The sequence below is a fragment of the Lepus europaeus genome, unplaced genomic scaffold, assembly GCF_033115175.1.
Source record: "Lepus europaeus isolate LE1 unplaced genomic scaffold, mLepTim1.pri SCAFFOLD_286, whole genome shotgun sequence".
Lineage (NCBI taxonomy): Eukaryota > Metazoa > Chordata > Mammalia > Lagomorpha > Leporidae > Lepus > Lepus europaeus.
Genome location: NW_026909164.1, coordinates 33,076 through 92,006, shown reverse-complemented (window position 1 = coordinate 92,006; position 58,931 = coordinate 33,076). Strand labels below are relative to the sequence as shown.

Below are 58,931 nucleotides of genomic sequence, written 5' to 3'. Positions count from 1 at the left end.
CAGGCGCATTAGCAAGGAGCTGGATGGGAAGTGGAGCAGCCGGGACCTGAACCGGCGCCCACATGGGACGCTGGCCGCACCGCAGGGCCGGCCCCGTTATCCTCTCCTGCGGTGAGACTCCCAGAGTAAGCCTCACCATCTTAACCTCGGCGCTCTGCGGCGCCGAGCCCATTCCCGGGGCTGTGATGTCACCGCCAGCCACCCCGGCAGCTCCTCCCCAGCCGCGCCCCCACTCTCCTGCCTGTCCCGTGGCTCCCAGAGCTCCAGGGACCTCCTAGGAGCCGACGCTGCAGGCTGTCTTTCATTTCAGTGAGCACTGTCATAAAAGTTTTGGGAAAAAAAGGTAAAACCACAAACGAGTTCAATCCAACAGTGTACTGGGGGCAATTATAAGCAACCAGAACAAAGCAGGACAAAGGGAAAACACAGCCGACTCGAGCCCGAGCTCAGGTGGCCCCCAGCACCACGGGGCGGAGGGAGCAGCTGCCCAGGCCGGCGCTGGCGACGCCGCTTGGGGGACCCTGGCCCACCGCGGAGCACCCCGGGCTCCAGTCCCAGCCTCACCCCGAGGCCAGCTCCCTGCACATGTGTACCCCGGTGCTCGGGCCCAGCCGCCCACGCAGGACACCCAGACAGAGGTCATGGCTTCTGTCTTCCTGGTGGCCCAGCCCTGGCTGGTGTGGGCATTTGGGGCGTGAGCCAGCAGATAGAAGTGGAAGTGGAGCATAGAAAACTTGTCTACGGTGTAACTGGCTCATTGGTTACAGAGCCTCCTGCAGTTACCCGTGGGCCATCGCTGTCCAGACGCCTGGCCCGGCACCCCGCAGCCTCCCACAGCCTCCCACCGTCGCCGTCCCGGAGCGGAGCGGCCCCCGGAGTCCCTCCTTGCTCCTGGCCGTCTGACGCTCCTCTGTGTGCCATGCTTGGTGATCTTTTACATTAACCTTGTTCGAACGGCAGCGTGACAGACGTCTGCCAGCTCAGCGTCCACACACCCACGGCAGCCAGGTCTGGACGACACCGAAGCCGGGAGCCTGGGGACCCCACCGGGTCCCCCACGTCCTGGAGCCGTCTCTGCAGCCTCCCGGCTCTGCGTGTGTAGGACGCTGGATGACAGGCAGTGGAGCTGGGACTCGAACCCAGGCCCCTCTGGTGTGGAACGTGCACGGCCCGAGTGGCATCTTCAGCTCTATGATAAAGCCTATTTTTCCAAGATCCATTTATTTATGTGAAAGACGAAAGTGACATGGAGAGAGAGACTCTTCCATCCGCTGGGTCACTCCCCAAATGCCCACAGCGGCCAGGGCTGGGCCAGGCTGGAGCCAGGAGCCAGGAGCTGCATCCGGGCCTCCCGCGCGGGTGCAGGGGCCCAGGGTCTTGGGCATCACTGCTACTCCCAGGCCACAGCAGGAAAGGGAACTGGAGGTGAGGGAGAGCCGGGACGGGAACCAGGCTCTGTGATGAGGGACAGAGGGACCCCGGCGACCTGAGCCCGCTGCACACAGCGCCCACCCCGTCTCAGTCTGCGGCACTCCCGCTGGTGTCGGGCCCAGCCCGGCCGGGCTCCCTGCTGTGGCCCGGGAAAGCCGTGGAGGATGGCCGCAGCGCTGGGCCCCTGCACCACGGGGAGACCGGATGAGCTCCCGGCTCCCGCCTGGCCCAGCCCAGGGGTTTGGCCTTGTGGGGAGCCAGCCGGCGCCCACCCCCGCCCCCATTCTGTGCCGCATGAACCGGCAGGTAGCAGCGCCCGGTTCTGCTGGGCATTTGCCGCGTGGTGTGGGCCACTCTCCACGTGTCCGGGCGGCGCCCGCTCCCACCCAGGCCAGTCTGCACACGCGTGGAGCCCAGGCGGGGAGAGGGACTCATGCTTACTCCACCAACGCCTCTGTCGGCCCAGCTGGAGGCTTCCAGAAGATTCTTGCCGACTCCGCAGCCCCCGCCCCGCCCCCGCCTCCCGCAGCCCGGGACTCAGTGGACCACACAGGCGGGCGTTGGGGACGCTTCCTGTGCGGTGGCCGCGGGCCCCGCTGCGCCAGGTGCGCCAACGGGAGCAGGCAGCTGGGGCTGCCCCACTTCCTGCCGCGGGTGCAGGGGCCTCACGGCCTCCCTGGCCCCCCACCCCCAAAACAAACCCACTCCCCGGAACCGGAACCGCGTCCACCCTGGGCAGCTGCAGCCTCCGGCTCAGGGGCGCAAGACCGGCAGGGGGCCCGGCAGCTGCCGCACGCATTCCAGGGCCACGGGGGTGGCTGGCCTCCCCTCCTGCTGGCCCCCCCAGAACCCCAGGGCCCGGCGTCCCCAGCGCGCGCCGCCAGCGCCTGGTGCGGGGAAGGGGCTGGTTGCTAGGACAACAGCCCCCACCTCCACCCAGAACAAAGCGGCAGCAAGGGGAGCCAAGGACGGGCTGTTCCCTGGCCGCAGGCGTGCCTGGCGCACCCCGGCAGCTGGCACCGCGGCTGGGCCGCCCGGACAGGGCGCTCGTGGGGGCGGCTGGGGGTGGCCGTGGCTCTTAAAGTGCAGACCCGGGTGGGATTAGCTCCCCGCTCAGCTGAGCCCTGGGCCCCTGGCCTTCCGGCACGGTCTCCCAGGGGCCCGCACAGCCGGCCCAGGAGACAGCCAGGGTCTGGCCGGGACCCCGGGGTGGGGGGCGGGGAGACCCCGGGCCTGGCCAGCCCGGCGGCGGAAGACTCTGCACCAGGAAGCCGGGTGCCCTCCCGCGCTGGGAGAGGCCGCGGGGGACACCCCTCCCCCAGGCCGGGGGGCGGGCAGCAGGCAGGCGGCGCCAGGAGGGCGGCCGGGCCGGCCTGCATGTAAAAGACCCCAGCTTCCGGCCGAGAACCGAACAGCAGAGAGAACGCCGGGAGGGGCCCGGCCTGGCCAGCGGTGGCCGAAGCCGGTGACACACAGCACCCGCGGGCAGGCGTCATGTCCGGCGCGGCTCGCGCTATTGGAAGCATTTTATGTTTCGAGTTTTTGATTTGTCAGAGAGGAAAAGTCGAAGAGACAGAGCCCTTCCGCCTGCTGGGCCCGTGCCGGCCAGCGGCCAGCGGCTCCCCCGGGGCCGGACCCCAGGGCATGCATGCGCAGGGGGCCCCCGGGCTGGCACCAGGCCTCCCACGGGGGTGCGGGTGTCCCAGGTGCATTTGGACTTCCTAACTCTGGGACCTTCGCCGGGGGTGCTGGGGGAGGCAAAACGGACCCCACCAATGCCCCCACCAAGCCCGCTCCTCTGGGGGGGATCCCCACGCCTGCCGGCACCCCGGCCAGGGGCCTGCGCCAGCCTCCCCCGCACCCCGGGCCCAGCCCCGCACCCCAGGGCCCGCCCCTCTCTGAGGCCTGGAGCCTCTGCCGTCACCGACGCCCCCAGCCCCGCCCCCACCACAGCCATCGCGCCAGTGTGCGACCCCCGGCCCCTCCTGAGCCCACGGCCCTCCGCGCTCCCAGCGCCCGTGGGGTCGGTGTTCGAGCGCTCGGGGTGTCTCACACGGCCCTGCACGACCTGCCCCAACCTCCCTCCCTCGCTCGCTCCCGGCCACACTGCCGCCCCAGGGCCTTTGCATGAGCTCAGAGCCACCTGGACTGGACCAGCGCCCCGCCCGCCCCAGGCCTCAGCTCCCTGGGGTCTCTCTGACTGCCAGCTGCGGGGGTGGGCGCCTGGCGCAGCGGTTAGGGCCTGGGCCCCCATCCACCCCCATCCCATACCGGCATCCTAGTACAGCTCCCTGCTAGGGCAGCCGCCTGGGGCCGCAACGCTGGGGCCCAGGCCCTCTGATACGGACACGGGAGTCTTAACCCTAGGCCAGACGCCCACCCCCACGTAGCCTCCTTTTAATTCTTCTTAAGATCAGGGAAGGAGCCCGCGCTGTGCTGTACTGGGCAAAGCCGCCGCCTGCAGGGCCGGCATCCCACAGGGGCGCCGGTTCGAGTCCCAGCTGCTCCACTTTTTTTTTTTTTTTTTTTTGACAGGCAGAGTGGACAATGAGAGAGACAGAGAGAAAGGTCTTCCTTTTTGCCGTTGGTTCACCCTCCAATGGCCACCACGGTAGGCGCGCTGCGGCCGGCGCACCGCGCTGATCCGATGGCAGGAGCCAGGTGCTTCTCCTGGTCTCCCATGGGGTGCAGGGCCCAAGCACTTGGGCCATCCTCCACTGCACTCCCTGGCCACAGCAGAGAGCTGGCCTGGAAGAGGGGCAACCGGGACAGGATCGGTGCCCCGACCGGGACTAGAACCCGGTGTGCCGGCGCCGCAAGGCGGAGGATTAGCCTAGTGAGCCGCGGCGCCGGCCTCGGCTGCTCCACTTCTGATCCAGCTCTCTGCTATGGCCTGGGAAAGCAGTGGACGATGGCCCAAGTGCTTGGGTCCCTGCACCCGCGTGGGAGACCCGGATGGAGCTCCTGGCTTCGGATCAGCCCAGCTCCAGCCGGGTACCGGACCAAACCAGACTGGGCGGGCGCCTCCCGCTAGACCCCGCGTTCAGCCGTGGATACCTCCTCGCCTGGGCCAGCGCCTGGGCCCCGGCCCCTCCGCCTCCCACCCAGCACACAGCAGGAGCTTACTAATTCCTCACTGGACGTCAGTCGCTGGCCTGGGTCGCAGGCAGAGGCCAGAGCCGTCACCTGGAGCTGGACCCGCCCGGGGCCGGCAGCGCCACCTTGTGGCCAGTGCTCCCCCGCCTTTTACCCCAGGTGGAAAAGAACTGGGGGTGTTGAGCGCCCCCCCCAGGAGGAGGGGGGAGGCAGGGGGAGGGGAGGAAGGGCCGGGCGCAGAGCTCAGAGAGGCCAGCACGGGTCCCGCAGGCGCCGTGCGCTGCACGCACACCCGCGGCTCTCCTGAGAGCCTCGTGTTCCACCCACTGCTCCCAGTCTGGGCCAAGAGGAGGGGGCCGTGGGCCAGGGGAGGGAGGGTGCGGTCCAGCCCCGCACTCTGAGCCGAGCCCGCAACTCCCTCCAGCACACCAGCCCGGGGCCTGCCCCAGGGCCTTTGCACAGCCGTGCCCGGGCCCAGGAGCCCACTTCCCCGTATCTCGCCGTGGTTCCCGCCTTACCTCCCACATTTCTGTGTTCAAAGGCCACCGAGAAAGCTTCTACCGGGCTACGCGGGCGTAGCCGGCGAAGTCTCTGCCTGGGGCGCCGGCATCCCATGGGGCGCGGGTTCGAGCCCCAGCTGCTCCACTTCCGGTCCAGCTCTCTGCTGTGGCCTGGGAGAGCAGTGGACGATGGCCCAGGTCCTCTGGCCCTGCACCTGCGTGGGAGACCCGGATGGAGCTCCTGGCTCTGGCCGCTGCGGCCATCTGGGGAGTGACCCAGCGGATGGAAGACCCCTCTCTCTGTCACCCTACTTCTCATATGAACTCTTAAAATAAGTGAAGGGCTCCTCTGGCCTCTCTCAGCGCCGCCTGGGCCGCACTCGGCTCTGTGCACGTCCGCGCGTGACACCTGTTACCGTCCATCTCCCCAGGGCGCGGCCAGCGGCGCGACACCCACGCTTTTCATCCCCTGGGTTCACCCACGCAGCACGGGGGCTCGGAGGCTCGGAGTCCCGCGCGTGGGGTCGTAGCTCATCCCCGCCTCGGCAGGCAGAGCCCCCCAAGCTGAGCGCCACAGTTCGCAGGCAGCATTTCAGCTTCCGGTTCCACCTCTTCCGGTCCCGCCCTTCAGCTTCCGGTCCCGCCCTTCCGCTTCCGGCCCTACTTCACACCGGCCGTGTGCGCCCTGGCTGGCGAGGTCGAGTCCCGCGTGGCGGCTCCCGGCTCGGCCTGGCCCAGCCCCGGCCGTCGGGGTTTGAGGGGTGGCCCGGGGGCGGACGAGCCCGGCCTCCTCGCGACCTTCAAATAAAATGAAAAAAAACTGTTTTTAATTGTTTAGGAGGGTTTCTCCTGTGAAATCTGCTCGTGCGCCGGGATTCTCGCTCTGCCCGTCCTGGGGTCCCGGGTCGGGGGCGTGGCTCGGCGGGGGCGGGGCTTCGCAAACACTTAATTACCAACGTGGAAGTTAGGACGAGAGAGCTGCCACAGGGCCGCCCAGGCCCGGCTCCCCCACGCGGTCAGGGGCCGCCCAGGCCCGGCTCCCCCACGTGGTCATTGTCCGCCCAGGCCCGGCTCCCCCACGCGGTCAGGGGCCGCCCAGGCCCCGCTCCCCCACGCGGTCATTGTCCGCCCAGGCCCGCTCCCCCACGCGGTCAGGGGCCACCCAGGCCCCGGCTCTCCCACGCGGTCAGTGGCCCAAGGTCCGCCCAGGCCCCGCTCCCCCACGCGGTCATTGTCCGCCCAGGCCCCGCTCCCCCACGCGGTCATTGTCCGCCCAGGCCCCGCTCCCCCACGCGGTCAGGGGCCGCCCAGGCCCCGCTCCCCCACGCGGTCAGGGGCCGCCCAGGCCCCGCTCCCCCACGCGGTCAGGGGCCGCCCAGGCCCCGCTCCCCCACGCGGTCAGGGGCCGCCCAGGCCCCGCTCCCCCACGCGGTCAGGGGCCGCCCAGGCCCCGCTCCCCCACGCGGTCAGGGGCCGCCCAGGCCCCGCTCCCCCACGCGGTCAGGGGCCGCCCAGGCCCCGCTCCCCCACGCGGTCAGGGGCCGCCCAGGCCCCGCTCCCCCACGCGGTCAGGGTCCGCCAAGGCCCCGCTCCCCCACGCGGTCATTGTCCGCCCAGGCCCCCGCTCCCCCACGCGGTCATTGTCCGCCCAGGCCCCCGCTCCCCCACGCGGTCATTGTCCGCCCAGGCCCCGCTCCCCCACGCGGTCATTGTCCACCCAGGCCCCCGCTCCCCCACGCGGTCATTGTCCACCCAGGCCCCCGCTCCCCCACGCGGTCAGGGTCCGCCAAGGCCCCGCTCCCCCACGCGGTCATTGTCCGCCCAGGCCCCGCTCCCCCACGCGGTCATTGTCCACCCAGGCCCCCGCTCCCCCACGCGGTCATTGTCCGCCCAGGCCCCGCTCCCCCACGCGGTCATTGTCCGCCCAGGCCCCCGCTCCCCCACGCGGTCAGGGGCCGCCCAGGCCCCCGCTCCCCCACGCGGTCATTGTCCGCCCAGGCCCCGCTCCCCCACGCGGTCATTGTCCGCCCAGGCCCCGCTCCCCCACGCGGTCAGGGTCCGCCCAGGCCCCCGCTCCCCCACGCGGTCAGGGTCCGCCCAGGCCCCCGCTCCCCCACGCGGTCATTGTCTGCCCAGGCCCCGCTCCCCCACGCGGTCAGGGGCCGCCCTGATCCCGCTCCCCCACGCGGTCAGGGGCCGCCCTGATCCCGCTCCCCCACGCGGTCAGGGGCTCAGTGTCCGCCCAGGCCCTGCTCCCCCACGCAGTCAGGGGCTGCCCAGGGCCCGGCTCTCCACGCGGTCAGGGTCCGCCCAGGCCCCGCTCCCCCACGCGGTCAGGGTCCGCCCAGGCCCCGCTCCCCCACGCGGTCACGGGCCGCCCAGGCCCCGCTCCCCCACGCGGTCAGGGGCCGCCCAGGCCCCGCTCCCCCACGCGGTCAGGGGCCGCCCAGGCCCCGCTCCCCCACGCGGTCAGGGGCCGCCCAGGCCCCGCTCCCCCACGCGGTCAGGGGCCGCCCAGGCCCCGCTCCCCCACGCGGTCAGGGGCCGCCCAGGCCCCGCTCCCCCACGCGGTCAGGGTCCGCCAAGGCCCCGCTCCCCCACGCGGTCAGGGGCCGCCCAGGCCCCCGCTCCCCCACGCGGTCATTGTCCGCCCAGGCCCCGCTCCCCCACGCGGTCATTGTCCACCCAGGCCCCCGCTCCCCCACGCGGTCAGGGGCCGCCCAGGCCCCCGCTCCCCCACGCGGTCATTGTCCGCCCAGGCCCCGCTCCCCCACGCGGTCATTGTCCGCCCAGGCCCCGCTCCCCCACGCGGTCAGGGTCCGCCCAGGCCCCCGCTCCCCCACGCGGTCATTGTCCGCCCAGGCCCCGCTCCCCCACGCGGTCAGGGGCCGCCCTGATCCCGCTCCCCCACGCGGTCAGGGGCTCAGTGTCCGCCCAGGCCCCGGCTCTTCCATGTGGTCAGGGTCCGCCCAGGCCCTGCTCCCCCACGCGGCCAGGGTCCGCCCAGGGCCCCGCTCCCCCACGCAGTCAGGGGCTGCCCAGGGCCCGGCTCTCCACGCGGTCAGGGTCCGCCCAGGCCCCAGCTCTCCCACGCGGTCAGGGTCCACCCAGGCCCCACTCCCCAACGCGGTCAGGGTCCGCCCAGGGCCCCGCTCCCCCATGCGGTCAGGGTCCACCCAGGCCCCACTCCCCCACGTGGTCAGGGTCCACCCAGGCCCCACTCCCCCACGCGGTCAGGGTCCGCCCAGGCCCCAGCTCTCCCACGTGGTCAGGGTCCACCCAGGCCCCAGCTCTCCCACGCGGTCAGGGTCCACCCAGGCCCCGCTCCCCCACGCGGTCAGGGTCCGCCCAGGCCCCGCTCTCCCACGCGGTCAGGGTCCGCCCAGGCCCCGCTCTCCCATGCGGTCAGGGGCTCAGTGTCCGCCCAGGCCCCGGCTCTTCCACGTGGTCAGGGTCCGCCCAGGTCCCGCTCCCCCACGCGGTCAGGGGCTGCCCAGGCCCCGCTCCCCCACGCAGTCAGGGTCCGCCCAGGCCCCAGCTCTCCCACGTGGTCATTGTCCGCCCAGGCCCCGCTCCCCTACGCGGTCAGGGGCCCAGGGTCCGCCCAGGCCCCAGCTCTCCCACGCGGTCAGGGGCCCAGGGCCACGCTCTCCCACGCGGTCAGGGGCCACCCAGGGCCCCGCTCCCCCACGCGGTCAGGGGCTCAGGGTCCGCCCAGGCCCCGGCTCTCCCACGCGGTCAGGGGCCCAGGGCCACGCTCTCCCACGTGGTCAGGGGCCGCCCAGGGCCCCGCTCCCCCACGCGGTCAGGGGCTCAGGGTCCGCCCAGGCCCCGGCTCTCCCACGCGGTAGGGTCCGCCCAGGGCCCGCTCTCCCACGCGGTCAGGGGCCCAGGGCCACGCTCTCCCACGCGGTCAGGGGCCGGACCGCACCCTGGGCGGCAGCAGGCGGTGGCTGGAGCGCCCGGGCCGTCACCGTGCGCAGCCCCGGCTTGGCCGGCCGGGTCCCCTTTGTCCAGGCATGTAGAGAACACGGCAGCAGGTGGAGAGCTGTGTCTCACATAAATAAAATCCACGCAGGAGCTTCAGGCAGGGGTTGATCAGGACGCCGGGACATGGGGCCCAGCGGCTGCCCGGCCCTCGCCTGGGACGCGGACGTGGTAGGGGGGCCACGGAGCTTCAGGGAGGCCCAGCGGCAGGCACCGGGCCCGGGGACTGCCGGGGTGCGGGGTGCTCGAGGCCCAGACCGGGGCCCAGGCCCCCCTGCGGGGGGCACAGGTGCAGGGTGCGACCCCCACCGCCCACAGCCTCAGCGTGGCCCCGGGAGCAGCGGCCGTCTGGGGACCCCAGGTCCCGGGCAGCGCGCCCCGAATCGCACGCACCTCCCGGGTTAAGGTCCTAGGAGCCCCGCCCTGGCAGGGGGCGCCCCCGGGCCGCAGCTGGACCCGCGGAGCCGGCGCGCGGGGGCGGGGCCCGGAGGGGGCAGCCCCCCAACGTGATTGGGCCCCCGGCCCGTCACTCCCAGGGCGCCCGCCTCCCGCTGTATAAAAGCTCGCCCCGCCCCACCCTGGCGGGAGTCGGAGCCGGCGTGGGGAGGTGGCCTCGCTGTCCGGACGTCCCGCTGACCGCGGTGAGAGGCGGGGCCCCCCAAAGTGCGGGCGGGGGTCTGGCGGCCCAGGGCGGGAGGGGGCGGGGAGAACCCTCCGGGGTGGGGCGCGTTCGGGGCCCCGCGGCCTGGGGAGGGGTCTCCAGCCCACCGAGAGAGTCCCAAGTTGTGTAAGAGGCCCGGGCCGGAAGCCCTCTCCGGTCTGCGCCCGTGCGGGGGCCCGCGAGCCCCCGCCCCAGCTTTTGGCGCGGTCTGCAGAATGCGTGCTTTTTGGCAAACGCAGTTGAATTCCAAGTTTCCCGGCCCCGCCCCGCGCGGAATCCGCGCCCGCAGCCCCCACTCCGGGGGTCCCGGGGGCCGCCAGGGCCGGGGGGCGGGGACCCCGCGGTCCGGGGCTCCGGCGCTTCCCCCCGGTGGGTGTGGCCGCGGGTTGCGAAAGGGGGACCTGGGGTTACTCCGCTGTGTCTTGGGGCGCGGCTCTTACAGTTCCCTGAGTTGAGCCCGAGGACTTGGGGAGGGGCGCGGAGGGGGCGGGGCGGGAGCAGGGAGCGGCCCGCCTGGCCGCTGCCCATTGTGGATCAAGCTCTGAGCCCCGGGACGTGGGTGCAGCCCCCCCACGCCTGCCCGGCGCTCTGCGCGGGAGGTCAGCGGACGCCGTGCACCTACTGTGTGCAAAGCTGGGGTCCACTGCTCTCGGGGCGTGGAAGGAAGCCCCGCGCCGCACAGCCGGACAGGCAGGATGACCCCCGTGCCTGCGTCCTCTTCCCTGGCCTGGAAGGTGGGGCACCCGGGGCTCCAGCGCACCTGTGACTCACGTGGGGAGCCGAGGAGAGGCCCAGCCCGCCGTTAGGGGCGCCCTCTGCCCCGCGGTTCCAGCGTGGACTCCGAGGACAGAGAGGCCCAGCTCGCGGTCACAGGGTGCCTCCCGCCCCCTCCCCCGGTTCCAGCGTGGAGCCGACTTTCCCCTGGGGGGAGGGGCAGGGCCGCCTCTATGGTGCCGTCTCCTCCAGGGCCTGCCACATTGACCATGTCTGCCGACGGGACCGGGACCGATGCCAGCGCGCAAGGGACAGCGGAAGAGCTGGTGCCACAGGTGAGGGCCGGCTGGGGCCAGGAACCGCCCCTCCGGCCCCAGGCCAGGGAGGCTTCCCGGCCGGCCACTGCCCGGCACAGCTGGGGGCCCAGGTGTCTAGCTTTATATTTGTAGTTCTTAGGGAGCCGTATCTCCTGCCCACTGGTCACTCCCCCAATGCCAGCAGTGGGAGGGGGCTGGGAACTCCATGCCGGCTCCCACGTGGGGGGCTGGCACCCAGGGCCTCCCAGGGTGCACCAGCAGGGAGCTGCCCTTGGGGCCGGAATCCAAAATCCGCTTTGACACGAGGTGTGTGCGGCTCGGCTGATGGTGCCCCCGGGGTGTGTCAGTGGGGACTACACCATTCCCAGGTGTGGGAAATCGGCCTCTCGGGGCCCTCCCCTGCCTGGGTCGGGCACCTCCCCTCTGGAGGGTCCTTGGGGACCTCCTTTAGGGAAAGCCGGTCCCCGCCGCCGTTTGGCGGCTTGAGAGCCCGGCTCGGCCCACAGTGCTCCGTGGAATGGCTCACTGAGTGACAGCACCGTGTCAGAGCTGCACCTGTTGGTTCCCTCCCAGATGCTGGGGCAGGGGCCAGGCGCTCCCTCTGGGTCTCCCCGGGGCTGGCCGGGGCCCAAGCACTTCGGCCGTCACTGCTGCCCCCCAGCTGTGATGGCAGGGGGGCTGGCTCGGAGGCAGAGCAGCCGGGCCCCGAATGGGTGCTCCAGGGTGCGGCGCCGGCATCGCCAAGGGCACCCCGCTGCACCCAATGTAATTTCCATCACCCTAAGCGGTCACGTGGCGGTCGACATTGGGAGCGCAGGCCTGGACCGTACTTCCCATGGGGAGCCACATGGCCCACTCCCTCGTCCCACAGAGGCCACCTCTTCCAGGAAGCCCTCCCTGACCGCCCTGGCTGTTGTCGCCAGTGCACCTGGCACCTGTCTGCCCCCCGTGCTGTGTCTGCTCGTTCAGTGTCTGTACAGGGCCCCCAGCTCCGCTGTTGTAGCAAGAAAACCTCACGGGGACATGTCGGTTTACAAGTGTGTGCCAATAAAACTTTATTTAGAAAACCAGGCGGGCCGGCACCGTGGCTTAACAGGCTAATTCTCCGCCTTGCGGTGCTGGCACACCGGGTTCTAGTCCCGGTCGGGGCACCGGATTCTGTCCCGATTGCCCCTCTTCCAGGCCAGCTCTCTGCTGTGGCCCAAGTGCTTGGGCCCTGCACCCCATGGGAGACCAGGAGAAGCACCTGGCTCCTGCCATCAGATCAGCGCGGTGCGCCGGCCACAGCGCGCCAACCACGGTGGCCATTGGAGGGTGAACCAACGGCAAAGGAAGACCTTTCTCTCTGTCTCTCTCTCTCTGTCCACTCTGCCTGTCAAAAAAAAATTAAAAAAAAAAAAAAAAGACCAGGCGGCCGCGGAACGCTGCTTAGCCATGCCCAAGGGTGGGCTTTGGAAGTCCACGTGTGTCATCTCCACGGGCACCATGGGCGGAGACAGGAGGCAGCTGAGGGGCCGAGGGGGAGGCCGGGCTCAGGGGTGACGAGAATGTTCCGGAACAAGATAGCGGGGTGCGGGTGGTGCAGCCTTGGGAGGCTGCGTCGGGGCCCCGCGATCGGGGAGGCTGAACCGATGTCGTGAATCACATTCTCTGATTGGGAAAAAGCAGTACTGCAAGATCAAGGCGTGGGCGGTGGGCCCGGCGCTTCGGATGCCCGCGTCCCACCCCCAGGGCCTGGGCTCGCTGGCCACGTCCTGCCCGTGAGAGCCTGGCCGGCCGCCGTGAGGGCTGGAGCCCCGGGTCGCCTTCCTGGCCTCCAGCCCCCCTGAGCGGCTTCTCACCCCCAGCCGAGCGTGGTGGACCGCGTGGCCAGCCTGCCCCTCGTCAGCTCCACCTGCGACATGGTGACCGGCGCCTACGCCTCCACCAAGGAGAGCCACCCACGCGTGAAGACGGTGTGCGACGCGGCCGAGAAGGGCGTGAGGACCCTCGCGGCGGCCGCCGCCAGCGGGGCCCAGCCCATCTTGGCCAGGCTGGAGCCGCAGAGTAGGTGGTCTCCCCGCCCGCCGGCCGGCTCCACGGGTCGGCCCCAGACCCTCCCGCCGGCGCCCGGGGAGGCCACGGCACCGGTCCGTCTCGCTCCCTCTCCACAGTTGCGTCGGCCAGCGAGTACGCCCACCGGGGACTGGACAGGCTGGAGGGGAGTTTGCCAATCCTGCAGCAGCCCACGGAGAAGGTAAGGGGGTGGGCGCTGCTGACACGGCCCCTCCCCTCCCCGGCACCCCCTCCCCACCCGAACCCGTGGTGGCCCCCGAAGCCCTGTGTGCAGGAAGCACGCGCTCCCCGGCCCCTGGCTCTCCCTGCGCCCCCCCCCCCCCAGCACACGCACGACTTTCATCTCCATGCCGAGCGAGTGGACTGTGCCACCTCCGTCCACCTGCCCGTGGGCATTTGTGTGCTGCCGCCGTGAGCCCGCCCGCGCTTCGGCCGGCCCTGCTCACCGACAAGTCCGTGCCTCCGTTTCCCCCCGGAGGGGCCGGGGCCGAGCAGCCACATCTCTGCCACCTGTGGGTCTTCTGTGGTGCTCATGGGTCCCGACAGCCACTTGGCTCATCTGCTTGTTGTTTCCCCCCTTAAAGATTTTATTTGGAAGGCAGAGTGACAGACATTTCCCATGTGCTGGTTCACTCCCCAAGTGGCCTCAACGGCTGGGGCTGGGCCAGGACGGAGCCAGGAGCTGGGAGCCAGGAACGCGACCCAGGTCTCCCCAAGCGGGCGGCAGGGGCCCAGGTCCTTGGGTCTCCGCCGCTGCTTTTCCAGGCGGGAAGGGAAGTGGGGCGGCCGGGACCGGAAGCAGGCGCCGTGGCGCAGGCTGCGGGCGGAGCCGGTGGTGGCCACGGTGCCTCTGCCCCTTGGCTCTGAGCTGCTGAGCCCTGGGTGACACTGACACCTCCCAGCCCAGCCAAACACAACCCCACTAGGGCCCGGCTGGTGGCACAGCAAGGTAAGCCCCTGCCTGCAGTGTCGGCATCCTTTGTGGGCACCGGTTCGAGTCCCGGCTGCTCCACTTCCCATGCAGCTCCCTGCTGTGGCCTGGGAGGAGCAGAGGAGGACGGCCCAAGTGTTTGGGCCCCTGCACCTGCGTGGAAGACCCGGAGGAAGCTCCTGGTCAGACAAAGCCCTGGCCATTGCGGCCATCTGGGAGTGAACAGTGGGTGGAAGATCTCTCTCTCTCTCTCTTTCTGAAAAATTTTTTTTTTTTTGAAATTTTTTTTTGACAGGCAGAGTGGACAGTAGAGGGAGACAGAGAGAAAGGTCTTCCTTTTTGCCATTGGTTCACCCTCCAATGGCTGCCGCGGTAGGCGCGCTGCGGCCGGCGCACTGCACTGTTCCAATGGCAGGAGCCAGGTGCTTCTCCTGGTCTCCCATGGGGTGCAGGGCCCAAGCACTTGGGCCATCCTCCACTGCACTCCCTGGCCACAGCAGAGAGCTGGCCTGGAAGAGGGGCAACCGGGACAGGATCGGTGCCCCGACCGGGACTAGAACCCGGTGTGCCGGCGCCACAAGGCGGAGGATTAGCCCGTTAAGCCACGGCACCGGCCTTCTCTCTCTCTTTCAAATAAAGTCATGAAGGTAGAATAAAGACGGTAGGATGAGATGCGTGGCCCCACTTTTCTCCCTGCCGGACGGGGGCACCGAGGGCCTTCCTAGGGGCACATGAGCTTCCCCGGTGGTCTCGGGACGGCACCTGGCCCGTGTCCGATGTTTTAGCACGAGCTTCCAGAATCAGCCCCCAAAGTGCCCCATGTCTGAGATGCAGTCTCTCCTCCCCCTTCACTCCTGGGAATTCAAGCATTCACTCATTCATTCATTCACACGACAGAGAGCAAGACCACTCGTGTCTGATGCCACTCCCCACATGCCCACAGCAGACCAGAACGCCTTCCGGGTCTCCCCGTGGGTGGCAGGGACCCAGCTACCGGGGCCGTCACTGCCGCCTCCCAGGGGGTGCGTCAGCTCCGGGGCCACAGCCGGGGCGGCTCCAGGGTTCTCCGATGTGGGCCGCGGGGTGCTGATCACCAAGCCCCCAACGTGTTAATTCTCCAGGGCGCCACACTTCGCTCTGTAGCACCTGCTACCACGGAGCGGAGGCACAGGGACACAGGGACTGGCCTCAGGCCACACAGCAGGAAGCCGGGGACCAGGACTGGGGTGTGACCCCGGCCTGCCTGGTCTCAGCCTCACGGGGAGGTGGACTCCCTCCCTGGCGCCCCCTGGAGGCAGGGTGCAGAGGGCTCAAGCTTCCGGAGGGCTGGTAGAAATGCCAACTCCATCCCATAGGTGCTGGCGGACACCAAGGATCTTGTGTCATCCAAGGTGTCGGGGGCCCGGGAGATGGTGTCCAACACCGTGGCCAGTGCCAAGGACTCCGTGGCCACGCGGGTGACGGAGGCGGTGGACGCCACCCGCGGCGCCGTGCAGAGTGGTGTGGACAGGACCAGGTCTGTGGTGGCCAGCGGCGTGCACTCCGTCATGGACTCCCGCGTGGGCCAGATGGTGCTGAGCGGGGTGGACACGGTGCTAGGCAAGTCGGAGGCGTGGGTGGACAACCACCTGCCCATGACGGACGCCGAACTGGGTGAGTGTGGCCCCTGCCCTCTTCCACCACCCCGCCCTCACCAGCAGAGGGCGCCTGTGTGCACCTCTGCCCCCTGCCCCCTGCCTCCCAGCCAGAGTCTGGGTCCTCGCCCAGCCCTCGCCTGCCCTGCTCCGTCCTCCCCGCCTCTGGCTGGCTCTGCTGCGGCCACGCGGGCCTCCTGCCTCGCTGTGGAGGAGGTAGAAGGCAGCCAGCCCCAGGGACGTGTCCGTCAGGGTGCTGAGGGTCAGCAGGGAGGCCAAGGGCTCTGCCCGGCGACGTCATCCACCCAGAGACTCCGCCTCCAAACGTGGAAGTGGCTCGAAGTCCCGCCCTCTTCCCTGCCATTCACTCCAGACTGGGGGGGAGGGGGGTCTCAAGTCCCAGGAGGGCGGAGGCCGTGGCCCAGGTTGCCGGGGAGACTTTGCAAGGCTTGGGGGAGCCCCCAGGGAGGGTCTCCTGGTCTCTGTGGCTGGCGCCTGGCGCCCAGCTGCCCATGGTCTAGGGGTGGTCGTCAGCTCGGGACCTCTGAGTTTCCAAAGTGGGGTTCCCGGGGCTCCTCCCCGACCGTGAACCTGGCCCCTGCCGGGCCCCAGGCTCCAAGAGGGAGGTCTGGGGCTTGAGCACAGGGGAGCGGCGGCCCGGGGGGGGGGGGGATGGAGCTGGCTGAGCAGCCGGCCCAGGGCACCGCGGGCAGCCCCCGGCCTGGCCCAGGGCACCGCCCACCGCCCCCCGCCCCTGGCCTGGGGAGGCCTAACCGGGCGCGCCTCAGCGCCGGCCCCACTCCTCGTGGCTGGAAAGCAGCGTGGGCGGTAGTCAGCCCTCCAGTTTCCGGAACACACCCCCCCCCCCCCCCGCCTGCAGCCCTGCTCCCCGCGCCGCCCTGTGCGTGCGGGTCTCTGCACCTGCTGTCAGTTGTTCACAAGGGATCGGGGCATCTGGTGGCCCGGGGTCACACCGAGGGGCGTCCGCGAGGAGCATGCGTGGTGGTGCGCGTGGAGGCGGGCAGGACTGACCTCTCGCCCACCCAAGGCCACTGAGTCCCGCAAGGCTCCAATTCCCTGGTCCCACCATGCAGCCGGGGACGACTGAGGCAGGAGGGTCTTTGAACGGGGGAGACCGGGGCCGCACCGGAGCGGGGGAGGGGGCTCCCGCGAGTCCCACCGCGCCTTCCCCGCAGCCCGCATCGCCACATCCCTGGAGGGCTTCGACATGGCCTCGGTGCAGCAGCAGCGGCAGGAGCAGAGCTACTTCGTGCGCCTGGGCTCGCTCTCCGAGAGGCTGCGGCAGCGCGCGTACGAGCACTCGGTGGCCAAGCTGCGCGGCACCAGGCAGAGGGCGCAGGAGGCCCTGGGGCAGCTGGCGCAGGCGCTCAGCCTGGTGAGGCGGGGCGGGGCCGGTGCAGCGGGTGGGCGGGGCTTCAGCGGGAGGGGCCTGGGTGGACGGGGCGGGGCCCTGGGTGGGGGTGGGGCCAAGGAGCAGGGGCGGGGCCCGAGGTGGCAGCCTCAATTCTGCAGGGAGCCTTCCCATGCAAAGGCCCTGGTCTGGGCTCGCTGCAGCTCCTCACTCCCCGCCCCCACTCCCCCTCCCCGCTCACTGCCCCCTGCTCCCCACTCCCCTCCCCACCCCCACTCCCCACTCCGGTCTCCCCGGCCTCACTCCCTCCTCCCCACTCCGTCCACCTGGGCTCCCAGGGCTGCAGCTGCGACCTGGCCACAAAGTGTCACAGCCAAGGCGGCCTAAGGAGCGGGCTGTGCTGTCCGCGCCCCGCAGGCTGGACGGCGGAAGTCCAGGCCCTGGCGGCGCCCGCAGCTCCCGGAGCCCGGGTGCTCAGAGATGGTGGGACAGCTCCAGCGAGCCCAGTTAGCTGGGGCCGAACCCCCTGATCCCCCGGCTGGGTTTGTTTTCCGTTGTTCGCGTTTTCGTGGGCTTTGTGTGAAGACCCCTGGAGTTTCTGCACCCACGGAAACGTCTGACTTCACCCCTGCAGGAACCCCCCGGAGTCTGCAGGGGAGCTAGGCCCAGCATCAGGGCGCAGCCCGGCTGTCTCCCGAACGTGCCTCCTCGCCGCTCCCCTGTTTTTAAAAGATGTGTCTGTTTATTTGAGATGCAGCGTCAGAGAGAGGGGGAGAGGGAGAGGGAGAGAAGTCGGATTTTAAAAGGCGTGGGGGCCCTGGGCGCGCCCCCGGGAGCCCCTGCCCCTCACTGCCCCGCCCTCGGCCGCAGGTGGAGACCATGAAGCCCGGAGTGGACCAGAAGCTCACAGAGGGGCAGGAGCGGCTGCGGCAGCTGTGCGTGGGCTGGAGCCAGAGGCCGCTGCAGGGCCCGGAGGACCCGGCCGCACCGGAGGTGTCTGCGGGGGCGGGGCCCGAGGTGCCTGCGGGGGCGGGGCGTGACCTCGGGGCGGGGCCCCAAGGTTTCTGTGGGGGGGGCGGAGTGACCTGGGTGGGCGGGGCCCCACAGTCGCCCTTCCCCCACCACAACCACCACCACTCCTCCGCCTGCTGTCTGCCCTGGGGTAAGGGCATCCCCCCCAACCCCAGGACGCGGGGCCTGCCACCTGCGAGCTGGCTCTCCCCTCTCTGGCGTCTGGAACCCGGCTCCCCCAGCCCCAACGTCCCTTGGAACCCGCTCCCCGCCCGGGCCCTCGCAGCGCCGTCTGCCGCCCTGTCCCCTCCTCCCGTGCCGCCCTGCCAAGCTCTCTCTCGGTCCCCATGTCGCCTGCCACCTTCGCAGGACTGCACCGCCGGCGGGGTCCCCGCTGGGCGAGAGGCCGACCCCCTCCGTTCCCGGCCTGAGGGTGGGGTGCAGCGCCGGCGGGGTCCCCGCTGGGCGAGAGGCCGACCCCCTCTGTTCCCGGCCTGAGGGTGGAGTGCAGGACCCTGCGTGTTGTCAGGACCGGGCGAGTTGGGGCGGCGCCGGGGGCAGGGGACGAACACCTCCATCCCCCCGTCAGAGGGCCTGGGTTCAAGCTCTGGCCCCTCTGGCTCTGACCCTGGGGACAGCAGTGAGGGCCACGTGCTGGGGCCCCTGCACCCACGGGGGAGACCCGGGTGGAGCTCCCGGCTGCTGCCCTCGGCCTGGCCCAGCGCTGGCCGTTGGCGCATCTGGGCTGGGAACCAGTGGGTGGAAGACCTCTCTAGCTCTGCCTTTCAAAATAAGTGATTCTTGAAAGCGCAGATACAACGTAAAGCGCACAATTCGTCGGCCCTAAACCCACAGGGCGTCAGGATCCGCTTTGAACATTTCTTCCCCCAGAAAAAGCAGCCCCGACCCCAGGAGCTGTCACCCGCGGCCCCTGGCGAGCACGCGACCCCCTCCTGTCCCCATGTCCTGTCGCCGGAGCCGCACGCGGCGTGGCCTGGGTGTCCCGTGGTCCCTCCACACCACCGCGAGCTCAGAGCGCGCTGCTCCCAGTGTGCGTGCGTCCGTCCGTCTCCGGGCGTTGGGGTCCTTGGCACGTTTGGCTGCGCCCCGCGCCAGTCACGCACTGTCTGTCTGTGGGTAGATCCTTGCGCGCCTTGGGGGTCTGCATGTGGCGTGGCCGCTGTTGGCTTTGCCAGGCCGAGGAGCCGCCCGGCCATCTCCCGAGGTGGCTGCGCCGTCAGCGCACTGGGCCAGGGACCCCATCCGAGCTCCTCGTGTGGGTGCAGGGACCCAGGCTGTCTCCCAGGCGCACTAGCAGGCAGTGAGAAGCGCAGTGGCCGGGACTCCACCCAGGTGCTCCGATGGGGGATGCCCACGCGGCAGCTCGCCCTGCCGGCCCTGGCGCCGGTGAGGACACACACTGGGCCACAGGCCACCCCCGAGGCTGAGCGGCCTAGTCTGGAGCTCAGGGGGCCGATTCCGGAGCGGCCTCGGGGTTCTGCCCCTGGCGCGGCTCTTGCCCGGTTGAACCCCGGTGCCTAAGCCCCGCTGGCCGTGCGCTCGGCGCTGACCTCGCCCCCCACCCCCAGCAGGTGGAGTCGCAGGCACTGAGCATGTTCCGGGGCGTCACCCAGCAGCTGCAGTGCACCTGCGCCTCCCTGGCGGCCAGCATCCAGGGGCTGCCCAGCCAGGTGAAGGAGCAGGTGCAGCTGGCCCGCCGCCAGGTGGAGGACCTGCAGGCCACCTTCGCCGCCGTCCACTCCTTCCAGGACCTGTCCGGCAGCGTCCTGACCCAGAGCCGCGAGCGTGTGGCCAAGGCCCGCGAGGCCCTGGACCACATGATCGAGTACGTGGCCCACAACAGCCCCGTCACGTGGCTCGTGGGACCTTTCGCCCCGGGAATCGTGGAGAATGCCCCAGAAGAGAAGGCGTAGGGTGAGCGCAGAGGGTTCTGGAAGCTCCAGCCCAGCGGCTCCGGCAGTGACCTGGGGTTCCCCGGCCAGGGGCTCGCGTTGAACCTGCTTGTCCTCTTTGGTTTTCTCAAACGCCCTGTCCTAACCCTTCGTCTGAGTCGCTACCTTGGGAAGCCGAGGTGTCCCCCAGGCAGTCCCTGCCCCTCCGAACTCAGAGGGGGCTTGTGCTGAGCCTCACCCAAAAGACGTTTCTAGAACCTTCTAGAACGTTCCTTCAGGGATCTCACTGTCCGATCCCACTTCTTTTCCTTCATCAAGGCCCCCCGAGACCGGCCTTTAGCTAATGTACCCGGGCTTCCGGTGGGAGAAGCGGCCTCCCAGGGATGGGGTGGACGTGAGGCTGCGGAGGCCCTGCTGGCCAGCCCAGGTCGCCACCCCGCTGCTCACCTTTGCCTTAATAAATGTCACCTGCAGCTGAGCACAGGCTGTGTGTGTGTGTGTGCACGCACGTGTCCATGTTGCCATAACAATGCACCCCAGAGGAGCCGGGGTTGCGGCACAGCCGGTGAAGCCGCTGCCACGCTGGCGTCCCTACCAGAGTTCCAGTCCACGCGGGGGAGCCCCGGGTGGAGCCTCTGGCTCCTGGCTTTGTCCTGGCCCAGCCCTGGCTACTGCGGCCATTTGGGGGGTGACCCAGCGGATGGAAGACCTCTCTCTCTCTCTCTCTCTGTGTCTCCATCTCTCCCTCTTGGTCGCTCTGCCTTTCAAATAATTTTTTGTTTATTTGACAGAGTAGACAGACAGAGAAAGGTCTTCCGTTGGTTCACTCCCCAAATGGCCACTTTGGCTGGTGCTGTACCGATCTGAAGCCAGGAGCCAGGTGCTTCCTCCTGGTCTCCCATGGGGTGCAGGGGCCCAAGCACTCGGGCCATCCTCCACTGCCCTCCCGGGCCACAGCAGAGAGCTGGACTGGAAGAGGAGCAGCTAGGACTAGAACCCGGCACCCATGTGGCATGCCAGTGCCACAGGTGGAGTATTAACCGAGTGAGCCATGCCGCCGGCCCCTCAATTTTTTTTTTAAATACCTTAGACTGGGACTGGTAAACACAGCAGGACCCTCCTGTGGCTTGTGGTTCTGGGAGTTGAGGGTTCAAGTTCCAAGTGGCGGCCCCTCCCTCGCGGCCACAGGGTTCACAGGGTGGGGCTCTGTCAGCCTGCCCAGTAAGGGCACCGACCGCCACCTCTGAGATGCACGGACAGGGCGCCCAGCCGCTGGGGCACTCCCCAGAGGCCCTCAGTGACCGGAACTGGGCCAGGCCAGACCCAGGCACTGGGAACCCAACCCAGGGCTCGCATGGCTGAGCACCTGCTGCCCGCCCCCCGCCCCCCTGCCCCGGACCCGCATTGGTCGGGAGCCAGAGCTGGGTCTCAGAGCAGCTACTCCGACGACGTGGGACGCCGGCGTCACCCGTGAGCCCAGCACCGGTCCCCCCCTCCCCCCGCCAACCCCTCCAGGAGTGGAGGTTTGCGGATTCCACCTCCGGCCTCAGAGGAGGAAAGAGAAAGTGGCCGGCAGTTGGCAGTGGGGAAGTGAACCTTCCCGTTCCCTTCCAAGGCAGTGGAGCCGGGGCTGCGTTTGGGGGTCAGCCTGGCAGCGCTTAGCAAGACCCAGAGCGGACCCCCCGCCATGTCCTGGGAGCAAGACCCAGAGCGGACCCCCCCCATGTCCTGGGAGCAAGACCCAGAGCGGACCCCCCCCATGTCCTGGGAGCAAGACCCAGAGCGGACCCCCCCCCCCCCATGTCCTGGGAGATGTCCTCGAACTTCCCCTTCTCTGTCGCCACCCCAGGAAACACCTCTGGGGCCCCTCGGACTGGTGCCGTCTTCACCTCCAGGTGGGTAGGGAAGGAAACTGAGGCACGGGGCGGAGCTCCAAGACCTGCAGCCCCTCGGCTTGGAGGGGAGCAGTGGAAGGGACCGGGCCAGCCAGCGACGGGAGGAGGCGACAGCTGTGCTTAGCACACTGAGCCATGGACGGCCCCGGGCCACCAGTGCTGCCCCAAGGTGTGCCGGGGACGGCGTCAGGCTAAAGAGCCAGGCATCTGTGCCCGGGGTTGGTGAGCTGCGGTCTGGTGGCCGTGTCCGGCCCACTGCTTGACTTTGTAAATAAAGTTTTATTGAAACACGGATGTGTTCGTCTACAGACCTTACCAGTGGCTGCCGTCGCGTGCCTACAGTCAGCACAGATGGTGTCTTAATATTCACTGCCCCTCCCCCGGCGAGATGCAGGGCAGGTGCTTAGCCTGGCAATGAAGACGCCCGTTCCTACCCAGAGAGCCTGGGTTCGAGTCCCGGCTCTGGCCCCCTACACCAGCTCCCTGCTGATGGGCACTGTGGGAGATGGCAGGGACGGCTCAAGTCCTTGGGCCCCTGCACCCACGTGGGAGCCCCGGATGGAGCTCCTGGCTCCTGGCCCAGCCCTGGCTATTGCTGGCATGTGGGGAGTGAACCAGCAGATTCGAGCCCTTTCTCGGTCTTTGTCCTCTCTCTCTCTCTCTCTCTCTCTCTCTGACTCTCAAACACGGATTTCAAAATTGATTTGCCTCAAAATACACTCATTTTTTTCTGCGAGGTATCCGAGGGCCCCTCCCCTGTGGATGGCTCCCTGGCGTGGAGGTCATCTCGAAGCTCAGCCGGACCGCTGCGTCTCATTCACTGAATGGGGGCTGCTCCCTGGATGCCCAGCTGTTTCTTTGACCCTCAGTTTTTCTACCTGTAAAATGGGCACCCACCAAACTGGCCTGAGCCCAGGGCTTCCTCAAGTTGGAGATGGCAGGCCAAACCCAGGCGCTCCATCCGGGCCTCCCACGCGGGTGCAGGGCCCAAGGACCTGGGCCATCCTCCACTGCTCTCCCAGGCCACAGCAGAGAGCTGGATCGGAAGTGGAGCAGCTGGGACGTGAACCGGCGCCCACATGGGATTCCGGCACTGCAGGCGGTGGCTTTACCCACTAGGCCACAGTGCCGGCCCCTCCAAGGTGTTTGACAAGTGATTGTCTCGTAGGTACTTACAATCTTGTTTAAATTGTCATAAAAACACACAAAACACAAAACTTAACAGTTACGCCCTCATTGCCCTCCTTTTAGAACCTTCTCCCCTACCCACATGGAAGCTCCGTCCTCAGGAAGTGCTCCCTCCCCAACGCCCCCACTTCCTGTCTCTGGGGACCTGAGGGCTCCCGGGACCTCCTGGGAGCGGATCCTGCAGGCTGCGACCCTCTCTCCCTGAGCCTGCGGCCTCGGGGTCCCTCCACGCCCCAGCACCCCCTTCCTTCTAAAGACGGACCCCCACAGCCGCGAGGACGTGCCCGTTGTGTTCCCCCAGTCAGACAGCAGGTCCCCAGGCGTCCCCCGGCCATCCGAACGAACTGGACGTCCCCGTCTCCCGCACCGGGTTTCATGCACCTGCAGACGAGAGCCCGTGGAGCTTCGGACCGACAGAGGGGTCCAAGGTCATTAACTTTCCTGACCCCTTCCTCCTTAAAGAAAAAAAAAAGTTGGTGGGGTGGGCAACACTGTGGCGAAGCGGATAAAGCCACTGTCTGAAGCCCCAGCATCCCACGTGGGCGCCGGTTCAAGTCCCGGCTGCTCCACTTCCCATCCAGCTCCCTGCTGTGGCCTGGGAAAGCAGTGGAGGATGGCCCAAGTGCTGGGGCCCCTGCACCCACGTGGGAGACCCAGATGGAGCTCCTGGCTCCTGGCTTCAGATCCGCGCAGCTCCGACTGTTGCAACCTTTTGGGGAGTGAACCCGCGGTTGGAGGATCTCTCTCTGTAACTCTGCCTTTCAAATAAATTTTTTACAAATTCAAAATTATACTGTATGACTTCTAGGGTATAAGTGGAATTATATAATATGCATATATATATAATATATATATATATGGAATTCATGTTTGACTTCTGGTTTTAAGAGACGTGGAAACATTCTCCCGGCTCCATACAACTCGGGCTGACCCCAGGACCAGGATACCCTGGGTCCAGGGCCCTCCCCAGAAGGAAGTGGGGGCCCCCGGAAGTTGAGAACCACCGTGCTCCTGCGCCCCCAAAGCCCTCCAGGGTGGGCGGCCCTCGCTTCCGCACCCCCGTCGTCCCCCGGACCCCCGCCCGACCCCGCAGGCAGCCCCCTCCCCTAGGAGACCAAGTCCTTGCTTTAAAGTTGCAGGTCCCCCCGGCCCCCGCCCCCGGCCCCAGCATGCAGTAGGTGCTCAAACTTGCAGCCAGGCCCGCCCTGCCGAGGGGCCCCGGGCGGGGCTGCTCGGGGACTTTCCCTGGCCGGCCGGGCAGGGTTGGGGAAGCGGTGACCTCACCCCGTCCACCGTGCCCGGCGCGACACGGAAGAGGCGGCGCCGCGCTCCGGCCTCCCAGCGCGCGGCCCCGCCGCCAGGCCTTTCGGACCCGAGCGAGGACAGGCCGAGGACGCGAGCGGCTCCGGGGCCGTCTCGGATCCCGGGTAAGAGGGCGCGGGGCGTGGGGCGCGGGCACAGCGCAGGCTGCGGGACCCCTCCCTCGAGTCCTTGCCTGGGGCGGGGCTGCGCGCCTGGCCCTGGGGCCCTGGCGCCCTTGGGTCCAGAGCCCGCCCCAGGCCCCCCCAAGTCCAGATCCCTTCCCCAGCCTCGGTCCCTTGTCTGCAGGTTTTCCACTTCCCTAAATCTGGGGCCTCCTCCCTGGCTCCCCAGAGGGACCCAGCTGCCCCCTCCTGGGGGTGGGGGCCGCCACCTGCTGCTGGGGCTGCCCGGGATCCCAGCAGGGCCAGGGGTGGGGGTTGGGGTGAAGTCGGGCTGGGGGGCTGGAGCCAGCTTCCCGACCTGCCCCAGGGGCCTGCATTTTTTTTAAAAAGTTTTATTTATTTGAAAGGCAGAGTTACAGAGAGAGAGAGAGACAGACAGACAGACAGACAGAGAGGTCTTCCATCCGCTGGGTCACTCCCCAGACGGCCACAATGGCCAGAGCTGCACCGATCCGAAGCCAGGAGCCAGGAGCTCCATCCGGGTCTCCCACGCAGGTGCAGGGGCCCCAGCACTGCCTCCCAGGTGCGCGGGGAGCCGCGCGGGAAGCCGAGCAGCCGGGACTGAATGTGGGATTCTGGAGTGGCAGGTGGCAAGTGGAGTGGGGCCTAACCAGGGGGCCCGAGGGCGGCTCGGCCTCCGCACAGCCGCCCGCTCTGGGTGTCCAGTGCACAGCGCAGGGGCCCTGGCGCCTGCCTGGCTGAAGTCTCTGCTCCGTCCCCTTCCGCCTGTGGGGCCTGGCTCGCGGGTGGTGGTCGGCGTGGCACCTGCGAAGGGGATTAGACCATGTATTTAGGGGCCTCTGCTTGGAGCACCGGTTTGAGTCCTGGCCCCACGGCTGCATGCGCACCCAGGGAGGCAGCCGTGCCGGCTCAGACCCTCGGGCCCCCGCCCCCCGCGTGGGAGACCCGGGTGGAGCTTCTGGCTCCTGGCTCCCGGCTCTGGCCTGGCCCAGCTCCGGCTGCTGTGGGCATCTGGGGAGTGACCAGCGGATGGATGATCACTCGCTCGCTCGCTCTCTCTCTGCCACGGTGCCTTTGAAGTAGATGAAAAAAATAGAAGTTTTTTTGAAAGATAAATTTATTTTGGTGCAAAAAAAGTGTTGAAATCCACGCCTACGAGAGGTTTTCGAAAAAATTCCATGCGGATGTGCGGAGACACCCTGTGTACAAGGTGCTTCCTAACGCGCCCCAGTGCGTGCCCTTGGCCTCGTCCGCATTGGGGTTTGACACGCCACGCGCCATCTGCTTGTTCCAAGGTGTCTTGTTCTTTTTTTAAAGATTTATTTATTTATTTATTTATTTATTTGAAAGTCAGAGTTACAGAGAGAGAGGAGAGGCAGAGAGAGAGAGAGGTCTTCCATCCGCCGGTTCACTCCCCAGATGGCCACAGCAGCCAGGGCTGGGCCAGGCGGAAGCCAGGAGCCAGGAGCTCCATCCGGGTCTCCCACGCGGGCGCAGGGGCCCCCGCACCTGAGCCCTCGCTGCCGCCTCCCAGGCGCATGCGCAGGGAGCTGGGGTAGCCGGGACTCGAACCCGGTACTCCGATATGGTGTGTGGCCCTCCCAAGTGGCAGCTTAACCCGCTGTGCCCCAATGCCCAGCCCAGAGCAAGATTCCCACGTCAAATGGAGGGGCCAGAGGCAGGCTCCCCGGGCAGTAGGGAGGTTCGCTCACTCACGGCGTTGGAGGTTCAGTCCAAGGGACGGGGCCAGTGGTGTGTGGTCCCCTAAATCCACGGGGTTCAGCCCAAAGACCCAGCCTGGCCCCAGCCGGAGGCCCCGCCTTCAGCCACCATCACCATCACCAGCTGCTGCCCCTCCATCCCTTCCCTGTACCGCGGCCTCGGCAGCACACTTCACACCCAAACTCACTGCCCGCCACGGCCGGCTCGGTCGCCCCGCTGCCCTGGCCCGTCCGCCTCCCAGAGTGATCTGGGGACACTCGCCCGTTCCCTGTTGGTCTCTCTGAACTCGTGCAGGCCGAGAGGGTGCTGTCCTGAACACAGCAGGCGCTGGCTGCACGTGGCCCAGGGCCCCCAGGGACCGGGCCAGGGGCCGGCGCTTGGCGCACAGCCTAAGGCGCCATGTGGGACACCCACATTGGAGTGACCTGGGTTCAAGTCCCGCCTCTGCTCCAGACTCTAGCTCCCGGCTGATGCACACCCCGGGAGGCGGCAGGTACCTGGGCCCCTGCACCCGCGTGGGAGACCCGGACGGAGCTCCCGGCTCCCGGCTTCCTGGCCGTGGCAGGTTTTTGGGGAGTGAACCAGTGGAGGGATGGGAGGTGTCTCCCTATCTACCTCTCTTTGAATACATAAGAGCCAGCAGGTGACTGGCCAAGACCAAGAGGGAATGGGAGAGTCCGGAAGTGGCCGAGAGCCGGAAAGGGCGGGAAGAGAACAAATCTCCCCCCGCGGCGCACACGGCTGCCACCGTGGCTCTCACTCCCCACGGGCTCTGTCTCCATACCCAATCTGCCCACCCAGCGGCAGACAAATGGACGCTGGGCACGGCCCCCGCGAGCCGGCGCCCGGCCATGGGGACAAGGAGGGGACTTTGTCCTGGAGGTGTGGCTGGAGCCAGGAGAGTGACAGCCAGGCGGAAGGCTGGGGTGGGTGGGGGCCGGGCGGGGCAGATCCAGTGGACTGGGGGCCGGCGGCGCTGGGCGTGGCTGCGGAGCGAGAGAGGTGAGTGGTCAGGAGCAGCGGGAACAGCCCCACCACCTCGCTGACCTCAAACCTGGCCGGCAGGTTCTACAGACTCCCCCAGCCCTCCCTGGGTGGGGGCAGGGGGGAGCGAGGGGCCTGGCCCAGCTCCAGCCCATAGGCCCCCCGCGGCCCCCGCCCAGCCCGGCTGCGGAGTTTGTCTCTTAAAGATTGACGGATTTGTTTGAAAAGCAAAGTCACGGATCTCCATCCGCGGGCTCACTCCCCAGAAGCCCAAAACAGCCAGGGCTGGGCCAGGCCACAGCCAGGAGCCGGGCGCTCCATCCGGGTCTCCCGCATGGGCACTCGGGCCCCCAGGGTGCGCATAGCAGGGAGCTGGGCTCAGAAGAGGAGATTTTAAGATTTATTTATTTATGTGAAAGGCAGAGTTAGAGAGAGAGAGAGAGAGAGAGGGAGAGAGAGGGAGAGGTCTTCCATCTGCTGGTTCACTCCCCAGATGGCCACATCGGCAGGAGCTGGGCGGATCCAAAACCAGGAACCAGGAGCTTCCTCCGGGTCTCCCATGTGGGTCCCACTTGGGCCTCTCCCCCTGGCTCTCTCCGCTCCGGCCACAGGGGCCTCCTCGCTGCCCCTCCCCTACGCCAGGCTCCCTCCTGCCCCAGGGCCTTCGCCTGAGCTGCGCTGGGCCTGGAGCGCCTTTAGCTCCCCTCACCGCGGGACCACCGGGCTGAGCCTCCTACAAGCCCCTCCTCCAGGCGCCCACACACCCACAGCTGCAGGCTGCCTGCCCGGCCAGCGGCCCCGCCCCCGGATCCTGAGTGGCCAGGCTCAGCCACGCCCCCTCCCCGGCCCTGGCCCTGACCCTGGCCTCACCGGCTTGCTCATCCACCCCAGCCAACTCACCCCTATGAGTCGGTGATTTTTCGCATCCTGAGACACTCGAACACAAGGCCTGGATGTGTCAGCGGAGAGGGGTGACCCGGGGATGAGTCAGCTGGGGCCAGGTCCCTCTGCCGGGGTCGGAGACGGTGGCCCCGGCCTCCGCCCTGCCCATGCCCCTGCAGCTGTGCCGACCGGAGATGACTCTGGGCACGCCTGCACGCGTCCCGGGGACATCTGCCGCAGCTTCCGAACTCAGAGCCCCCGGCTGGGGTCCCGGCTGGGGGTCCCGGCGCGGCTCCGGACCCGGCTTCCTGCTGCTGCGCACCGCGCACCCCGGGAGGCCCGGCCGCGCCAGCGCACGGACACTCAGTCTCTGTCTCTCTCCCAGGGAGGGTCACCGCCTGTGCCTTCTGTCTCCCGCAGATCTGCTCCGCCCGCCCCGTGCCGTGAACGCGTAGGGGTCGCCAGGCAGGCAGGAGCGGCCCCGCGGAACATGCCGCCGCCGCCCCCGGCCTCTTCCGCCGCCCAAGGCCGCGCCCTCCCGTGCCCATGGCCTGCCCGGGCCCGTCGCTCCTCGGCGCCTTCGACATCCTCAGCGCTGCGGGCCAGGACAAACTCGTGCACCTGAAACACAAGCTCAGGGCCCGACGCCCCGGCGGCCAGGCGGCTGGGCTCCTGCACGCCATGGTGCAGCTGCAGCTGGGCCAGGAGACCGAGGCCAGGGTCTCCCTGGACGCGCTAAAGGACGACGCGGTGGCCCGGCTGGTGGCCCGCCAGTGGGCGGGCGTGAGCAGCCCCGGGGACGGCGAGCAGCCGCGAGAGCCAGACGTGTGCTGGACGGTCGCCCGCCTGTACCACCTGCTGGCCGAGGAGGAGCTGTGCCCGGCCCGCATGCGGGACGCCGCCTACCGGGCCGCCCTCCAGGCTCTCAGCTCCACAGACGACCCCCGGCTGGCCAGGCTCCGGGAGGAAGCCCAGGACCGCTGCGGGTGGGACCTCATCGGGGCCCCAAGCAGCTTCGGGCCCCTGCGCTCCGACCTCGGCCGCCTCCCTCCGTCCTCCATGGCTGCCTCTGGCACTCGGAGCCTGCCGCGCCCCATCGAGAGCCCGTCGGGCTGGAGCCGCGGCCGCCCTCTGCGCTCCACGGGCACCCCGGGCTCCCTGGACTGCCACTTGGAGATCAGCCAGTCGCCCACGGTGGCCCTGTCCAGCCTGCACCGCAGCCCCCGCGGGCCCAACAGGCTCAGTGCAGAGCCCCCGGCCAGCGAGGTGCCCGAGGCCGTGCCCCCCGGCCGCCAGGAGCCCGAGGAGATGAGCTGGCCGCCCTCGGCAGAGGCCGCCCCCGGCCCGGACCTGCCACCCAGCCCAGCCTCTGGGCAGCCGGAGCAGCCCCCGGATCCAGCCTCCGCCGGCCTCCCTGAGTCTCCTGCGGCGGCTCCGGAAGCCAGCGCCCACTACCCTGTAGAATGCTCAGAGGTGTCGGCCGCCCCCGGCTCTCTCCCCTCTCCCACGCTGGAGCCCACGGGGACCCCTGGCCCTGCGGAAGAGCAGGTGCCGCTCCAAGAGTCCGTGGGAGGCCGCGCCCCGCCCCAGAACACTAGGCCGCGGCCACCCGCTCCGGCCAGCCCACAAGTGGGCCCTCTCCCTCCGCCCTCCGCCTCCGCCTCCGCCTCCCCCTCCCCCTCCCCCTCCCCCTCCCCCTCCCCCTCCCCCCTCCCCCTCGGCTCCGTCCCCAAGCTCAGCGTCCGAGCAGAAATTCTACAGCTTCGTGGTCCTGCACACCAGGGCGGACGAGGACATCGCCGTGCGCGTCCGGGACAAGCTGGAGGCGCTGGGCGTGCCGGACGGGGCCACCTTCTGCGAGGACTTCCAGGTGCCCGGGCGCGGCGAGCTGCGCTGCCTGCAGGACGCCATCGACCACTCGGCCTTCATCATCTTCCTGCTCACGCCCAGCTTCGACTGCCGCCTGGGCCTGCACCAGGTGAGCCAGGCGCTCATGAGCGCCCTCACGCGCCTCGGCTGGCAGGACTGCGTCATCCCCTTCCTGCCGCGGGAGAGCTCCAAGGCCCAGCTGGGCTCCGACGCCGCCAGCCTGCTGGCCGGCCTCGTGTGGCTGGAGGAGCGCTCCCAGCTCTTCGCCAGGAAGGTGGCCAACACCTTCAAGGCCGCCACGCTCCGGGACCGCAAGAGCCACTGGCAGAGAGAACAGGTGGCCCGGGCCCTGCGGGAGCAGAGCCGGCACCTGGAGGCCCAGCGGCAGTGGGCAGCGGCCATGGACGCCGCCACCTCCGCCTACGTCCAGAACTACCTGTCCTGGCAGGCGCAGGTGGACAGGCTGCAGGCCGCGCTCGGGAGCCACCTGTCCTTGGGGGCCGCGGCGCCTCCCGGGGCTCAGGGGCCCCTGGGAGCCCCGCCCCCCTTCCCCACCTGGCCCGGCCACCCTCAGCCGCCGCCGCCACCACCCCTGGGCCCGTGGCAGGCGGGCCTCCTGCCGGCCTCGCCCGCGCCGCCTCCGAGCCCCGGGCTGCAGCCGCTGATCATCCACCACGCGCAGATGGTGCAGCTGGGGCTCAACAACCACATGTGGAACCGGAGAGGCGCGCAGGGCCCGGAGGACGAGCCGCGGCCGGCGGAGTGACCGGGCCAGAGGACGAGCCGCGGCCGGCGGAGTGACCGGGCCGGAGGACGAGCCGCGGCCGGCGGAGTGACCGGGCCGGAGGACGAGCCGCGGCCGGCGGAGTGACCGGGCCGGAGGGGCGCACCCGGGGGCCGGCGGAGTGACCGGGCCGGAGGGGCGCACCCGGGGGCTGGCGGAGTGACCGGGCTGGAGGACGAGCCGCGGCTGGCAGAGTGACTGTGGACATGTGGGGTGACAGGGGCCGGCGGAGTGACCGGGGCTCTGGCGGAGTGACCGGGCCGGAGGGGCGCACCCAGGGGCCGGCAGAGTGACGGGGGCCGGAGGACAAGCCGCAGCCAGCGGAGTGACCGGGGCTGGAGGATGAGCCGCGGCTGGCGGAGTGACTGTGGACATGTGGGGTGACAGGGGCCGGAGGGGCGCACCCGGGGGCCGGCGGAGTGACTAGGGGCTGAAGGACGAGCCATGGCCGGTGGAGTGACCGGACCCGGAGAACGAGCCGCGGCCGGCGTAGTGACCGGGCCCGGAGGATGAGCCATGGCCGGCGGAGTGACCGGGGCCAGAGAGTGACCGGGGGCCGGAGGACAAGTGCGGCCGGCGGAGTGACCGGGCCGGAGGACAAGGGCCGGCAGAGTGACCGGGGCCAGAGGACAAGCGCGGCCGGCGGAGTGACCGGGGCCGGAGGACAAGCGCGGCCGGCGGAGTGACCGGGGCCGGGCGGAGTGACCGGGGCCAGAGGACAAGGGCCGGCGGAGTGACTAGGGGCTGAAGGACGAGCCATGGCCGGTGGAGTGACCGGACCCGGAGAACGAGCCGCGGCCGGCGTAGTGACCGTGCCCAGAGGACGAGCCATGGCCGGCGGAGTGACCGGGGCCAGAGAGTGACCGGGGCCGGAGGACAAGTGCCGGCGGAGTGACCGGGGCCGGAGGACAAGCGCGGCCGGCGGAGTGACCGGGGCCGGAGGACAAGGGCCGGCGGAGTGACCGGGCCGGAGGACAAGGGCCGGCGGAGTGACCGGGAGCCGGCGGGGACCCGGGAGAGACGCCCCTGGCCCCTGTGGCTGCCAGGCCCGGCTGTGGAGCGCATGCATTCAGCCCCTGTCTCTGGGCGGGGGCGCCTGGCATGGCCTTTTCATTCTAATAAATATTTATTGCGTAACCCTCCAGCGCCATTGTCCGCCAAGAGCCAGCGCGGTCACTCCCTAGCAAGCACGTGGGCTCCCGCTCGCGGCGCCCAGGGAACCGGAAGGAAGAGGCGTCTCCTCCCCGGAAGGGGCGGGACCAGAAGGTTCGCACACGTCCTCTCACCCCATTGGCCAGCATGTGGTCATGTGGCCCCCGCCCTTACTGCAATGGCCGCTGGGAAATGTAGTCTTTCGGACGGCACTGGCCCTTCCTGCGAGTCTGGATTCTAATACGGAGAAAGGGGGGCGGGGGGGGGGCGCTGTGGGATTTCTGGCCGTTTTCCCGCACTCGGTGCCCGGCACCCGTGAAGATTTTTACGATTTGAGGCTACGAACAGAGTTAGTATCTGTCGAGCCCTTAGCATTTCTTGATTCTTGAGGGGTTTACGTTTATTTGAGAGACAGGGAGGGCTGTCATTTGCTGGTTCACCCCCCCCACACACACACACAAAGACCCACAGTGACTGAAGCCAAACCTGGGAGCTCCATCCGGGTCGCCCAGGTGGGTGGCAGGGGCCCAAGCACTCGAGCCCTCGCTGCTTCCCCAGGGAGCTGGGTCGGAAGTGGAGCAACTGGGACTCGAACCGGTGCCCATATCGGATGCGGGCACTGCAGGCGGCGGCTTTACCTGCTATGCCACAGCACCGGCCCCCGGATTCTTGAGCTTTTAAATACACAATCACATTTCCATCCTCAAAACAGCACCCCAGAGGAGGGGAAGAAGAAGAAAAAAAAAAAAAAAACCACTTGATTGTGGGCCCATTATACAGAGGGCGAAACTGAGGCCCGGGGAAGTGAACTCTGACCTCCGCAGCCAGTCAGGTCGGACGTGAACTTCCAAGGAGAGGATGCAGGCAGGTCCCGGGAAGGGTGGGCCCAGAGGGGCTGCAGACCCCTCCCAGGAGAGGGGCCACCGAGGCCGCCGGGGCCCGGCGTGAGCCAGCGGCCGTGTCCCCACGCGCCGCGCCCCTCGCTGACTCAGGCCTGCGCGAGGCGCCGCTGGGAGGCCCCTGTGGCCGGCGCCGAGCCAGCCGTGCGCGGGGGAGAACTCGGGGGTGTCGCCGGCGCGGGAGGAGGGCGCAGGCTCGGTGCTCACGGGCGCCCCCGGGCGGCCGCAGGGCGGTCGAGGCCAGGAGTGACCGCAGCCAAGGCCGGGCTCGGCCTGAGCCGCCCACGGCCCCGGGGCGGCCAGGCCCCGCAGCCGCCTCCTGCCCGCGCGGCGTTCGCGGACGCGGGCGCTGGCTCGTTCGTGTCTACCCAACCACCGCTTCTCAGCTGTCGGCGGCCACCCTGGGAGTGACCACACAACCTCGTCCTGTCCCCCCCCAGAGATCCGATCAGGAGACCATCGGGCGGGGCCGGTGCCCTGGTGCGGGGGGGGGGGGGGGCCAAGCCCTGGCCTGGGGCCCTGCACCTGCGTGGGGGCCCGGATGGCGGTCCCGGCTCCCGCCTGGCCCAGCCCTGGCCGCTGTGGGCATCTGGGGAGGGACCCAGCAGGTGGGAGATCTGTGCTGATTTCCAAACAAAATGAAAATAAATCATTTCGTGCCCACACCTCCGGCAGGAGGAGGCGGAGTCGTGCAGCGAGTCCGGCAGGGGCCGGGACCCCGACTCCCGTGGCCACGCAGCCGCCAGGCAACGTGGGAACGGAATCCCGGCCGCCCGGTGGAGCCCCCGCCCCAGCCTCTGCTGGGCGCGGTGCCCCCTCCCGGGCACACAGACAGGCGCCTGGTCAGAGGGAGGCGATCAGCAGCCCCCACCCCCGCCCCCGCCCCCTGCCCCCGCCCGACCTCCCAGAGCTGTGAGCAGCTGAGCGGGCCCCTGCCCTCCTCTGCCCCAGGGCCTTTGCACGGGCAGTGCGGGCTGCCCCATACCTCCCCACCTCCACACCGCTGGGGCTTCACTCAGAGGTCATTTCTGGCCAGCGGACTGCGCGAGCGCCTGTCTCAAGTCGCTTTTGAGAGGGAGAGAGAGGGAGAGAGAGAGAGAGAGAGAGGGAGAGAGGGGGGGAGGGAGAGGGAGAGGGAGGGAGAGAGGGGGGAGAGGAAGGGGGAGAGGGAGAGAGAAAGAGGGAGAGGGAGGGGGAGGGAGAGAGAGGGAGAGAGAGAGGGAGGGGGGAGAGAGAGGGGGAGGGGGAGAGAGGGAGAGGGAGGGGGAGGGAGAGAGAGAGGGAGAGGTCCTCCATCCGCTGGTTCCCTCCCCAGATGGCTGCCATGGCTGGAGCTGCACCGATCCGAAGCCAGGAGCCAGGAGCTCCATCCGGGTCTCCCACGCAGGTGCAGGGGCCCAAGGACTTGGGCCATCTTCCACTGCTCGCCCAGGCCATAGCAGAGAGCTGGATCGGAAGTGAGCAGCCGGACTCAAACCAGCGCCCATGGGGGATGCCGGCCTGCAGGCGGCTTTACCCGCTGCGCCACGGCACCGGCCCCGCCGTGAGCTTTGTGAAGTCCCGTCCCCCGCCGTGGGCGCCTGACCGGCAGATTCACAAATGAACAAGCCCGGCCTGGTGGAGCAGCAGGGCCCACCTGGCCCCGAGGTTGTGCGGGCAGCGGTGACCGGGCAAGGGGCAGAGCGCCGGGTCTGTTCCTAGCAGCGCCGGCCGCCCCCTGGGCCTGCAGGCAGCTGGGCTGCGCCAGAGGTGGCCTTGACATTGAAACTGACCCTTCCCCACCGGCCCTGCGGTCTCCACGGGAACGGACAGTCAGCGGGGGGGGGGGGGGGCCCACTCCCGCAGAGAACTTTCTGGAAGGCAGGGACCACCCGCGGGGGGGCGGGGCCGGGCTTCGCCTCCCTGCAGGGTCAGCTCCCGAGTGGACCCCCGCGGTTCTCGTCTCAGAACCCCAAGTTCAGGGGTCCCTGACGGCCTTGGGGCCTCTCACTGCCCCCCGCGCAGGGTTCCTGGCTGCTTCTCCACCCACCCAGGGCTGTGCAGGGCCGCCCTGCCCCAGACTCCCCCGTGGCTCCCTCCCTGGTATACTGCAGGCACTCAATAAATGCACAAGTTGCTTTTTAACTGCCAACGCCCCACTTCCTCAGCCCCTGGTTTGTTATTGAGCGCCTGCTGCATGCAGGAGCTGGTTTCAGGCTGGGCAGACGGCCCCCACCCCACACCGCCGGGCCGGGGGCGGCTCCCCGGTGCTCAATGTTTCTTTAAATAGCCTGGACAAGTTAACATCCATCCTAACCCACATTAACCACAATCAGACGTCGCGCCTCCTGAGCGAGCTCGCTTATTCATTCAACAACCGCGGAAGCAGAGACCGAGCTGGGCCCTGGCAGTGGGGAAGGCACCGGGTTCCGTGGACGGGGACCACGCAGCGGCCACGGCAGCCACAAAGGCGCGACCACGCACACCAGGGCTCTCCCCAAGTTCGTCGGAGTGTGTCATTGAAAAAATCATGCGTGGGTTTAAAATTTTTTCGCACCTGCCCCAGATTCCTCTCTCGATCCTTTTCCGTGAAGGTTTCCAAGGGCCCGGGGTAGGTCGGGCACAGCTGGTGTTCGGGGCCAGGTCCTGGAAGGCTTCCTGGGGAGGCGACATTTGATCCTGAGGCCGGCAGGGCCCGCGGGTGTGTGCGGGTGGGGGCGGGGGTCTCACATGCCCGGTCCAGGGCCAGCCCAGGGCCAGCGTGGGCAGGAGGCCGGCGCCCGGGGCGCTGCTATCTTTAGCCCGCACCAGGCGGAGCCCCGCGTAAACAGGGCTCAGGTGGCTGCCCTGGCATGGGGCCCGCGCGGTCAGCGGAGGCCGTGGACCCCGGGGCTCCGCTCAGCCCAGCGTGGGTCCTTTTTGCTTGGCTTGCGGGAGGCTCCGGGTGGAGCCACTCAGACCTGCTGGCCAGGGCTGCCGCTCGGATGGCCAGCCCCGCTGGGCCCACGCGCGGTGACCCCGGGCGCCTGGGGCTGGCTGCGGAGGGCACAGGGCCAAGCGCGGCCCAGCCGAGCTCCCGGCCTCCACCAGCGCGGGCCCGGACCCCAGCCCCGCCTCCCCCGCAGGGACTGACCGCACCCGTTGGCGCTGGGTTCCACGGACCGAGGCGGGGACAGGGACGGTCCCCCGCTGTCACCCGGGGGACAGGAAGTGGACGTCGGGCCCCGCAGCGGCTCGCAGGAGGCCAGGCCGCGCGTCCCGCACACGCACACCCCGGCCCCGCCCCAGCTCCACACCTCTTATGGGGGGGCGGCTCCCATGCGCTGGGTCACTCCCCGCGCTCACCCCGCCCCGCCCTCGCCCCCACGAGCCAAGGACACCGCAGGCGACTCCGCAGATCCCTTTAATGACGTCAGCGTCGGGACCGAAGTGCACATTCCGTGATGACAGCGAGGGGCAGCCCCCGGCCTGCCGATAAATAACTCAATAAATAACTCCTAAGGACACTGCAAACCCACACGCGGCGGCCGGGGGAGGGGCAGCGCGCGGCCACGCCCACGCTGGCCTAGGTGGCTGGAGGGCGGGCAAACGTGTGACCACGCCCACCGATGGTGGGGAGGCTTGGGGAGAAGGCAGCACAGGCCACGCCCACCGTGAGGTCAGGGGAAAGTGTGACCACGCCCACCCAAGGGCGGGGAGGCTTGGAAGGCACTGCACGGCCCCGCCCCCTTTAAGGATAAGGCAGCTGGGGGGCAAAGGCAGCGTGGCCACGCCCACCGTGAGGTCTGGAAAAAGGTGAGGCCACGCCCAACCAAGGTGAGGTGGCTGGGGGTGAAGGCAGCATAGGCCACGCCCACCGCGTGTCAGGGCAAAGTGCGACCACGCCCACCCAAGGTGGAGCAGGTACGGGGCAAAGGCAGCAGAGGCCACGCCCACCATGAGGTCAGGGAAAGAGCGGGCGGCTGAGGGGCAAAGGCAGCGGTGGCCACGCCCACCGCGAGATCACGCAAACCACGCAGCCACGCCCACCTCAAGGGTGGGGCAGCTGGGGAGAAGGCAGCGGTGACCACGCCCACCGCGATTTCACGCAAATCACGCAGCCACGCCCACCTCAAGGGCAGGGCGAAGGCAGCACAGGCCACGCCCACCTCGACGTCAGGGAGCCGAGGGCGTGGCGCCGCGCGGCCACGCCCACCCAGGTCCAGGCCGCGGGGCCCAGGCTCGGCCGCCCGCAGGTCAGGCGCCGCGGCTCCAGGGCTCCGGCGGGCGAGGACCCGGCAGGCCAGCGGCCGAGGCGGCGGGCGCGCGCTCAGTGCAGCTCCACGAAGGCCTCCAGGTCCTCGGGCAGCCGGCCCTTGTAGGGCAGCTTGGCGCGGCCGAGCGCGCGCGCCGCCAGGCACTGCAGCGTCACGTGCTGGAACGGCTGCACGGCGCCCGTGGCCAGCAGCCGCGCGTCCAGCAGCTCGCACGCCGCCTTCCCGAAGGCGTTGGTGGCGTCCATGTGCGCGCCCGCCTCCACGAGCACGCGCATGGCGGCCGGGCAGCCGTTGCGCGCGGCCACGTGCAGCGGCGTGTTGTTGTCGAAGTCGCGGCTGTCGGGGTCGGCGCCGCAGGCGAGCAGCAGGCGCAGCACGGGCAGCGACGGGAAGCGGCCCACGGGGTAGCGGCCCACGTGCGTGGTGTCGCGGTCCACGGCCATGTGCAGCGGCGTGAAGCCGTGGCGGCCGCGCGGCGCGGCGCGCAGCAGGCGGTACACGGCCTGGCGCTTGGCGTGCTCCTGGCCCGGCGCGCAGGCCAGCTGCTCCAGCAGGTCCAGCAGGTGCAGCAGCACGGCCAGCGCCTTGCCGAGCGGCGCCGCGTCGCCGGGCTCGCGCGCCAGCTGCTGCGCGCGCTCCACCTCGCGCACGCCCTTGGCCAGCACGCCCAGGAGGTCGGCCACGCCGATGCGCGCGCCCGCGCCGCCCCGCGGCCCCGCCGCCGCCGCGCCGCGGTCCTGCAGCACGTAGGCGAAGAGCTCGGCGAAGGACAGCAGGCTGCTGGCCGTCATGGGGCTGAGCGGCTCCAGGTGGCGCAGCTGCATGTCCAGCGCGTACTTCCAGAGGCGCAGGCAGCGCGCGAAGTCGCCCGCGTCCGCGTAGACGGCGCCGCGGTAGCGGATGTAGTAGGACGTGTCGGGGTGCGCCGGGCCCAAGATGCGCTCGCGCACCAGCAGCGCCTGCGTGCGCATGGCGTCCGGGTCGCGGATGAGCGCGTCCAGCTCCTCGGGCGAGCTGGCCTCGCGCGAGTAGCCGTAGGCGGGCACGCGGGGCGCCGGCTCGGGCCGGGGCAGCAGCGCGCCGCCGCGCTGCCGCAGCTCCAGGGCGCGGCGCCAGTGGCGCAGCGCGCCCAGCAGGTCTCGCTTCTTGTCCACGTAGGTGGCGCCCAGCAGCTCCAGCGCCTCCACGGCCGCCTCGAGGCTGGCGGGGCAGCAGCGCTCGGCCGGGGGCTCTCCGGGCGCCGCCGCCTCCTCCTCCTGCGGCGCGCGCGGCTGCGGCTCGATCAGGTACTCCACGATGTTGGTGTGGCCGGTGACGCTGGCGGCCAGCAGCGGCGTCATGCCGTAGCCGTCGCGCTCCATGCGCGCGTGGCGCCCGAGCAGCAGCTGCAGGATCTCCAGGCTGCCCGACTCGGCGCAGTCGTGCAGCGCCGTGTTGCCCTTGGCGCTGCGCCGGTTCACCTGCGCGCCGCGCTCCAGCAGGTAGCGCGCGATGTCGCCGTGGCCCTTGTAGCACGAGATCATCAGGCACGTGTGGCCGTGCCGGTTGGCCACCTCCAGGTCGGCCTGGTGCTCGCCCACCAGGTAGCGCACCACGTCCAGGTGGCCGTCGAAGCAGGCGGCGCGCAGCGGCGTGGAGTTGGTGCGCGTGGTGCGGTTCACCGACGCCCCGCGCCGCAGCAGGCTGCGCACCACGGGCAGGTGCCCGGCGGCCGCCGCGGCCCAGAGCGGCGGCGCGCCCTCGATGGTCTCGCCGTCGAAGTGCACGGCGCCGCCGGCCTCCACGCTCGCGCCGCAGCGGTCCACCAGGTACTCCACCACGGCCAGGTGGCCGTGGCGCGCGGCGATGAGCAGCGGCGTGCCCCCGCCCGCCACCTCGCCGGTCAGCTCGTCCAGCTCCTCGCGGCTGCGGCCGCCCAGCAGCTTCTGCAGCAGCGGCAGCTTGCCGTCGCGGGCGGCGTTGTACACGGCCGTGCGCAGGTCCATGGTCGGCGGGGCCCGCGCGGGGCCATGGGCCGGCCGCCGCGGGGCGCGGGCACGCGGCGGACTAGGCGCGCCCGCGCGGGCGGCCCGCAACCTTCACCGTGCCCCGCGCCGCCGCCATCTCAGCGGCGCCCCCCGCGGGCGGGACAAAATGGCTGCCGCGCCCGGCCGCGCCGGAGCGTGCCGGGAAGTGGAGTCCTCGCGCCTTCGCGGCCCTGGGGAGGCGCCGCGAGGGCTTGTACAGAGGACTACACTTCCCAGGAGGCTGCGGGCCAGCCTCCGCTCGCCGCCGGCGCGGGGCATGCTGGGGATTGCCGTTCCAGTGCGGCGATCCCCGGAGCGCAGCGCCACACGCGGGGGTCTCGTGGGTACCCAGGGAGCTAGGCTGACGTACTTCCTGGGGCTGGCACTGACTGGGTCGGAGCCTACAGGGGGAGGAGGCGTGGGCCTCACCGGACTACATTTCCCGAAAGGCATCGCGAGCGCTCGAAGCCAATCAGGGGGCGGCGGGCATGCCTGGTCGCATCTAATTCCGGCTTAGTGTAGTGCCGCCGCTGACCGGCAGGGGGCAGGCGCGGGAAGGGGCGAGGACAGGTGGCGGGAAGGGTCAATCTTATCGCCCGCGAACCTCTCAATCACTTGTTCTGTCATTCAGTCTCCTAACGCAGGTCCGAATTTCCTCCGCCTCGAGATCCTGTGCGTGAGCCCCAGCGTGCGCGTGGAGTTTCCGTGGACACGGATACGCGTGCTTTTTTAAAATTATTTTAATCGATGGGTGAAACATGCACTTTGGAGGCGGCTGCCCCATGCAAGCAGCAGACCTGCTGGTTCCCCCCCGAAATGGCCTGCGCGGCCAGGGCTGGGCCAGGCTGCAGCCAGGAGCTGCCCCGGCTCTCGCACGCAGCTGGGGCTCGACCCGGGCGCCCCAGGCATTTGCAAACACCTAAGGGGCAGGCCTGCGGGGCGCATGCGCGGCCTCGCGGCTTCCCGGGAATTCCCCAGTCGTCCAGCAGAGGGCGCCCGTGCGGCGTCTCCCGCGAGGCTGCGGCCGCCGTGGGTCCCCTGGGTCCTGTTCCCCGGGTGATTGACATCCCTGGGTGATTGACACCCCGGGGCCCAGGGTTCGGAGCGGAAACCATTGGCTAGCTGCGAGGCCGCCGTGGGTCCCGTGGGCTGAGAGCACGGAGCAGGGGCGCCCTAGGACTCCTTGTCAGAATCGCCGCCCCCAGCCTCCCCAGCCACGGCGGCCGCGACCCCAGGGCTGGCCACGTGGGTCCGCGTGGACACAGGGAGTGTGGATGGAAATCCGTAACGGCGCGGCGCAGCCTGAGCTGGGCCAGCAGCAGAAGGAAGTGGGGGCGGAGCTTCCCGTGGGGGCTGGGCGTGAACACCGCAGGGGGAGGGGTCTTCCTCCTCCAGGAAGTCTTCCGTGCTGCTCGGCCCCCCCGCCGGGCTCTGGGCGGACTCGGGAGTCACGCATGCGCCTGTCCCTCGGCTGCGTGGCCTCGGGTGCCTCCCCGGTCCGCACACCTGGGAGGACCAACCCGCGGCCGGGCGGGGTCCCGGGGCTCCCCAGGCCCGGCCGACGCCCACGCAGGGCGCAGGGAGGGGCGCCAGGCTCTGTGCTCCCCGAGTCAGCTCAGTGCCGCCTGGGCACGGGTTCGAGTCCCGCTGCTCCACGTCCCACCGCGCTCCCTGCTAAGGCGCCTGGGAGAGCGGCGGAGGACGGACCAAGTACTCGGGCCCTGACCCGCGTGGGAGCCCCGGGTGGGGCCCTGCACCCACGGGCGCAGCTCCCGGCTCTTGGCGTCGGCCTGGCCCAGCCCTGGCCGTGGCGGGCATCTGGGGAGCAACCCAGTGGAGGGAGGATCCATTCTCTCCCCCCCCCCCCCCCCGCTTCCAAATAAAGAAATACGATGTTGTTAACATAAGGGGATTTTTTTAAAAAGTCTGGGGAAAAAATGAAAAGATTCCTTTGGCTACAGAGAAAGGTCCGCTGGCGCTGGTGGATTCACCCTTGTTCTCGAACCTTCCAAGGCCGCATAGACACCCCCCCCCCCGGCAGCCAGGAATCCACTCGGGACCCCAGGATTTGCTTGTTCTGAACACAGCCCAGCTTGCTGGGTTTTTATGAATTTATTTTTATTTTTTTTCTCCGCCTTCTGCGCTTTGGACTGGGGGGGGGGGTGCGTGGGCCCTGCCGCAGCCCCCGGGCCCGCGGGCAAGCGCCCTGCGGAGTCCTCGGCCTGGATCCCCGCCCTGCCCCGGTGAGAGGCGCAGGGAACGAAGCCCGCCCGGCCCGGGCCCCGCACGCGCGCACGCGGGCCTGCACCTGGGGCCGCGCGGGAGCCGCTGCGGGGCCGGCAAACGCGCGTTGGCCATGCGCGGGCACAGCCCGGGCCGCCCGCCAGGTGCGCGCCGCGGGGCGTCCTCAGCGGCTTCCCGGTGCGGGGCCACGGCCCGGCCACCTGCGCGGCCCCACGGGCGGGGGCGGGGCTTCCGCAGGTGTCTAAATGGAGGGGAAATGGAGAAAAGGGCGGGGCAGAGGGGGCCTGGGTGTCCTGGTCACCCCGGGAGGTCCGCAGGGCCCGGGGCTCAGGGCCGTTCTGGGCTTTTTTCCCTTTTTTAAAGATTTTATTACTTGTTTGAGAGACAGAGAGGTCTATCGGCTGGGTCACTCCCCAAATGGCCCCCACAGCCAGGGCTGGGCCGGGCTGGAGCCGGGAGCCAGGGGCTCCACCGGGGCTCCCCACACGGGGGGCGGGGGCCCAGCACCGGGGCCGTCACCGCTGCTTCTGTGGGTCCGTCCGCACCGGGCAGGGCAGAGCCGGGGCCCTCGGCCCGCGCAGCCGCAGCGGAGGGGCCGTGCCCAGCGCCCGGCTGCCCGCTCTGGCCCGGCCTGGCCACTGGCCGGGCTCCTGCGATCAGCCAGGACAAGGATGGGCGTGGGCAAAACCCGGAGGCCAAGGGGGGTCCGGGCTGGACGCAGCCGCCACCCTCCTGGCCCTGCGGCCTGCGGTTGTCATGGCAACCCAGCCGGGCCCCCACAGAAGGCCCCACGGAGGCGCTGCCCCCTCTGGGAGGAGCCAGGAGGCCCGAGGCCCACGGAGGACGCAGCCTCAGAACCGGGCCGCCTCTCCCCACTAAACCCTGCAGGCGGCTCCCTGGGGGCCGAGCAGGCATCGGGGACCCCCAGGGTTTCCCCACTGGGACCCCAGCTGCTGCCTTGATCGCGGGCCCCAGTCCCGTCCCAGGGCTCCGTGGATGCTCTGCCGGGGACCGTGGGCGACCCCAGGCCCCGCCCCCGTCTGGACCACAGTCTCCTGGCCCAGGAAGATGGCAGAGGGTCCCATCGTGGTGAGCACCCTGTCTCTCAACACCCAGCCACTAGGGACCCACGGGAGGGGTCTGACCGCGCCCTGGCCACAGACCGCCTGACTCGGCCACCCACCAGCTTTGCGACCTGAGACTCTTGCTTGACGCCTCTGGGCCTCAGTTTCCTCTTCTGTCAAATGGGTACAGTCCCTTCTTCAAAGGAGGAGCCGTATCCAAGCTTTGCAAACAGTGCCGGCCACAGAGAAAGTATGGTGGCCACAGGCCGTGGCGTGGAGCAGCCAGGGACGGGGCGCGGCTCGGAGGCCCGCTCCCACGTGGAGGGACAGGGGCAGGAACGCGATGCGTGGCCCTGGGGCTGGGGAAGAGGAGGACAGGGCGCCATTGCTTCGTGGAATGGGGTGGTAGAACATTCCGGAAACTTCTGGAAGTAGACGCGGGTGCTGGTTGTAGAACATTGCCAGCTGGACTGCCCCCTTTTAAATGTGTGTCTGCTGCTGTGCTCCGGTTCCAGCCCCAGCTGCCCCACTCCCGGACCCGGACGAGCGCTGGGGCCCGGGGTTCTTTCTGGCCGACCCTGCCTGTTTATTTGGGGAGTGAACCCGCACGTGGGAGCGCAGTCTGTCTCCCAAACGCACTTGGAAGACTTGCGGGGCAGCTTGGGAACGTGCAGAGCCCGGCCGCGCCGCCCCCAGGCCGCACAGAGAGGCCTGGGGCCACCGGGGAGTGAGGGGCGCGTCTCCCCCTGCGGTCTGTGGGGGCCTTGGCAAGGTTCAAGGTCGGGGGCGTGGTCAGCTCCGTGGTCCGTGAAGACCTGGCGCTGTGCAAGCACACGCGCGTGTGCCCGTGTGCGTGCGTGTGCAGGGGTGCGGGGACCTGGGAGGGGCTCAGGGCACGCAGGCCGGCAGCCCCGGGGGGCAGCCGAGGGCTGGTGACGGCGGGTGCCTGCGGAGTGGGCGGCACCTTGGGGGTGATGGGCGGGGCTTCTCCACTGATGGGCAGCGAGGGGGAGGAGCCTACCGGGGTGGGGGTGGGGTCTCGTATTCACTTAGAAACCATTCATTGGGGGGGTAATTGTGCACCCCAGGGCTGAGTCTCCTTTTACGTGGGGGACCCGAAAAGCCCTATCTTGCCTTTGGCTACACCCGGAGCGCGGCTCTGAATAGACCAGGAATCTCCCTCCGTGAGACTTACCCAGGCCCAGAGCCCTCCGCGGCCGGTCTCCCCAGGCAGCCTCCCCCCAGGAGGCCAGGATTCCGTGTGTCTGGCTGAGGAGGGAGGTGCAGGCGCCCGAGGTAATGAGGAGTCATGCCTCAGAATTGCTAATTAACACAGCGGCTCTCCCCGGGGGCTATTAGCCACTGGCCCTTGAGTGCCCACAAATTTAATTACTCGCCCCCATAAACACCTGCAGGAGACATGGTCTGTGTGTGTGTGTGTGTGCCCGCGCGTGCGTATGCAAGCCATCAGTTCATTCAGGTGCCGAGGGGGACGTACTGGTTTATTATTCCTCTTATTCCTCGGAGCCTTTGTTGATTCCACAAACACGCATTGAGCACCTGCTGTGTGCCGGGCCCTGGGATACCCACTTTGTTTCTGCCCTCACGGAGCCGGCTCTCCCAGGACCAGAGGTGAGGCCACAGGGAAGTTTGCCCGGGGGCAGTGAGGCTTGGGCGAGAAGGTAGGGGGAGGGGCAGCACACGCCACGCACGAACTCGCGTGGTGTCTGCGATGGCTGAGCCTCGGTGATGCCCCAGACGCCCAGGGTCACGGCCGTCCCCTGAGTGGCCCATGGAGGTGTCGGGCGGAGGGGAGGCCTCATGACTCCTGGGGGAAGCAGCCCCCGCCGGGCGTGGTCGGCAGGGTCCCGGGGAGCCCGCCCAGGTGGGAGTCCCTCCCCTGCCCCTGCCTGCACCCCCGGTGCCGGGGGAGCCAGGCACTTGGCGAGCAGAGTCCCTCCCCTGCCCCTGCCTGCACCTCCACCCCGGGGGCCTCCGGTGCTGGGGGGTCCAGGCACTTGGCGAGCAGAGTCCCTCCCCTGCCCCTGCCTGCACCCCCGGTGCCGGGGGAGCCAGGCACTTGGCGAGCAGAGTCCCTCCCCTGCCCCTGCCTGCACCTCCACCCCGGGGGCCTCCGGTGCTGGGGGAGCCAGGCACTTGGCGAGCAGAGTCCCTCCCCTGCCTGCACCCCGCTGGGGCGCCTCCGGTGCTGGGGGGGCCAGGCACTTGGCGAGCAGAGTCCCTCCCCTGCCTGCACCTCCACCCCGGGGGCCTCCGGTGCTGAGGGAGCCAGGCACTTGGCGAGCAGAGTCGGCGCTGTGAGGCTGGCTGTGACTTGTTGCCGAGCTACACCAGGACAACAAAATCACTAGTCTTCCACACAGCACCAGACCACGGCGGTCCGGCCATCTTCAGCGCCCGGCGCCCTGCGGCCCAGCCCCTCCGCCGGCGGAGCAGCAACATCTGGGCCCCCGGCCTCTGTGCCCCCCGGCTCCTCCGGAAGGAGCAGGCTCTGGTCTCCAGGACAACCGCCTCCCACCCGGGCGCAGCAGACGGGGCTGGGCTTGGGCTGGCGTGGGGCTGGCTTCCTGCTTCCTCGCTGGGCTCACGAGTTGTTTCTCTGCCCCGATGGAGCCCCTTCTGTCAAGTGAGCACGGGGAGGGACACCCAGCCGGGGGTCGGCCGTGACGGCGCGGGTACGAGGCACGTGACACAGGCTTCCCCCAGAGGTCTGGTCGTGTCATTTCGGCGGACGCCTGCTCTCCCACACCTGCCAATCTCCCGTCGGACTCCGCGAGCGCTTTTATCTAGAAAATAATGCGCTTTGTTTAAAAAGGCTTTCCTGAGGCTCGGGACCATCCTCTCCCCTGCTCTTCCCCCGCGAACTGGGGGTCGCAGGCCCCTCGGGCTCCCGAGAGGAGCCAGCCCGGGGTCCCGGGATCCGCCCCGAACCCGCCGAGAGCTGTGCGGATCCGGGCGCTGTCCGCCGCCCCGGTGCTGAAGCGAACGGTGGTCGCGCGGAGCTGTCCGGGGCCGTGGTGCTGAACACAACGACTCCCCCCTTTTCTCCAGCTAACCCCCTCCTCCCTCCGACCTCCCTCCCCGATCCCGCCAGCCCTCTTCCTATGGAGCTACAGAATGGCCAAGGGGAGGGCGCGAAAGGGTCGCACCTGGAACTCGCGCCTGCCCCTACCAGGTACTTACTCCCAGCAAGCCAGCTCCAGGGGTCTCCTCTTCCCGTGGGACTTCACCGTCGCGGCCACTTTCTGGGAAGATGTTCGGCCGGCCTCCCCCTCCCCGGGCCCTCGGGCCGCCCCTCCCTCCCTCCCTCCCAGGCAGCCTGCGAGTCTCACCTGCTCCGGTCCCGGTAGCTGAAGCAGGTGCCCCGCGGCTGCCGAGGCGAGGAGCCTGCGCTTTTATGGGCTTCTGGGGAGGCGGGGCTGCGGGAAGCCTGGGAGGGGCCTCCCCAGCCGGCCAATGGGACTCTGCCTCGAATGAAGCTCCAAAGATTACCTCATAGGTTGTGGCCTCCACTTCAGGATAAAAGTCTGGCACCTGCCCAAAGCTGGGTTGCAGGTTTTCATTTGGTCCCCAAAGAGTCTCTGCATTTGGGTCGATTCCCACCCCGGTCCCCGAGTGTCCAGGTGGCTCCGTAACTCCCCAGTTAGCGCGGCGGCTGGATCTGGGAACAGGAAGCCGGGAGCTGCTGTTTGAGGGGAGACAGAGACTATTGAGAAAATTTAAGTCCAGATCCACATAGGAAAACTGAGGTTGTGTGAATGGAGGGGGCAGAGGAGTCTGGGCCAGAGGCGGGGCCCACACTGCACCTTTAAAAAAAAAGATGTATTTATGCATTTAAAAGACAGAGTGATAGACAAGGAGAGGCAGAGAGAGAGAGAGAGAGAGAGAGAAGGAGGGAGAGGGAGGGAGAGGGAAAGAGAGAGAGAAGGAGGGAGAGGGAGGGAGAGAGAGAGAGAGAGAGAGAGAAGGAGGGAGAGGGAAAGAGAGAGAGAAGGAGGGAGAGGGAGGGAGAGAGAGAGAGAGAGAAGGAGGGAGAGGGAGGGAGAGGGAAAGAGAGAGAGAGAGAGGGAGGGAGGGAGAGGGAGAGAGAGAGAAGGAGGGAGGGACAGGGAGAGGGAGAGAGAGAGAGAGAGAGGGAGAGAGAGGGAGAGAGAGGGAGGGAGAGGGAGGGAGAGGGAGAGGGAGAGAGAGAGAAGGAGGGAGAGGGAGGGAGAGGGAGAGAGAGGGAGAGAGAAGGAGGGAGGGAGAGGGAGGGAGAGAGAGAGAGAAGGAGGGAGGGAGAGGGAGGGAGAGAGAGAGGAGGGAGAATCGTCCATCCGCTGGTTCATCCCCCAAGACAGAGCCAGAATCAGCTTCCTGGTTTTCTACCCCAATGCTTGAGGCTCCAAGACGGCCCGGCACAGCCTGAGAAGTAGCGCCAGGGCCTTGCGAGTTCCCTGTTGCTTTGTGAGGTTCCATCCACGGATTGGCCCAGCACATTTTATCCCATCGGGCCCTGGGGTGGGGGTACACACGTGAGTGCTTGCGTAACCAACTTGGGCTTTAGGGATGAGGCAGTGAAGTTGGCCAGGGCTTGGTGTTGGCGACAACCCAGGGGTCCTGCCCCACCGTGGAGCCTGCCAGGGGGCGGAAGCTTCCAGAACACCACCCAGAATCCATCAGCGGGGTAACAGCCAAACCGAGGGCCGAGCTCCTCCAATGGGAGAGTCCAGGCAGGACCAGGGTGTGGGCGCCGAGGCCGTGGGAATGCTGACACAGCTCATGGCCCTCAGGCACCCACCTGGGAACTCTGTCTCTCTCCTGGACGCCGCCTCCCACTTGGGGGCCAGCTCTGGCTTCGCAGACCCAGAGGAGCAAAGGGGAGCAGACGGGAGCAGAGGGGAACGCTGCCCGCGGCTGGGCTTAGTTTCTTTCCCCCTGTTTTTTTTTTTTTTAATAATATTTGGGGTGATGTGACGTAGCAGGTACAGCCGCTGCCTGCGATGCTGGCGTCTCCGATCAGAGCCCCCAGGTCGAGTCCCGGCTGCTCCACTTCCAATCCAGCTCCCTGCTGATGTGCATGGGTGGGGGGCAGTGGTGGTGCCGGCTCCAGTGTCTGGGTCCTAGATCCCCACGTGGGAGACTTGGACGGAGTTCCTGGCGCCTGGCAGCCCTGACATTTGGGGAGTGAACCAGTGGATGGAAGATCTCTCTCCCTCCCTCCCTCCCTCCCTCCCTCCCTCCCTCCCTCTCCCTCTCTCTCCCTCTCCCTCTCTCTCTCTCAAGTAAATAGAATAAGTCCTCTTTTAAAGAAAGATTTGTATAGCCAGGTGTATTGAGGCGTAGTTTACATGCACAGTAATGTTCAAGACCTCGGGTACAATCTTCTTTAAATGTTGGCAAACCCACAGCGCCGTCCTCCACGGGCAGAATGGCTCCACCCGCCCCCAGGTTGCCCCGTGCCCCCCACCCTTGCCCTGCGCACCTGCTGGTCTGGCCCCAAGCCCGCGGCTCCACACATCCCAGAAACCCCTGTGAAGCAAGTACGCAGCGTGCGGCTGTGACCCGTCCACGAGGCCAAGTGCCGTGGACTCAGCTGCCGTGGACCACGAAGCCGTGCTCCGTGGTGTGGAAGGACCACGGTGGCTCAGACACGCGAGAGTTCAGGGAGGTTGGGTTCAGGAACGGCCACAGCGCTTGGCGCTCACTAAGGAGGCCACGGCAGAGCTGCGCCCACGGCGTTTGCATGGGAATGCAGTCCCACGCCCCCGGCGTGCCTGTGCCATTCTGCAATGCGCCTTAAATTTTCTTGTTTTATTTGAGAGACGGAGTGAGAGGCGAGACAGAGACAGAGAGCTCCCCCCACCAGCACCACCACCGCGCACCCAAGGGCCTGCGATGGCAGGGACGGGGCTTGGCTGGAGCCTGGGACGCGGGAGCTCCTTCCAGGTCTCCCAGGCGAGGGACGGGGGCCCAAGCCCTTGAGCCATCACCTGCTGCCCCCCGGGCGCACCAGCAGCCGCGGCGTCCCAGCCTCCACCACACAGGCCCCAGGAGCCACGTCCTTCAGCCACCTAAGGAGTGTGCGACTTCCTCCCCCTCGCCCCTCCCCCGCTCCTGCCCGCCTTGGGGTCTGGGGGCCATTCCAACAGGGCTGGCCACTCCCCCTTTGTAAGACCCTGGGACTCCATTCCGCCTTCTGGAACAACCCGAGGGGGCGGTTCTTGTTCGCTTGTTTCGTTTTTGCTGGGACTCGCTGCTTCGCGGACAGGGCCCCCCCCCCCCCGGGACCCCACTGTCTCCGCCTCGGTCCGCAGGGTCCCCGGAGACCGGGGAGGGGGGATTTGCCACGAATCTCGCGCGAGGACCAAGGGCTAACGAGCCAGGCGCGAGCGCTAATTAACAGCTCCCCGCCGCGGGACCGAGAGGGACCAGTGAGGACGAGCGGGCGGGGGGCGCGCACGCCGTTGCCATAGCGACTGCCCCCGCCCCGCCCCCCCGCCCTGGCGAGCCGGGAGGACACAGATGGTGGCCTCAGCAGGCCCCGCTGTCCCCACCTGCGAGGACAGTTTCCAGGGCCCTCAGGATTAAGGGGGCCGGGCTCCTCCCGGTGACATCCGAAACCTGAGCCCACGGCGCGCCGGGGAGATTAGCAGAGGCGCGGGGCCCCAGCACGGAGGCACCGCACAGCCCGGACCACACGCAGGCCGCCCTGCACCAGAGACCCCCGGGGCGCACACCAGGAAGCTCCCCTGCCCGCTGGACCCCTGTGGGCCTCCAGCCCGGAGCCCCCAGCCTGAGCAGCTGCTCTGTGCGCGCCTGGGAGGCAGTGGTGACGCCCACGTGCTGGGCCCCTGCACCTGCGTGGGAGACCCGGATGGAGCTCCTGGCTCCTGGCTTCAGCCTGGCCTGGCCCTGACTGTCGTGGCGCCCTGGGGAGTGAGCCAGCGGATGGAAGACCTCTCTCTGTCTCCCCCGCCCTCTGTTACTCTGCCTTTCAAATAAATAAATCAATCTGTAACAAATCCTGGCCACATCTGCCATCGCGGCCATCCCCCAGGCTGAGTGAATGACTTCGCTGTGCTCCCACAGCCTGGTGGACCCCAGTTCTGGGATGTGCACCTGGAGGCTCAGAGAGGGGGAGATGTTCTCCCCAGGGGCCCCGTGGGGGTTATGGAGCCGAGAGAGAGACAGAGACAGAGAGAGAGACAGAGACACAGAGAGACAGAGAGAGACAGAGACACAGAGAGAGACAGAGACACAGAGAGAGACACACAGAGAGAGACAGAGAGACAGAGAGAGGGAGAGACACAGAGAGACAGAGAGAGACAGAGACAGAGACACACAGAGAGAGACAGAGGCAGAGAGAGGCAGAGAGACAGAGAGAGAGACAGAGAGAGAGAGACAGAGACACAGAAAGACAGAGACACAGAGAGACAGAGGGAGAGACACAGAGAGAGACAGAGACAGAGAGAGAGACAGAGACACAGAGAGACAGAGACACAGAGAGAGAGAGAGAGACAGAGACAGAGACACACAGAGAGAGACAGAGGCAGAGAGAGACAGAGACACAGAGAGAGACAGAGACACAGAGAGACAGAGACACAGAGAGAGAGAGACAGAGACAGAGACAGAGACACACAGAGAGAGACAGAGGCAGAGAGAGACAGAGACAGAGAGAGACAGAGACAGAGACACACAGAGAGAGAGAGACAGAGAGAGACAGAGAGACAGAGAGAGACAGAGAGAGAGACAGAGACACAGAGACAGAGAGACAGAGAGAGAGGTCTTCCATCCGCTGGGTCACTCCCCAGACGCCCACGATGGCTGGGGCTGGACCCAGACCTCCCACGGACGTGGCCGGACCCAACCACTTGGTCCCTCACTGCCGCCCCCCGGATCCTGCCCTGGCTGGAGTCAGGAGCCTTGACCAGCATCCTAGTGGCTCAACTGCACGCCCACCCTCGTGGGAATCCTCTCAGGCTGCCCCTGGCCGTGACTGGGTGAATGTGCCCCTCCCCCAGGCCATCCTGAGCGCCCCCCCCCCCCGCTTTGCTGCTGGTCGACGACCTTCATGGCGTCCTTCTGAGAAATCCGCTCTCTGTCGAAATGACAACGCTGGCTGGCATTTGGCGCCCCTGCTCCGTGCCGGCTCCGTCTGCCCCACCTGACCCTCGCATTTGGTCCCCAAGGCCTCTGCTCTGCGCCCCATTTCCGGGACAGAAGCAGGCAGACACAGAGAGGTCGGGACACTTGCCCGAGCTCACACAGCAGCCTCAAAACACAGGGCCCTCGCTTTCGGCCACGTTCTCAGGTTGGTCTCCAGGCCCTGGCGGGACCAACGCGGCTCCTGCAGCCCCGCCTCCCCGCACCCGCGGGTCCTGGGCTGACCTCACCTTGGGAACACAGACAAAGTCCCCAGTTCCACCCTCCCCCACTGCTGTCCCTGTGCAGAGACAGAGGGAGGGCCCGGGGAAGAGCCTCGGGGGCGGGGACAGCCCGTGCAAAGGCCCTGAGGCAGGAGCCATCATGGGAAACCCTGGACGATGCCCACAAAGGGCCCGCTGACCACGGAGATCCCAGGCCACTGCCCGTGGTCAGCGGCAGAGTTTTGTCTTTGGAGCCTGTGTGTTCACACCCAGTACACAGTAGGCGCTCACTGACCATGTCAGAAATGAAGGAGGAATTGCCGGTCTGGCCTTGGGCTCCACATGCGGCCTCTCCCAGCTACTGCTGGTTAAGCGCCTACTGAATGCTCCCCATGCAGCCCCTGGATAGAGCCCCAGGACTCCGCCCACTCGTGTTCTGACCCTGCTGTTCGTCCCAGAGAGACCCCCCGCGGTCACACAGCTGCCGACGGCCGCGTCCGCCCAGGGCCAAGTCTCTCCGTCCACCTCCCTCAAAAGCCGGACCTCCTTGTTTCTGTCCGAGGAGAAACTGAGGCAGGCCCTCGACCGCCGCAGGGCCATTCGCGCTGGCTTGGGCGAGCCGGAGGGGGCGGCTCTGCGTTGGCTGAGGTTAACCGGGGAGGGGGGCATGCGCTCCGCACAGCAAACAGCGACTGCACCGGTCTGGGAAATCCATCAACACCCAAACTCGCATCCAAGCTGGAGGCCAAGGTTCCCCGCCCCCGCCCCGCCCCGCCCCACAAATACTCCGAGCCCTGCCCCCACAGCAGGTGCACACAGCAGGCGCCTACTGAGCGCTTTGCTTCCCGGGCCTCCCTGCGCGGGCCGGCGGGACCTGCCCAGCCCCCGCGCTCCCGGGCGCTTTCCCACCGCAATTACGGTAATTAGCTCCGAGGCGCGCGCCGCGCGGGGACCAGGCGGGAGGCGGACTTTGGCCCGGGCTGACCCGCTTCCCGGCGCGGCCTCGGATTGGTCCGCGCCGGGCACGTGACGCGCGCCGCGGACTTGTTGCTGGGCATCCCGGCGTTGCCCGGGCAACGGCCGCCGCGCGTGCTCTCGCCGCCGCGCAGGGGGAAGTGGCTGCGCCGGGGGTCTCCGGAGGCGCCGAGGGGGGATGGCGAGGGCCAGGCGAGCGCTGGCTCCCTGCAGGTCCCGGCGCCCCCCCCACGCCACCTGGACCTCCACGTGGAGGGACACAGCGGGGTCGGGGCACGCGTGACAGGCACGTGTCAGTCGCAGCAGCAGGGGACAGGCCGGGCACGCGGGGGCCCTGGAAGCCCACCGGGCTCCCCGACCAGGCCGCGAGCTGACGGCTCCCCGTGTCCCCCGCCCCACGCCATCCTCACCACGGCCCCGGGGCCTGGCCGCGCTGCAGGTGCCGGCAGGGGCTGAGCTGGGCCCCGAGGATGAACCGACCCGTGAAGCAGGTGTGGGTGTTCTGTCCATTTCACAGATGGGGAAGCTGAGGCTGGGGGCAGGCGCTCTGCCCTCCGGGAGGGCGTCCTGAGGTCCCTGTGGGACCACACCAAGTCGGGTATCTGTTATCTAAGCTCCAAGTTCAGATTCTGCTAAAAAGTTATTAGAGAGAGAGAGAGAGAGAGAGAGAGAGAGCGCTCCCATCGCTGGTTCGCTCCCCGATGCCCACAACGAAGCCCAGAGCCAGGAGCTGCGTCCAGGTCTCCCAGGCGAGGGGCTGAGCCCCCAGCCCTTGGGCTGCCTGCCAGGGCGTGCGGGGGCCGGAAGCCGGTGCCCCTGAGGTGTGTGGGGAGCTCCTGGCCCGAGCCTCCCCTGCTGGCTCGAATCCCAGCCCCTGTGGCTCTGGTAGAGGCCTGGGACCCCTCGCACCCCACCCCTTCACCCGGATCCCTGTGACCTCTGGAGGGGCTCCACCAGCCGCGGGCTTCCCGGCGGCCCGAGCAGTCCACACCGGCTTGGAGAAGGCGCCACGGAGAGCTGTGGGACCCTGTTGCCCGGCTGTAACCCCTGCCCCTCGTGTGATGGTGGGGGGGCTCAGCACCAGCCTGCTCCCTTGCATAATCAAGGCGCAGCACACGCACGACATTGGACGTGGGTTCCACGCCATTATCCAGGCCCTGATCCATATTTCAATTTTGCCATCTGCTTCTGTGACGTCCTTTGTACCTCTTTTTTTGTTTGTAATTTGGAATTTTTTTTAAAAGCCCTTAGTTGGTTTTTGTTTTGTTTTGTTTTGTTTTGTTTTGTTTTGACAGACAGAGTGGATAGTGAGAGAGAGAGACAGAGAGAAAGGTCTTCCTTTTTGCCGTTGGTTCACCCTCCAATGGCCGCTGCGGCCGGCGCATCGCGCTGATCCGAAGCCGGGAGCCAGGTGCTTCTCCTGGTCTCCCATGGGGTGCAGGGCCCAAGCACTTGGGCCATCCTCCACTGCCCTCCCGGGCCACAGCAGAGAGCTGGCCTGGAAGAGGGGCAACCAGGACAGAATCCGGTGTGCCGGCACCGCAAGGCGGAGGATTAGCCTGTTAAGCCACGGCGCCGGCAAAGCCCTTAGTTTTAAAAAGTTTTCAATTGTTTGACAGGCAGAGAGAGAGAGAGAGGGCTCCCGTCTGCTGGGTCAGTCCCACATGCCCACAACGGCCAGGCTGGAGCCGGGAGAGCCATCCAGGTCTTCCACGTGGGTGCAGGGACCCAGCACCGCCGCCTCCTGGGGTGCGCATTCGCGGGATGCTGGGACAGGACCCCCGAGGGGTGGCCTCACCCGTGCGCCACAGCACCGGCCCAGACGGCGGCTTCACAAGGTGGCCTTGAGTGACACGGTGACAATCAGGAGATGGAGAGGCGCCAGGGGATTTGGGGCTTCCCTTCTCGTTTTAAAAACAGGTTGGCTTTCGTTGGACAGGGGGTGGCTGCACATGTGGGTGGGGCCACGGTCAGCAGGGAGCCAGCACACCCGCCCAGACGCCGACCCCACTGTCCTTTGTGTTGGGAGCCTTGGACACGGTCTCTTCCTGCTCTTTGAAGGGCCCGATTAGATGCTGTCAGCCGTCTGAGCCTCTCTGAGCCCCCGGCCCCGGTCCCACCAGTGTAAGATTTCCCACGTCCTGGTCATAAGCCCTGCGGGCCCCGGGGCGCACCTGCCGGTCTGGGTGTCCCTGTGGCCAGCTGGAGACATGCGGCTCAGGTTTCAGCTCCCTCCGCCTGCCGGGGCCGCGAGGGAGGGAGGCCTCGCAGACAACCGCTGAGTGTGGTGACGCCTGTGTCACTCTTGTCCCCCCTTGAGTGGCCCCCCGCGCACCTGTGACGCTGAGGCCTGGGGGCTGGAGGCTGGGGATGCTCTTCCGGTTTGGATTCGTCTGATTGCCTCACACTCGTTTTCATTCTTCCCAGCAGCATTTATTAGGCACCATCTGCATGCTAGGCTCTGGGATCACAGCAGCAATCGGCCTGAGGCACCGTCCCAGGGTCCCTGTGCTGCCCTCCAAGGCCAGAGCCCCTGGCAGTTTTGTCTTTGTTTCCATTGGCAGAGAGGAAAAGGAAGAGCCGCCCCCAGGGCTGGCAACAGCCGGGGCTGGGCCAGGCTGAAGCCAGGAGCTGGGCGCTCCATCCGGGTCTCCCACGTGGGTGCAGGGGCCCAGAACATGGGCCACCACGGCTGCCTCCCAGTCTGCACGCTAGGATGCCGGAGTCAGGCGCTGGAGCTGGGCCGTGGGGGTGGGGCTGGCCTGCCCAGCGAGCCTGGTCCATGTTTACCCCAGCGGCCAAGGACGAAGGCCACGTCTCCACCCACGGGCAGCTTCAACCCAGCAGGCCAGGTCCCCCCACGGCCCTTCCTCACGACCTTCGTTTCCTTTTTTCGAAGGAGAATTTTCCAGTGGGCAGTGGGCACAGCATGGCACCAACCACCATCCCACATCGGAGGGTCTGGGTCCTGTCCCGTCTGCTCCACTTCCCTTCCAGCTGCCTGCTGATGGCCCGAGAAAGCAGCCATGACGGCTCTGGTGCTGGGGCCCCTGCCACCCGCGTGGGGGACCCCGATGGAGCTCCTGGCTTCCGGCTGGCCCAGACGGTCATTTGGGGAGTGAAGCAGCGGATGGAAGATCTCTTTCTGTGTCTCTGTGCCTTTCAACTAAATCAATGCATTTTTTATTAAAGATTTGTCTATTTATTTGAAAGGTAGAGTTACAGAGAGGCGGGCGGGGGGGGGGGAGGTCTTCCATCCGATGGTTCACTGCTCGACTGGCCACAATGGCCGGAACTGGGCCAGATGAAAGCCAGGAGCCAGGAGCTTCTTCCAGGTCTCCCACGCGGGTGCAGGGGCCCAAGGACTTGGGCCATCCTCTGCCGCCTTCCCAGGCCACAGCAGAGCTGGATCGGAAGTGGAGCAGCCGGGAGACAGGGAGAAGCAACCGTGTGTGCACAGGGGATCGTAGCCCAGGCCGGCAAGGGGCAGAGGCTGGGGGTGTGGCTGGCAGGCCCAGGCGTGGGGAGATGGGATTCGCGTCGGGAACACAAGAGGTGGTAAGAAATGGCCCCCCACCCCACCCCGGCCCCAGTCCCCGGGACGGGGTTTGGAGAGTCTGGGTTTGGATGCCTTCAGGTCAGGGCTGAGGGGCAGAGCGGCCGAGCACGCGAAGGAGCTCGGCTGGGCCGGGGTCTGCAGAGGCAGGGGGAGGGGCACGCAGAGCCCTGGGCGGGGCCGGGCGTGTGGCCGCCGCACCGTACCCGTCTCGGCTTCCAGAACGCGGACTGCATTCCGGGGGCCCTGCGACGTCAGAAACCCTCAAAGACAGAGAGCAGGGAGGGAGGCGGGCGCAGGCAGTGTCGCTCCTGAAACCATGGAGACCACGTGCGGGGGCGGGGACGCCAACGGTCCTTCTCCGGGCGGATTTTTCCAGCACGGGCATGCATGCGGGGTGCGTGTTCACGCGCGTGTGTGCCGGTCTGGTGGTGGGCGGCACCCACAGCAGGTGCAATGGCTCTGCTGGATGTGTGCAAACACGCGTGTGGACGTGCGTGCCACGCGTGTCACAGCCGTGTATGCCTCCTTCCATGCGGTCCTCGGCGTGCGGGGCGTGCGTGGGGGGCTGGAGTCTGCTTGGATGTGCATGCGTGTTTGGGTGACTGTGTGTGCGACAGCGTGTGTGACAGCGCGCGCGTGCGTGTGCTTTCCCAGCGCGTCCGTGTGCACCTGTGTCTGTCCCTTCACGTGTACCGTGTGTTTGGCATCTGTGGGTGTGACCATGCCTGCATTTTTGCAAGTATTTGGGTTTTTTCTTAATCTATTTATTCCAGAAGTGGGGAGAGAGACAGGGAGAGGAGGAGAGAGAGAGAGAGGGAGGGAAAGGGAGGGAGAGGGAGGGAGAGAGAGGGGTCCCACCATCGGCTGGTTCACTCCCTAAATGCTTAATGGCCAAGGCTGGGCCCGGCTGAATCCAGGAGCCAGGAGCTGCATCGGGGTCTCGCACGTGGGTGTAGGGCCCCGAGCACTGGGGCCCTCATGGCTGCCTCCCAGGCGGCTCAGCCGGGAGCCGGATCCGGAGCGGAGCAGCCGGGACTGGACCGGGTCCTCCCGGGGATGTGGGTGTCACAGGCGGCGTCTTCAACCGCTGTACCCAGGGCTGGCCCCGTGGGTTTTGCTTCTGTTTCTTTAAATACGATTTTACCTGGGAACAGGGCAGGTGCCTGCGGCTCCCCGGGTGGGGGCGGTGACCGGGTGCTGAGACAGGTGCGCTGGTGTTCACATGCAGGCGGCCGCCCGCTGACCCCGGAGGGGGGCTGGCGACGACGTGCAGCCAGCGGAGGCCCCGGGCTGCCCGGCGCACGTGTGGGCTCCGCCGCGCAGGCGCAGGCGAGGAAATTTAATCAGCGGATGCAGCCAGTGTCTGCTCTGACCACCTGCCGCCACCGCCCGCCGGCACCCCGGGCCCAGGGCCCAGGGGTGAACCGGTGCGGGGGCGGGAGGGAGGCAGTTGGGGGAGACGCAGAGTGAGAGCGCCAGGTGGGATGGGGGTGGGGGGGCAGACAGAGACACAGAAGGCCAGACACGGGGATGGAGAGAGGCCGAGGCGCGGCAGGAGAGGCAGGGTACCGCAGGAGAGGCAGGGTACCGCAGGAGAGGCAGGGTCCCGGGTCAGCCCCAGCAGCTGTCAGAGCAGCCAGGCGGGGTCCGAGGGCGCCTGAGCCCAGCCGCTCTGAACTCCCTCCCCAGCACAGGGTCCTCAGGGAACCCAGGGCGCGGGGGGGGGGGGGGGGCACTGACGGGAGATTGACAGGATGGGGCCCCCGCAAATCCCATCGGGCCACGGCTCATGTCCTGGCTGCTCCACTTCCAATCCAGCTCCCTGCTGTGGCCCGGGAAGGCAGCAGAAGACGGCCCAGGTGCTGGGCCCCTGCCCCCGCCTGGGAGACCTGGAAGAAGCTTCTGGCTCCTGGCTTCAGCCTGGCCCCACTCCTAGTGGCCTTTTCTCAACCTGTTCCCGGTTGGCCCAGCGAGCTGTGTGTCCAAGCAAATGGACAGATCTGATTGGTTCATTCATTCAATATCCCTTTGTAAAAAAAAGATTGGATAACTTATTTTGAAAGCCAGAGTTAGAGAGTGAGAGGGAGAGACACAGAGACAGGGGGAGGCCCGGATGGAGCTCCTGGCTCCTGGCTCCCGCACGGCCCAGTCCTGCTGGTGCAGCCATCTGGGGAGTGACCCAGCGGATGGACGACCTCCCTCTCTCTCTCTCTCTCATCAAACAGAAAATCCTTATCTACAGCGAGGCTGGCAGGAGGCTGTGCGCTCGCGCCCGTGTAGCTGTGTGTGCCTGTGGGCGAGTGTGTACCAGTGTCTCTGCGTGTGTATCCGTGTGAGCGCCCCCATCTGTGGGAGCCGCGTGCGTCTTCCCGTGTGTACCTGGGCGCCTGGGCCTGTCTCTCTCCCCCTCCCCGACCTGTCTCTCTTCCCCTCCCCACGCCTGTCTCTCTTCCCCTCCCTGGCCTGTCTCTCCCCCCCCCCCACCGTGCCTGTCTCTCTTCCCCCCCCACGCCTGTCTCTCTTCCCCTCCCTGGCCTGTCTCTCCTCCCCCCCCCCCGTGCCTGTCTCTCTACCCCCCCCCCACGCCTGTCTCTCTTCCCCTCCCTGGCCTGTCTCTCTTCCCCTCCCCACGCCTGTCTCTCTTCCCCTCCCTGGTCTGTCTCCCCCCCCCCCCCCCGTGCCTGTCTCTCTTCCCCTCCCTGGCCTGTCTCTCTTCCCCTCCCCACGCCTGTCTCTCTTCCCCTCCCCGGCCTGTCTCTCTCCCCCCCCCCCCACCCCGTGCCTGTCTCTCTTCCCCTCCCCACGCCTGTCTCTCTTCCCCTTCCCGGCCTGTCTCTCTTCCCCTTCCCGGCCTGTGTGCGTCTGCCTCTAGCTTTCCCGGCCAGTGTCAGGGCGGTGCAGCGACAGTTCGGGGCAGGGAGCCTCAGACCAGGTAACCTTGGCCGCCGGCTCCTGGCTCCTTCTCCCCCCACCCGGTGTCTCCGTCTCCCCCCACCTGGGGTCTCCCAGTCTCCCAAACCCAGGGTCTCCCAGTCTCTCCCCCAACCCAGGGTCTCCCAGTCTCCCCCCCCCAGGGTCTCCCAGTCTCCCCCAACCCAGGGTCTCCCAGTCTCCCCCCATCCAGGGTCTCCCAGTCTCCCCCCGCCAGGGTCTCCCAGTCTCCCCACCCAGGATCTCCCAGTTTACCCCCACAGGGTCTCCCAGTCTCCCCCCGCCCGGGCTCTCCCAGTCTCTCCCCCCCCAGGGTCTCCCAGTCTCTCCCCCCCCCAGGGTCTCCCAGTCTCCCCCCCCAGGGTCTCCCAGTCTCTCCCCACCCAGGGTCTCCCAGTCTCTCCCCCAACCCAGGGTCTCCCAGTCTCCCCCCCCAGGGTCTCCCAGTCTCCCCCAACCCAGGGTCTCCCAGTCTCCCCCCATCCAGGGTCTCCCAGTCTCCCCCAACCCAGGGTCTCCCAGTCTCCCCCCATCCAGGGTCTCCCAGTTTACCCCCACAGGGTCTCCCAGTCTCCCCCCACCCGGGCTCTCCCAGTCTCTCCCCCCCCCAGGGTCTCCCAGTCTCCCCCCGCCCGGGCTCTCCCAGTCTCTCCCCCCCCAGGGTCTCCCAGTCTCTCCCCCGCCCAGGGTCTCCCAGTCTCCCCCCCCCAGGGTCTCCCAGTCTCTCCCCACCCAGGGTCTCCCAGTCTCCCCCCATCCAGGGTCTCCCAGTCTCCCCCCGCCAGGGTCTCCCAGTTTACCCCCACAGGGTCTCCCAGTCTCCCCCCGCCCGGGCTCTCCCAGTCTCTCCCCCCCACAGGGTCTCCCAGTCTCCCCCCACCCGGGCTCTCCCAGTCTCTCCCCCCCCAGGGTCTCCCAGTCTCTCCCCCCCCAGGGTCTCCCAGTCTCCCCCCCAGGGTCTCCCAGTCTCCCCCCCCAGGGTCTCCCAGTCTCCCCCCCCAGGGTCTCCCAGTCTCCCCCCCAGGGTCTCCCAGTCTCCCCACCCAGGGTCTCCCAGTCTCCCCCCCAGGGTATCCCAGTCTCCCCACCCGGGGTCTCCCAGTCTC

The 58,931-nt window shown here is 68.3% G+C and overlaps 3 protein-coding genes across 9 annotated transcripts; 2 read left to right on the top strand and 1 right to left on the bottom strand.

Moving 5' to 3' along the window:
* Positions 1 to 9,608: 9,608 nt before the first annotated feature.
* On the top strand, positions 9,609 to 21,907 carry PLIN3 (perilipin 3). Of its 5 annotated transcripts, XM_062185152.1 has the most exons (9): positions 9,609 to 9,655; positions 10,642 to 10,724; positions 12,554 to 12,752; positions 12,860 to 12,942; positions 15,048 to 15,345; positions 16,523 to 16,722; positions 17,569 to 17,715; positions 19,299 to 19,644; positions 21,472 to 21,907. In XM_062185152.1, the coding sequence occupies exons 2-8, from the start codon at positions 10,659 to 10,661 to the stop codon at positions 19,641 to 19,643; spliced, it is 1,338 nt and encodes a 445-aa protein (XP_062041136.1). In that variant the 5' UTR covers positions 9,609 to 9,655; positions 10,642 to 10,658; the 3' UTR covers position 19,644; positions 21,472 to 21,907. The 5 variants fall into 5 exon arrangements, with proteins under 5 accessions (XP_062041136.1, XP_062041140.1, XP_062041138.1 ...); XM_062185156.1 differs by lacking the exon at positions 21,472 to 21,907 and having other exon boundaries at positions 17,569 to 17,691; positions 19,302 to 20,100; XM_062185154.1 differs by lacking the exon at positions 21,472 to 21,907 and having other exon boundaries at positions 17,569 to 17,691; positions 19,299 to 20,100.
* A 2,142-nt stretch (positions 21,908 to 24,049) lies between these two features.
* TICAM1 (TIR domain containing adaptor molecule 1) lies at positions 24,050 to 31,535 on the top strand. Of its 3 annotated transcripts, none has more exons than XM_062185164.1 (2): positions 24,050 to 24,132; positions 28,159 to 31,535. In XM_062185164.1, the coding sequence occupies exon 2, from the start codon at positions 28,285 to 28,287 to the stop codon at positions 30,406 to 30,408; it is 2,124 nt and encodes a 707-aa protein (XP_062041148.1). In that variant the 5' UTR covers positions 24,050 to 24,132; positions 28,159 to 28,284; the 3' UTR covers positions 30,409 to 31,535. The 3 variants fall into 3 exon arrangements, with proteins under 3 accessions (XP_062041148.1, XP_062041149.1, XP_062041150.1); XM_062185165.1 differs by having other exon boundaries at positions 24,082 to 24,132; positions 28,124 to 31,535; XM_062185166.1 differs by lacking the exon at positions 24,050 to 24,132 and having other exon boundaries at positions 26,811 to 29,371; positions 29,406 to 31,535.
* Positions 31,536 to 35,808: 4,273 nt separating this feature from the next.
* FEM1A (fem-1 homolog A) lies at positions 35,809 to 38,708 on the bottom strand. Its single transcript, XM_062185157.1, has one exon. The coding sequence runs from the start codon at positions 38,660 to 38,662 to the stop codon at positions 36,731 to 36,733; it is 1,932 nt and encodes a 643-aa protein (XP_062041141.1). The 5' UTR covers positions 38,663 to 38,708; the 3' UTR covers positions 35,809 to 36,730.
* Positions 38,709 to 58,931: the final 20,223 nt, after the last annotated feature.

Bases quoted from the DNA above. Each gene is read 5' to 3' on its own strand.
- PLIN3 (XM_062185152.1), top strand. From the start codon at position 10,659: ATGTCTGCCGACGGGACCGGGACCGATGCCAGCGCGCAAGGGACAGCG. The intron at 12,753-12,859 runs GTAGGTGGTCTC...CCCTCTCCACAG, and splicing joins GGCCAGGCTGGAGCCGCAGA to TTGCGTCGGCCAGCGAGTAC. The intron at 15,346-16,522 runs GTGAGTGTGGCC...CCTTCCCCGCAG, and splicing joins CATGACGGACGCCGAACTGG to CCCGCATCGCCACATCCCTG.
- FEM1A (XM_062185157.1), bottom strand. From the start codon at position 38,662: ATGGACCTGCGCACGGCCGTGTACAACGCCGCCCGCGACGGCAAGCTG.
- TICAM1 (XM_062185164.1), top strand. From the start codon at position 28,285: ATGGCCTGCCCGGGCCCGTCGCTCCTCGGCGCCTTCGACATCCTCAGC.